This window comes from Melitaea cinxia, chromosome 21 (genome assembly GCF_905220565.1).
Source record: "Melitaea cinxia chromosome 21, ilMelCinx1.1, whole genome shotgun sequence".
NCBI lineage: Eukaryota > Metazoa > Arthropoda > Insecta > Lepidoptera > Nymphalidae > Melitaea > Melitaea cinxia.
The window spans coordinates 12,275,956-12,342,111 of NC_059414.1; the positions used below are offsets into that span (position 1 = coordinate 12,275,956).

A 66,156-nucleotide genomic window follows, 5' to 3' on the forward strand; every position below is an offset into this window, starting at 1 on the left:
TAGGGGTAAAATGTTACTGGGCTACACTGACGCGGAGCTTGCTAACCTGGGCGGCTATGACCTAGTGCACTACGATGACCTAGCTTACGTGGCTAGTGCTCATCAAGAATGTAAGTATTGAAAGGTAATATTGACCTATCATCATATTCATAATTAAACGTTACAACAATTGCTTTTATTAATTTCCTTTTTTTATCAAATCATAAAATATATTTTTTAACCGACCGAGTTATATCCAATAATGCGTTTTTACTTGACGCTTTTTTCGTCGACCTACATTGATAATTCTTTTTTTGTTGGAAAGGAGATATTCCTAGTTTAGTACCATGATAAGGAAACCAGGATCTGATGATGGGATCCCAGAGAAATCGAGGGAAATTCTTGAAAATCCGCAATAATTGAAGTCGTCGATGTAATTGAAGTCGTTTTTTTTTTCGTTTGCGAGCAAACACAATTATTTTATTTTAATTATTGTTTTTAATCAAATATGGTGTATATGCTTTAGCTTTGCTTATTGTGAGCTTTAGTAAAATTTCAAAAACAAAACTGAAATAATGCAACTGGCTTAGTTTCAAATGAAAAAGATTATAATACAATACATATGCATATTTATATTACTTCTTTTTTTCTTATTTAAAAGTTTTGTACGTGTTTAATAGCAAGCTTAGGTCTTTCTATATAGATTGTTGAGCGTGTTTTGTTTTAACATTTAAATTTATTACAGTATTAAAAACTGGGGCGTCTGGTATGATCGCATATCGGTTCCAGACTAAGGACGGTCAATGGCAGTGGCTACAGACTTCGTCACGACTCGTGTATAAGAACTCTAAACCAGACTTTGTCATCAGCACGCATAGACCTCTTATGTAAGTCCTTATAAAAATGATTTTTACACTTATATTGTAATAACATCACAATACTTTGTCAGAAGAAAACATCAGAACTATATAATAATAATGCATTATTATTAATAAAACATTTACGAATACATTTTCTTAAAAAATATATAATTATTTATTTTCTAATGTTTACGCGAACTTCACTCATTATAATGAAACAACTTTTTATCGCGGTTTTTTGAGGACTTCTTCCATGACCGTGGTTACTGTAACGTAAAAGTATCCAAAACGTCAGTTATCTAAAAAACTTAATAAACCGCGATAAAATCCGAAAAAGATATTGTATTACATAATTATTTATTTTAAATTACAGGGAGGAAGAGGGACGAGATCTCCTCGGAAAACGGACGATGGATTTCAAAGTCAGTTACTTAGATACCGGCCTGACAAGTCTCTACTTCTCCGAAACGGAACAGCTGTCCGGCTGTGAATCAAACGTCACCACACCGCCTCGAGCGGCGAGGAGATACAAGACACAATTACGAGACTTTTTGTCCACATGCCGTAATAAGCGACGAGTGCCTCCCACCCCAGCGCCCCCTCCCGTCGAATATCTCGCCGCAGATGCAGTCGCCGCAGCCTACACCAACCTAAACGGAGCATACGCAGCACCGTACGGCGAATACCCTCCCGCTCCCACGTTACATTACCCCCCACCACCTTTAGACGATCGATTCCTAGCCGCCGACAACCTCTTCCATCAATACAAACCTCTCTCCTACTACCCGTACGCGCCAAACGGTTTCCTGGAACCGGCTCCGCCTGGTTACGAAGTGCCAGCGTACCACCGACCACCTTCGAGAGAGTATACGTATGTGGATAGTAGTGGGAGGTATATGAGTCCAGTGACCGGGGAGAGGCGGTCTCCCGGTGCGGTGCCGGGGCCGAGCCCGGGGGGCTCCAGCGGTTCCGCCGAGCAGGAGCGAGTGCAGGAGGCCCCGCGCCAGACCGTGCTGATGTGGGGCGCGGGCGGCGCGGGCGGCGCGGCGGGCGCGGGCGTGCCGGCGCAGGACGCGCCCGCGGAGTTCCCGCCGCAGGTGTGGCGCTACCCCTCGCACTACCACACCGCAGAGGCCACGCAGTGACCGTAGATTATCGTGCAATATGGGCGCTGAAGTGTCTTGCTGGTTGAGCTTATGATCGGCTACCATCTTCTAAAACAGACATCTGAATTGCCCGTGGACGTTTCTCCAATAGGCATAGGCCTATCTTCTTATGAATCAGAGGAGTCTAATCTTAGCTCTGTGCTAATCTGTTATAGGTTGGCATAATTACAGATATCTTATACCTATATATTCAATTTCCCTCACGATATTTTCTTATCCTCCGCTAGCGTGAATAAAATTATACAATATACTTATCTACTTGTTTTAAAGGGCTCCTTTCAATGTTAAGACCACAGTTGAGCAAAAATTTTCGTTTAAAAGAAAATAGAGATGAATGTTGACGATAAACACAACCAGCAGAATACTTCTATGTCACCAAAGATACGCCCTTCCAATCCGAATTTTTTTAGTATTTTACTGTTATTAAAGTTGATTATAAGATTAGTGTGAACCGTTCCTATGTCGCACGTGTCTAAAATTTTCTGCACATTTTACGATGCAGCTTCTTTGTGTTACCCATTTATTGTCGACGGTACCTCGCTCGATAGTTTCAGAAACACGAGAAATGATTTTATAGAGAGCAGTCTATTTTGCTTTATGAAAAATCACAAATTACATCCAATATATCGTTAAAAGGGATTTGAAAAAAAAATCTTAATTTATTTTATAGAAATTGGTGATAATCAGAAATCCCCAAAAAATTTAATCAAATAGAGAAGGAATAACTAACAGAATAGATTCGTTTCTCTATAAAAACTATATTTAAATCATTCATACCATACAATGTACTTCCATTACGAACTGTATATAATTTCGTGTGTATCATAAGTCGATTTGTCCAAATATAAAGGTTCGGACACACTTGTGACTAAGTTTAAAATACTGCGCCTTCAAAGCCAGTGTATTTGTGTACAGGGTGGGATTAGGGCATGAAGAGCATGATATATCTTGACAACCTTCTATTTCATTAAATAGACTTTAAATTAATATGTAAATCTTATGTTTATCAATCAAAATTTTGTCGACTTAACTAAAATAATTAGACATAATATTAATCCCCATTAAAAAAAAAGTCTCTTAGAGCGCCAGCCCTATAAGCGCTCCGGCTCTGTTTACATAATTAAGACCCCGTGTGATCACAGTTTATTTACACACAGTGTGTTCGAGTCCTTAGTATTTATTATATAAAAATAGTATAATTCTAGCTTAATGTGTTTTAAACGCGACTTAGAGACGATCGTGTGTAAATATTTATTTTATATAATTTCGTGAGCTTCAGCTTGTTACACGTGTCCGGATCTTGATTGTTCGCTTTTTATATTTTGTATGGCTAAGCAAAACGAAGTCAAAAAAAAAAATCAGTACATACTGCTATAAATCAAGGTGAAATCATTTTTTGACTATTCTTTTAAAATCATTTCATTTTATTCGAAAATTATTTTATAAGACATTTATAATAGTTGTTGAAAAAGAAAATCGAATCACAATTTGATAATTCAAATTTAATAAATGAGATAAAACTACAAATATAAAAAAAAAACTTTATTATTTGATACCTCTGTACTTAGAATGACATAACCCATTGAATAAGACTTTCATTTAAAAAAAATTACGGTCACGTAATAAGTGTTGCCAGCTTACATTATATTTTCAATATTATCTTCGTTTTGCTTTAAAAAAGTGAATTTAATTTAAATTTAGTGTGAAGAGTATACATATCATATTGTAAGAGCATGCAATATATATCACTATCAATCGATAAGTCCATAAGATATATAAAAATATTTAATTAATAAATATTACAAAAAAAGGATTCGACTTAAAAAAATCTTATAAAGCAACTAACTAAAAATTAAACTTCAACTAAAATTTAGTGACTAAATCTTAAATAATATACTTTTATTATTTTTTATATGTTTTATGGACACGAACACTGCCATGCCAACGTGAAGCACATGTACATTACACACAGCGTGCCTTCGTATTGGTGAACATAAGTTTAAACAAACTAACTTACTAACTTCGTTGTGCAGTGTCTGGCGTTGGCAGGGCAAGACGACGCTCGATCTTCCGACGTCTAGATGTAAGGATAGATTAAGATTTTCGAAGAGCACATTCGGTTATTGGCCGTGAAATAAAAACAAAAACCGTATATCTAACGGAAAAATCCAGAAAAGAAAAACCTCATACACAAAAAATACACCACGATCTTATTATCGCAAAAAATAAATAAATAAAGAATGCCTTTAAAAATTGTGCTTTGATTTTTTATAGATAATATCAAAGCACTTTTGTTTATTTCATATCTTAACAAATGTAACACATAAGCTTCTAACTTCTCAAATTCCTATATTCCAAAAGTCAAAAAATATTATCAGAATTTTCAAGAAACACAATTTTAGTATTGTAAACTCTGATGCCAATGAAATCGTGCTCTTCGTATTTAAAAAAATAAAAAAAAACAATTGTCTTCGTATATTCTTCGGAAAATTGTATTGTCCATACGGGTCAACCGATGTTAGTTTTGTAAAAAAATCGAGTCACTCTAAACGAAATTATCTTCCAATGACATCAATTTGTTATTTATAAACAAATTGAAAATTAAATTATTATTATTCCTTATAGCAATAAGATGCAAAAACACTTTTCACACATACATTATTAAAAAAGAATTTTAGTTTTTTTTTTATCTGGGCCCAAAAAATAAAAATAAAATTGTTGTTACCTATGTGTGGGCCTAGCTTAGTAAAATTAAAAACACAGAGTATAAATTGAAAAATATATAATGACTATATTCTTGCCACGTTTTGTATTAAATATAATACACTTTTTTATATTTATATAATATTGACTCTCACTTATAAATCAATTTAAATTGTAAATAAATAATTAGGTTAGATGCTTTAATGATTATGTATTATTGATTGATTATTCTTAATTATTTAATTGAAAATATAGTTAAGATGAAGATAAGGAGACAGTCTCTGTATTTATTTTAGTATAGCATAATTATGTAATTAAAAGAAAATCAAATAAATTTTTTCATGCCACTGATATTTTTGTATTTTTTAGTTCACACAGTTGTGCTTTTAAATCTTTTCCATAGTTAATAAAAGACAAAAAATATATATATATTCAGCCGACAATTTTTATTTCAAGTATTATAGTTATGTATCCTATTATACTGGTATTGTTTTATTAAAAAAGTTTAATTGTTTTAATAAATAAATTGTCATACTATTTTCCAAACAACGCCACCTATCGTAAATGTTAGGCAACTCTTAGCAACTTAAGCGAAGTAAAATTGTATAGAAACTTGACTATACTTTAATACCCTAAGTAAGAAATTGTAACTAGATGGCGTTAAACGTGTTACAAAACAACTTTTACTTAGTTCTACAGTTTAAATAAATAAAAACCGCCACGTGTGTTCCGCCGATGCGCCTATGTGGCGGGGTCGCGGGGAAACTGTAGCATGCTTCCGCAAATTCCTACAGTTAAACGGTTTATCTCAAACCAGTTTTTTAGGTATGAACTAAACTGCTACGTACTGAAAATAAAAGTAAGTGTATTCACGGTGGCTGTCTAGTGATCTACAAGAAGATAAACGACTAGAACAGTTTCAGTTGCCTTAATCTACACTAATATTATAAAGACAAAGTCTTCAGAGTGATCGCAAAAGTCAAAAAATATACATCTTCTAATGGATGAAGCGTTGTTATTATTATTCTGTTTTTTTGCAGAATAATTAAGGTAGGTAGGTAAGGTAAGGTAGGCTAGAGATTGTCTGGGAGAGCTTTTTGCGATAAGACCGCCTTTTGTACATGTCTATATTTTCTTTCTTTCGATGCAATTTTTTTTCTCTGATAGTGTACACGAATTTCGAATCCTTTGATAAAAAAATGTCTTTTAAAACGAACTTGTTTTTGTCCAAGTAAAAAGAGGAACGGGGAAAGGGCTTAAATTTCCACGATATAAACAAATCGGAAGCTTCGATTCTTTTAATAAATCACCCCGGTCCGTAAAAGGCTTCAAGGCAGTAATTTGATGGCCTCTTCAAATTAGCCCTTCAGGCGTTTGAACAACAAGGGATTGAATAAAAGCGAAAGCGCCTTTCAATGGTAGCAAAAAAACAAAACATTAAGGATGGCACAGAACAAAACATTAGACAATATAATTATGTAGCCGTCTATATTCATTTTATTAAAATATACAAACAATAGGTACTTGTAGTAGTTGTCTTCATTCAATATCTAAATTTAATATCATAACAATTTATTTTCCAAAGTATGATCGAGCATTTCCTTATTTTCTTAGGAATAAAATCAAACTTTTATTTCTTTTTATTTTTATTTCTTTTTTGTATTTGTAGTTAAAAGTACGTAAAAGTTTCAAATGCAAGACGGTAATCTGTTTACTTTAAACAAGCGTACGGCTCATCTGATGATAAGCGTTTACCCTTGCTTATAGACGCCTGAAACACAAGAAGCAGCAAGCGCGTTAGTTATCCTAACCCCAATCCCCCCAGAAGCTCGTCACCCTACTAACCACGGAAACACACCGCTGCAAAGAATTAGTGTATTGTTAGTGCTCTTCTGTAAGATCGAGGTACTTCCCCAGTCAGGCTAAAATTGAGCAGAATATTTCCTGCTAAGCTAAGACTATCTATTAAGGATAACTCTTTAATTAAAATATATTATTATCTTAATTGTTTTGAGTATCAAAAGAAGGTTTTAAGTCATTTAATATAAAATATATCCATTTATATTTTTATCATCTAGGAGGTTATATAATAATTAATATGTAATAAATATATAATAAAATATATAATAAGGCGGACAACTTCGTCGCTTATGAACCGATTTTGATCATTCTTTTTTTTTGTTGAAAAGGAGATATCCCAAGTGTGGTACCATGATAAGGAAACCAGTATCTAATGGTGGAATCCAGAGAAATTGAGGGGAACCCTCGAAAATCATAGTGAAGACTAGTGCGTATATTAATTTTTTTTTTTCGTCTATTTACGTTGTATTACTTGTCGATGTAATTGAAGTCGGTTTTTTTTTTTCGTTTGCGAGCAAACACAATTATGTTATAATACTTTTATTGAAAACTGTTTTTAACCTCCGACTCAAAAAGAGGGGTATTATAAGTTTGACGTGTCTGTCTGTCTGTGGCTCTGTAGCTCGCGAATGGATGAAGCGATTTCAATTTAGTTTTTTGTTTGGATGAAAGGTGAGTTACAGGCGAGTGTTTTTAGATATGTTTGATGAAAATCGGTTGAATCGTTTAAAAGTTGTGGGGGGTGAAAGTGGGTAAGAATAACCGGATGTCTGCAAATATAATCTAGTGGGGTCTTAAATGAAAACGCATCACGTGCACATTACGAAATAATGTGTTCAATGAAAATCGGTTGAGCCCTGAAAAAAACTCTGGGGGTAAAAGTGGGGAAAATACCCAATATCTGCAAATATATGTAGTGGGGAGTAACAAAATCTACATTAAAATAAATGTTCCTATAAAAAACTACTACTACTACTACTGTATTGTGTGGTTACGGTACTAAAGAATATAGCCACCCCCTCTCTTCCCGTGGGTGTCGTAAGAGGCGACTAAGGGATAACACAGTTCCGCTACCACCTTGAAACTTAAAAAGCCGCCCGGTGGCGGGATAACCATCCAACTGCTGGTTTTTAAATACACAGGCCGAAGACGGGCAGCAGCGTCTTCGGTGCGACAAAGCCAGTACTGCGGTCACCAACCCGCTTGCCCAGCGTGGTGACTATGGGCAAAACACATGAGTTCACGTTATTTTTGGCGTAAACTTGTGGAGGCCTATGTCCAGCAATGGACTGTATAGGCTGTAATGATGATAAAAAGTATAAAATAAAAATCAAAATAAAAATTAAAAAAACCCGAAACAATAACCTGAGTTGCCTTTAAAAAGTAAAAAATAATTAAAGAAACTCAATCTTAAAGTACCTAAGTATGTACGAGTATTAATAATTCTAAAAAAATACATCGTGTTGGGGGACCGCTCCAAACCTAACAATTCAATGACAAATAGTCTGAGCTAACCTAACTAAGCAACATAGATGAATTAAAAAAATAAAATTAATAAAGAAAACTTATATAATTACTTCAAAATATTGCGTTTCGGATACGACCGTTAACGACGTCTGCCCAAATAATAAGGCTGGGGTAAAAGACTTAGGTAGCCATGTGATACTAATGAAAAAATAAACAGTAGGTAATAAAAAAGTAGGAACGGTCCCCAACGCAATGTATTTTTTTTAGAATTATTAATACTCGTACATACTTAGGTACTTTAAGACTGAGTTTCTTTAATTATTTTTTACTCTTTAAAGGCAACTCAGGTTATTGTGTCAGGGATTTTTTTAATTTTAAATTTAATTTTTAGTACTAGAAAAATAAAGTAAACGTTATACGAAAATAACTTTAAGATTGAAAAAGTTACAGAAACTTATATGAAAAAAAAAACAATTAAAAATAATTTGCATATCGAATTTGCAACAAAGCGTAATACTAAAATATAAGTACGTAATCGATGTGAAATTAATAATCGAAACAAAAGAATGTTTTAACTTTTACTATCGAAAAAAGTAAGAGTCGATATTTCTAAAACTGTTTCGAAGAATACAGTTTAAATTCCAAAGAAATTTTATTAAAAAATTTGTTGTCTAAGCGAATTTCTTACCACCATATTTTTTTGCTACTATATTATTTTTTTACAACGGACGTACAACAAAAAAGGAATTATCCAAATTGGTGCGACTTGCGTATTGCGTAATTCCGACTCCTGACCCCGGGTTCACATCCTAATGGGGCCATTTAATGTAAGGTATTTGCTAAGCATTTTTTTTAATGAATGAATACTTAAATAAATATCGTCTTATTCATATCTCTAACTAAATTTTAACAATGTAATGCTTCATCCACATTAAGGTCCGATTGATGTAGATATAGTCACCCCCTATCTTCCCGTGGGTGTCGTAAGAGGCGACTAAGGGATAACACAGTTCCACTACCACCTTGGAACTTAAAAAGTTGACCGATGGCGGGATAACCATCCAACAGCTGGCTTTGAAATACACAGGCCGAAGACGGGCAGCAGCGTCTTCGGTGCGACAAAACCAGCCCTGCGGTCACCAACCCACCTGCCCAGCGTGGTGACTAGGGGCAACACACATGAGTTCACGCCATTTTTGGCGCGAAATTGTTGAAGCCTATGTCCAGCAATGAACTGCGATAGACTGAAGTGATGATGATGAGTGATGATGTACATACTTTATACTTTTTGCTTTCACCCAGACTTGAGATGGAGTCGAACTTGAAATGTAGCAGAAAGCAGGGAGTCTGAGTCATTGGACTAGTCAAAAATAAAATATCGTATTCAACTATTAACTTAATGGTTGAATAGTATTAAGTTCAACATTTACTGACACATATAACATAACATAATCTAAGTGGATTATTTCCTTATAAAGAGATTATCTAACAGTTGTAATAATCACATACAAATGTCGCTTGCATTGAGACGTACGCACAAATTAATTGTTTCTATTGTGTATGTGCATAATACTGAGGTTTGGTGTTAGTTTTGTTGTTCAAATGTAGATTATGTGAGAGCGCACGCAAAACCCGTGAAATGTAAGTGTCGGAGCTGTTAATACTACCATATTTAAATAAAATCATTTTTAGCTCAAACTATTGAAAGTTTTATATTTATTTCATCATAACAAGCAAATTAAATTTTATACGTTAATTGTAATTAGTGTGGCAGAAATAAAATAAAGCTTTATTATAAACCTTTATTGAGCCAGGAGGCTTCTGAGATCTTGGAAGGAGCTGGGCTGGCTGAACTAGTCAGCCGTCTTTTCACCCATAACGAACCAACTTTGAGTCTAAATGCGGAACACCGAGCCCACTAAATAAACTTTTAACAATTTTTTATCTCTAAATATTATTAACTACAATATTTTGGTTCCTTTATAAGAACAAGTCTATAATTTATGTCTGTATAATTCGTTCTTAGTATATTAATTTGTTTTAGTTTATCGTCAAATTTAGTAATTTTTTTATGTTATAAGATAATAATTAATATGTTTTTTTTATTTTATTATAGAAAGTAGATGCCAATATTGAAATATTATTCTAAACTTTCTTTGCCATCAAGTCAAAATCAAAATAACTTTATTCAAATAGGCAACACAAACAAAATTAAAATACTAATAAAAAAAAATAAAAAGAGATTATCATTTTTAATTTTTTTTTTTTTCATTTTTTAGTAATTTTATGTGAAGCTCCGCAGTTACTCTTATAAAAATAATATATAAGCTGTATTTTAGTAAAAAATTTGTAATATCTTGTGTGAAATACGGCGTAACTAAGCGCACACATCTTTATCATCTATGTAATCCTGCACATAATAATAAGGTTTATCTATTAATTTATTTTTAATAAAAACTTTATATTTTAAAAACCTGCTAAATTGCAGGTTTCGTAATAAAAACAGAAAATTTATGCACGTACACAAACTTTTGTAAGTTTATGACAGAATAATTCATTATAAAGACATGAGACACAATATCTTATGTTTTATTTTGTAATACTTATTTAAAAAAAAAAACTGAATAAATATTAGTTAATAGGTTAATGCAGCTCTATGTTTGTCTTTCACACTCGGCAGCACGACTGCTATCTCAAACACGCACCGCACTATCTAGCGAACTTTCGAGTGGTACCAACGTCTTATCGATATTAATTGTATTAAATATTTAATATACTTTTAATGTTATTCTTTTAAAAGAAGTGATTTTTTTTTAAATCTTTTGTGAAAATTCCAAAATGTTAATTTCGGAAACGTTATGTTATCTCCTGTTTGCGGTAAGTTGTACTTTTTACTTAAATTATTTTTATTGTTCAATTCAATAAATAAATTTACTTAACAATCGTGTTGATTAAATTAACTTGGTATATTGATTTTATTAAATTAATATAAATATATCAATATAATAACAATTATACGCGATTCATTTGGAAAAGTGGTAATAAAGTTCCGTTAAGTAAAGTTTATAACTAAAGTTTTTTTTTTATTTTTAAATATAATCCTTTCATTAGAAAAAGCAGATCGCATAATTATAATTGACTTTTTAATCGGAATGGTTTTTAATATTGTTTTTAATTAAAAAAAGATACAGTATTCAAAGGCTTACTAGAACTTTGTATAGTAGCCGTATATGTCTGTTACGTATTTAAGAATGGTTTTTATAATATCCAATATTATTTTTAAAATACTAAGCTAAGCTCCTAACCAGCTTGATATTAGGAAGCAACACCTAATCATTAGTGCATTTGATTGTAACCGCGAAACCGTCTTGAACCTGACTTTCTCGATAAGTAAACATTTTAACAGATATCGTGAAATATTAACCTTAAATCTATATTATGTTTATAATAAAGACATGGCTCGGTTAATTTCGGACTGCCATCTTTTTTTTTACATGAATAATTCTGTCCGTTAAGCACACACGTGTGCTTAACGCACGGTGTAGTTCAGTGGACACAACCACAAGCATGGAACCATGCCCAGAACACGACAAACATTTGTATGACCTATAGTCTTATACAAATACTAGCTGACTCCGCAAACGTTGTTTTGCCATATATGTTATTAACTCCCTTAATCCCCCTCCTTATAACTTAGGGGTATGAAAAATAGATATTGTTCGATTCTCAGATCTACCTGATATGCACACAAAATTTCATAAAAATCGCTCCAACCGTTTCGGAAGAGTAGGGTAAACAACATTGTGACACGGGAATTTTATATATAGGATTTGTTATCTGCCGTGATCGTACTCGCGTACCCCACATCAGCCAGTTACCAACGCGTTGTTCCAGCAAACGAAGATTACTTTTTTAAGCATTCTGTCACATAACTAACATCGTTACATGACTTCAAAGCAATTTTACAAATATACATACATATAACTAGACTACAGTACTGTAGTAACGCGTTACATGTATACAGTTAAAAAACTGTATATTAAACAATGCCTGCATGGATTCTCATGTTACAGAAAAGATATTGCATTAGACGCTTAAGTCTTGAGATTAGCACGCTAATACAAACTAATAGGTATTTCCAATGTAGTATAGCTTTGAAATACACAGGCCGAAGACGGGCAGCAGCGCCTTCGCTGCGACAAAGCCAACCCTGCGGTCACCAACCCGCCTGCCCAGCGTGGTGACTATGAGCAAAACACCTCATGACGAAATAAATGTTTTCATTTCATTTCATTTCAATAAATTTTTGAGTAATCTTTGACAATGCGTTTTTAATTGACTATTTTTTGTCTACCTACGCTATACTTGTCGATGTAAGTAATTGAAGTCGGTTTTTTTTTCGAGCAAACACAATTATTAGATGTTCATCTTTCGTACACAGACAAACAAAAAATCTAGTTTGCCCAGTAGTTCTTAGAGGTGTTGAAACGAAATAAAATCGTCAGCTTTCATTAATTTAGATTATAATCATATTGATCTATATTTTTTATATTTTTTTTATAACATGCTGCATTATTTAAGAAAGTGAATTCTACTGTGAACGTCTCAATCAACGATGCGAGTTGCGTGTAGCAATATCTAATTTTAATATGTTATTTTCCGTTTGTATTCCGAGACTTTTTTTAATTTTCTAGATTATTCCGATTTGTTCGAAACCTGGCGGAAATTGTACCGCCATATTGCCATATTTTATTTCGTGACCCATTTCTTTCCCTTAAAAATTCCATTAATTACAAACCTTTTCTAACATTACTTAACACAAAAAAAGATGTATCCTATTTGGTGCAGTCGTCGTGAATGCGTGTTCGTAAATTTCGCCGATTCACTTTTAATTATGAAAAAAATATGATCATCTAGTACAAAATAAGCGTTATAAAATAACAAAAAAAAAATATTTGGCGTGTGCGACTACGATCTAGGAGATAGGTCGTATGTGGTAAGGTAGTCAGTAGAACATCTTATATGTGAGATGTCTGGGGTAGTACCTCGACCTTACAGAAGATCACAGCTAAATAATACTGTTTTCAAGCGGTATTGTGTTCCTGTTGGTGAGTAAGGTGACCAGAGCTCCTAGGGGATTGGGTCGGCAACGCGCTTGTGATGCTTCTGGTGTTGCAGGTGTCTATAAGCTACAGTAATCGCTTACCATCAGGTGAGCCGTACGCTTATTTGCCGACCTAGTGATATAAAAAAAATGTATTACATATATGTCCTCCCATGACAATGGTTGCTGTAAAGAAGATGTTGTTATGCGGCTTATATATTTGGGACAGTTATATCAATCATTTATTCTACCATGAATAATATTATAATAATTGTGTTTGCTCGCAAACGAAAAAAACCGACTTCAATTACATCGACAAGTAATACAACGTAAGTAGACAGAAAAAAAATTAACAATTGCAACAGTCGTCACTACGATTTTAGAGAGTTTCCCTCGATTTATCTGGGATTCCATCATCAGTTCCTGGTTTCCTTATCATGATACCACCCTTTAGATATCTCATTTCCAAAAAAAAAAGAAATATCAAAATCGGTTTATAAACGACGAAGTTATAGTCGAACATATATAAAAAAATATACATATATACGGTCTAATTGAGTAACCTCCTTCTTTTTTGAAGTCGGTTAAAAAGTACTTAACTCATTTGATGTATAAAAAAGTATAATTCAAATTTCTAAACACACTTTAACAATCGATTATTGTATTTGAACGACCTTGAATATATCTGTTATATTACCATTTTTATTTTTATAAAGGATTAAAGGCTATCATCATATAGCGACTCATAGAAACAATGACAAAACGTGTAAATTAATAACTATAACGCTTAATTAAATAGAAACTTCTGATCACGCATAATTACCAAAAAAAGTAGGCACAAATTTAAAATTTGGGCCACATGTCACACTCCGTCACGTACAGACAACAATACGCGGCTATGAAAATAGAAAAATAACTAGGTATCATAACAATTACTTCAACCATGAAATGTGAAAATAAAAATAATTCAGATTTCTAAAATTGTATACGTTTTGTGTTAAATTTAAAATTAGTAATAACCACTGTACGTTTGAAAAAAGTAAAACGATCTTTTATTATTAATGAAGAAAGTTTGACATCCTATGTTAATGTTTTTAACTATTGTAGTATATCCGCTTCGTTGAGCTCAATTTAAAATGAACGACCAGATTACGTTTACATGAATGTTTACGAGAGTCTTACTATTTTCAATTCTATTCTTTTGATATTATTCTTATAAAGTATAAAAAATATATAATGCGATACTACCACTGTTTCGATAGTAGTATTGCACGAATGTTTTTGGACCTTACTCCTAAGAATCGATTTTCATATATGGGTCCCGGTATGAAAAAAATATGAGGCGTAAAATCTACCGAACGAATGACCTCGTTACGTTTTTGTTAACGCCATCTATCGGATCCCTATTCAATTACGATAGAAGGCGTTACGACGTTTTCTAATAATGCCACTCTATTGAGTTTCGATAGATGGCGTTATTTGATTCGTTTATTTACTATTTGATATGGTATTAATCTTTTTCTTTGACTAGTAAGCCTTTTTTGCGCCTATTTAGACAGTCGGTCTGAAGGAGTAAACTCCAGTCGTGTTCGTTACATAGTACTTACGGAATATACAGACAAATAAAAAAATCCTTCTCCAGGTGCAATATCCATGATACAGTTAATAGGAGAAAGAAACGCGCCCTGTATCCGGTCAAGTGAAAACTTCAATCTAGGACAGATCTTAGCCATCTGAGATGAATGATAATACTCTGAGAAACTGATAGTCACAGATCAAGTACCCGCGGTCAGAGATTAATAGATCAAATGAATATACATATATATGCATACTTTTTATAAGAAGTAAAAGTATTCCTTTATTTATGTGGATTGTATTGTATTGGGTTAAGTTGTTTTTTTTTATTTATATCAGTTACTATACTATGGTATATTTTTGATGATTTTAATTTTTTTTTCGTTGTCTTGTTCATACTTATAAGCGTCTGGATGATTGGGATACGTACCTGTCCCAATTTTTCAAAAACTATATAATCAAGTGACATATTTGAAATAAAAGTATAAAGGTTCGAACTTCTCCGGGTCAGCGATTTGAAAATTATTTAAAACTCATAAAATTCCAAATTTGATAGTATCAATATCAGCCGTATTCTATTAGGGCCTTTGACGACGTCGTGTAGTGATCAAGCAATTAACTCTCACAGGTTCGGTTGCCATACCTAAAAAATATTTGCATATTTATTATTTTTGCGTTTGTTTTCGTTTTACTGGAAGAAATGCTCGATCAGTCAACGTCATCAGAACCATTTTAAAACTACTCAAATGTTTTCGCGATATTTATACAAGTTGTTAACACGTTTATTGTCTGAATTTAGCTTCATACAAAAAAAAAATATATCCGCGATGCCAGTTACTGTTTTTTTTTTTATTTTTTTAAAATGTGCACCTATATAAATAAAAAAAGTAAAAAAATGTTGCAAGGCATATAGTATACATATAACTTATATATATACAAGTACATATAAGTTATATACAAGTACCCACACGGAGTCGTCGGCAGAGTGGAAGATTTTTTCCACTGAGGTTTAGAAACGTAACGGATAGACTCTATCTATTTTAACTTTGATTTAATTATGCTGCGATTCCTAGTAACTATCTTTACAAGAAGGATATATATCTACTAGAGACTAGATATTAGTGCAGTAGCGTAGTGGATTAAGCTCTGGCCCTTCTGCTACATGAGAAAATAAGTCTATGTCCAGTAGTGGGATGTTACAGGCTGAATAATCATTCAAGTTAGTTATGGAAAACAATTACGTCTTATTTCGTTCTTTTTTTATGTCACTAGGTCGGCAAACAAACGTACGGCTCACCTGATGGTAAGCGATTACCGTAACTTATAGACGCCTGCAACACCAGAAGAATCGCAAGCGCGTTGCCGACCCAATCCCCAATCCCCCCAGAAGCTCTGGTCACCTTAATCACCAACAGGAACACAATACTGCTTGAAAACAGTATTATTTAGCTGTGGTCTGTAAGTTTGAGGTACTACCCCAGTCGGGCTGCTCCATATTTTTCATTCTTATTATAAATTTTTTTCTTGAAATAATAGAACGTGTATTCTTATAAAACCAGTTATAATTTGTCATATGTCAAATTCGTTTGAAGACAGCAGTCGTAATAGGAATAATGGTGTAATGTCATGTAATCAATTCGCACTTTCCTTCACTTTCGTTAGTGAAAACAACCCAATCATTTTGTAAGACAACAGGTTTGGCGAAACGGATCGTTGGTAATGTGATCATTCTTTAATTCTAGTGTTCTGCTAAATACAACGGGAAAATAATTTCGTAATAGGTATTTTATGGTAGTACACTATAACATTGTTTGAATCGGTACAAGAAAGTAAATTCTATAAAAATAATCGTTATATTAATTCATTTTTAATACAAACGAAGCGTTCGTGTATGCACATCCTACTGGGACCGATGAGTGTGTTGCAATATTAAATTTTATTTATCTATCACTAGGTTTCAGCAATTTAAAGAGTTTATAAAGAATTTGCTGTGCTGTGTGGCTACGGCACCAACGAAAAGCTTCCCGTGGGTGTCGAAAGAAGCGACTAGGGGATAACAAGGTTCCACTACCACCTTGGAACTTAAGAAGCCGACCGATGGCGGGATAACCATCTAACCACACTTGAAACACACAGGCCGAAGACGGGCAGCAGCGTCTTAAGTGCGACAAAGCCAGCCCTGCGGTCACTAACCCGCCTGCCCAGCGTGGTGACTATGAGCAACACAGCAAGTGTTCACGCATTTTTGGCGCGAACTTGTAGAGGCATATGTCCAGCAGTGAATTGCAATAGGCTGGAATGATGATGATGATGATAAAGAATTTGTGTTCCCTTCTTTGTTTTTATATTATATTATCTTTCTATCACGTTTCACCCACAATAAATTATGCATTAAATATATAAACGAAAAAGTTCGCCTTTACGAAGTTCGCCGTTTTAGTTATATACTTGCAATTATAATATGAATATTGCCGAATTAATCTTACGACTACGATTAGCAATTATATGGAAAGTTACATCAGCAACTTAGCATGGGAACGTCACGTAAATAGTCATGACTGGACGCTAACGAATTTCTCTTAATTGTCGTACATTATGGCGATATCAATTTTTGACCAAGAAAGAATATTTTAACAATCATTTATTGTAATAATGGATTTTAATTCTCATAATTAAAGTATTATAATTTTATTATTATGACCAGGTTGTAAAATAATTTTTTAAGTTTAATAAACCCGTTCTAGTGGGTGTTACGTAAAACTATATTTTGTATAGTGGAATATTTATTACATTTTATTGCGATGTTTGGTGTTTATTTATGGTGTTTTTTATTCCAAATACCAGCATAGAATTAATAAGTTACAGTATGTGATTTTTTAGAAACTTGTGGTTACGTAATATGGTGATTAATGCCTGAGAGTGATCCACTTTCTAGTCACCGAAATATGTACCATAGGCACTCCAGTACAGTGTGTGTAAATGGAAATAGACTAATTTAGTAACTTTTGTCATCCTTTAATTGCCAGTGTTGGTTCTCAAACAAAAAAAAACCGTATTCTTTCGAATAAAATGAGAACATCGTCAAAGTGATCGAAGTCGCTTAAAGCTATATATTAAATACGTGAACCAAGAACTTTGTACCATTTTTTACAAAAAGTGCGCGGACGGAGGTGTATGAAATTTCGCACACTTATAGACACAGAAACATACAGAAAAGGTGCGCAGAATACCAATATTTTTTTAAATCAATAAAAAAACATTACACACTCTACCAAGTATTTGGCACACACACACGAATATATTCTCTTTTGTTTATTGGTAAAGTCTGTCGTTAAATTATGGTCGAATTTCGACCACTGGGCGACCACATGTTTATTATGGATAACTAAAAAAAATATTTAACAGATCTTTCTCAAAATTAAATTTCTCAAAAATTTATCAGGTAATACACATTAATAACTCCTCCGTTTTTTGAAGCCTCTAAGAACTTTTACAAATTCCGAGATACTGTGATAATGTGATAGTTTTTAGGCGCATTTGTATAACTATAAAATAAAACCGGTAGAACTTGATGTCAGAATTTTAGAAACTAACAACACAGAGTAAATACTGTGTTATTTTTTATTAGTTTTTTAAATTAGGTAAAAACTCACTTTTTAAATAATATATACATTCTATATTTATATATTTATAATCTTTGACCATAGTAAATAAATCATTTGAAATAATTTAGTACCGATGTAGTGTATTGTTGACTAAAAATATTTTTAAAGGTGTGTGTAAGTTAATTTACATGTCGAGCGCTAAAGAATATTATAAATAACAGTCTTTAAAAGAATAGAAAACAAATTTCTTTTTACTCCATATTCCACCGAGACCTAAGACCCTGGAGGATAGTTAATTACAATAAACGGAGAAAGTTAAAATCAGTTAAATGCAAATATACGTCAAAGAGTGAGAGGAAATTATTGAAATCTTTTTGTATGTAAATAGCAATGACACACATAAGAAATATTTATGTAAATTCGTGAGAGCTCAAACGACACTTATTCAAAATTTTCATAATGTTGTTTTGTTTTATGATGTCACAATAACGGTGTCTTTTTTGTTATTTCAGATCACAATAACCACACCGTACGTGACCGCTGAAGGACACACAAATGAAATATCAGAAAAAAAATCTGATCATCGTTTAACTAAAAGGGATGCTGCAATAATCATCGACAGTTACCCAATAGAACCGATCTACAAACACAGACCCAGAGTTATTTACAGACGAGTATCTAAACAGAGATATAAGAGTCCCAAACCGATATACGGCCCACCCAGACATAAGTACAGAACCAAGCCAAGAAAACCAATTAAGAAGTATAGAGGACCATTGAAACCTGTATTTGGACCGCCAAGTTACAAATGGCGTCCAACCAAACCAAAGTACGGTCCGCCTAAGCCAACTAAGTATAAAAAACTCAAACCAACTTATGGGCCACCTAAAAAAGTACCGCAGGCGTATTATTCACCAGGAACCGCTGGATTCGGAGAGCCTCCAACAGAATTAATGTTCGACTATCATTCAGCCAAACAAAATTTTGCTGAACCACCCACAGATTCATACGGTTCACCTGTAAACGCAGCTGCTCTTAATCCTTATGTCCCGGAGCAATTATCACCACCGACCAGCTTTTCTGACACATCGAGCATAGACAACTTGGAAACGGACTTTGGCCAAGATTTTAGCTCATGGCATAATTTCCAATCTGATAATTTCGACACCAGTGCTGCTTATTCGAAAAAACAACAAACATTTACAAGACCTCAATCTTTCGATTTATCTGATGAAAATTTAGACTGGGATTCCTACCTAAAAAAATATAAAAATGAAGATTTTGTTGAAGAAGATGCATTTGAGAGAAAGAAAAAACCTCATTATACTAGAGAAACACTTAAAAGTAAATTACGAAGATTAAAACCAGTTGAAACGGAATTTGAAGATGAAGTAGTAGTAGGAGGACGTTACGCAGAACCTCCTGCGAGACTTGTGCCAAAACACCGCCAAAGCTATTCAATGCTATCTGACGAAGATGACTTTATACCGTATCAAGGTTTCATCGATCCAGATGTGACTGTTTCAGCGACAAGTTCGCCGTATGTTAATTATAAACACAGCAACATGGCGTTTAGTCCGCAAAACCTAAATGATGCATTTAGTATAGTTGATTAATTTAATATTTAATTAATTTTTAAAATAATTTTTAAGCCAACTTCTATTATTTCAAATTTATTCTGACAGATATTGGTACAAAAGGAATGTAGATCTCAATAGGATCATCTAATATTTTCTTGTTCAGAAGAATTTTCATCTTTAGTCTAAAGACTAATGGTTTAGTGAAAAATGTATTAAAAATTAATTTATAAATACGTCTTGTAAATTAGTTTTATTATTTAATCTAGTTATGTACATTAAATAAAATAAAACTAATTCTTTTTGCATTTATTTTGAAGTGAATACCCAAACTCATACAATTTTCGTCGTTTTGAACGTCTTTGAATTGCTTGCTATAACCAAGCCATTAGGAAAACATATGAACTTTTTATTTTTTAACGTGACAAAGATAAAATATGCAAAGAGTATTTACAAACAAAAGTTTCCTATTAACTAAAAGTATCAGAATCTTAAATAAATGCGGAATTAACAAACACCTTACAAAATACAAATACTTAACAAAACAACTGTACACATATTTAATCTAAAAGCACTTAATATGTCTTAATAAATCCTTTAAAATGTATTGCAATATTTGTTTGAATCATTTCTCTAATTGAGGGCTAACACTTTTTTTTGTAATATTCGTTTGGTTCTTTAAATGTTATACATTTTCAGTTGTTGCTACTAAAGTTGCCATTAAAAACAAATGTTTTTTTTTCATTTTGATAATTTTAACTATGAAGCTACAAATCTTTCAGTATTTAAATCATCTTGTTTTATTCGAAACATTTTCACGTGTAGCATTTTTTTGATGAATTGTTTTTTTATTCGCTACTACGCTTCTTCGACTTAATCGTTTTTTTCGTCTTGCATTTCCACAAGCTGCCCTTGCAGCTTCACATGCTGAGTGGGCAGCTTGTTTAGTTGCAGCACATTCAGCACAGGCGCATTGTAGCTTGTGTTGTAAATGAGCTAATCTCGATCGTGATTCGGCCAAGTTGTGACATTTTTCTTGTAAGCCATGTTTTACCTTTTCTAAAACGCAATGTGATGCTTTTTCAAGCTGAGCAGATAGTTGAACAGTTTGCACCAATATTTTGTGCTGCCGAAAAATAAAAAGAAAGCATCAATGATATTTAAAAATAAAATAAGTATGTAACATTCAACATTATTTATTATTCGTTTAAGAAAACAATTTAAACACATTCGTATAAATTTATTTTTTTCCTTTACACGCACAAGATAAATTAGTCTGTTCACAAAATGTTTTAACAAATGTGGGTGTACACGATAAGATGGCAGCTGCAGCTATAAAGGTACAGATTGACATGCAAATCATTGTCGTCTCCGTGTTTTATAATCTTGCTATATTTTAACTCTTCTAACCAATCAGACCCTTTAAGAAAAAAACAAAGTTTTACGAAGTTTTAAGTTTTTTCGGTCTTCAACAATTATCTACCTTTATTTCTAATTACGAAATTGTACACACAATTTTTATTTGCTTAAAGCTACTTCGTAAAACTTGCAATTTGAGAGTGTGATTGGAGAGGAATTGTTGAAGATATATCTATCAACAATGCTATTGCACAATAAATAATATTTTAATTGGTTATATTTAAAGTTACTTGCGCTGTAGCTTGCTGGGCTACTTGGACTGCCGCATTAACAGCCGCCTGTTGCTGATGGATAGCAGCAGTATTTTCCGCAACTACAGCCTCAGCCTCCTTCACTTCTTGTTGAAGTTGCTCCACAACAGCCTGTTTTCCAGCTAACGCAGCTTCTGCAGCTTTTGCTGCTTGTAATGCTTTTTCTGCTAGTTGAGTTTTAACCTGAGTTAAAAAATAATTTCAGTTTTTTTTAGAATTAACCTTAATTTTAAATGTCAAAAAATTTTATGATGGTGAAATGATAATATAAAAATAGGATAGTATGTGACACTAATTCTATGATCACTTGATAGTATTGTTATTTACCATATGAGCTGCCTGAGCCCCAGCTGCATTTTGGGCGGCTTGGGCAGCTTTAGCTTCAGCAGCAGCTTTTTGAGCAATACTTGATGCACACTTTTCTTTACAATCACGAGCTGTTTCTCGTACTTTATTTCCTTTCTTCAATTCATTTAATTGTTGTGACTGTTTTTCCGATGTCCTTTGCTCCGGAAATCCTTGCACTGACACTAATAGAGTCAGACACAATAAGATCCAATATTTCATTGCATTTGCAAAGTTTTGACTCCTTGCGTTATTTTAGCGGCAACAACAAATTACGTCGTGAAAATAAACGACTACATGTGTCAGCTTTTAAAGGATCAAATCAAAATGTAAATTTTGTATTTGCAGACATTTTTATAACATTCAAAAATATTATAATTCATTGACGTTATGAAATGGCATATTATTCCAAATTGAAAAGAGAACTAAGTAGTTTTTTGTCGAAAATTCTTTCAAAATATTTCTATGGCTATAATTTTAGAATAAAATTATTATCACCCAAACAATCAAATTTATCAATTTTACAGACATTTAATGACTAATTAACTTTAGGTAATAATTTCTTTCAACGTTGCATCAACAAGTTTTTTCTAATTGTTAGTTCTGGCACATAAACTTCTGTAACAGTAAAGAAATATTTTTATTTAAATATTGACATTGAATCATTTGTCATTAATTCAACTCTATCAAACATTATAATTTTTGGGCAAAATATGAAAATTACTGATTAGAGAATCCCAGGAATAAAAGTATGTCGATTTGTTCTCATTTATTCCGAAGTTTGTCATTAAAAATACAAACTTAGGTAAGTTTATCTTTCCATAAAGTTTACTAAAACTGTTGCTCGTGTGTTTACCTAGGAGTAAAATTTCAGCTGTACTGCATAACAAATTTTAATATCGTCACTGAATTTAAATTGTCGTTTTCTCTGTCACGGTACTAGTACTGAACTCGAAATATTCATAAAAAGATTAATTATCTTTCATATACTCCAGTATAGATTAATTTAAGCTCTTGACTTCTGATACTAACTTTTTTATATCGATTTCCAGGGTAACGCATTTTTCGACTTAATAAAAAGAGGGTAATTTTGCGAAAGTGAAAAAAGATGATTTGCCTTTCACTGTACGCCCTCATTGCCTCTGCAACATTCCTCGCCTGCGTCCCAGTCTGCTACCGCCAGTTTGAAATGCATAAATTTATCAAGTGCCTCAAGAAATAGGGATTCTCTAACATGATCATTTGTATGACGTGTCTCACAGCTTTCATTGCGGCTGGTTGTATTTCTTGCGGACCTATAATATTAGAATCTTACTTTAAACGATCAAAATGTAAAAAAAATTCGTTCTCGTTATTAAAATGCAAAAGTAAAAGTTCATGCTGCACTAGTCAATGTAATTCTAAAAATTCTTGAGTTTACTATGTATGTCTAATAGGTTTAAGTATTTTGAATAAATGCGTTTAAAGTTTATTTTTTTATTTTTAATTATTACATAAGTTATCTAAAAAAATTACATGTAAGTTGATTTAAAAATCATTGCTTCAATAACTCAGAATTTAATTTATAAATAATCCTAGAAAGAATCCTAAAATAATCCTAGAAAAAGACCTGCAAATATTTACATCATTGAATTCACATAACTATGATGAAAACATTTTATTTAGACATTTTATAATATGAGTAAAACAGACCAATTTTAATTATTGTCAGTTGTTGTCAAGAAGAAAGAGATTCTACTATAAATGACATATTTGTTACAGTAAAATCGAATTCATTTCAAAATTAGAAGAAAAAATTAATTTGACATTAAGAAATTTTGAGTGCAGTCATTTTTTGGAAAGGTGATAAATTTCTAATTGCGTAAACAACATGAGCGTTAAATTATTGTGGAACTGTGCCAGGATAATTCTACTGTCAGGATTATCTTTTGGAATTTAATAAACATACAAAAGAGACGAAAAGTGGAGCTGTAAACGTAAGTTGACTTTCAATCAGCTCTACATTCAGAACTTTTATAAAATTTTAACAAAATATTGCATACAATTTTAGAAAAAAATAACATAATTTAGAATTAGTACTTCAAAGTAATTGCTTTTTATCATTGGTTATGATGAAACATCTATTTCTATTTCAGAACCACTCTGTGCTTTGGGCAGGGTACGTAGACGCATATGATTTGTGTGTCCCTACTGAGTCTCATTAGTGCTACGGCGTTTATGATCTGTGTACCCTTTTGTGCCCAGAGGCTCTTCCACCGCAAGTGTACCTGCCCTACTGTACCCATCTGCCCCGACTGCGGGATGCCCTACTGATACACTCAATACAAATTAACAATATCTTTTATCATTTTAGATTTTATCTGTAAGTTGATCGTTATTTTATAAAAGTCTAATTTTAACATTACCAAATTCTGCCATAAAGTGTATTTAGGTCTTTTGCTAATGGATTAATATTAGGAAAGATGATTTGTATGACTGCAGCGACGGCTATGGCCGCGATGGGACTCATAGCGTGCGGGCCCTTGCTGTGCGAGAAATTTTTACGTTGCTTCTTAAAATCGAGTAAACGATAGTTATACCAGTGTTTCTCTTTTAAGTAATATTTTGTAATGTTTTAATTTAATAAAATTTTATTTTACCTTATTGTTCTTATTTTTCTCTTGTTTCATTTAGTTTTTAAGAAACAGCAATGTTTTTGTCGGTACAGGTAAATTGACTTCATTTTTTTCATTGTTTCAGATACTCTGCTTAAAAAATACTTTAAATAAAAGGGAAATTATCTTTTAGCTTTTTTTTTGGAAAAAATGATTTGTTTGTCAGCAGCTACGGCATTAGCAGCTGCCGGTTTAATAGTTATCGGTCCAATGCTCTGTGATAAATTATGTAACTGTGTTAGAAAATCAAGGAAAAAATAAAGTAAACGGAATAAGGAAACAGTTTTTATTCTAAACAACTAAAACATACACCGTAATATCACTTGACTGATTTATCTAGACTATCGTGAAAATTGAGCAAATACGTAACATTCACAGTACATTCGTCGACGCTTACGTATCTGACGAGGAAATAAATAAATTAACAATGTCTATATGACACTAAAAATTAAGTTATTGACTAAAATTCGTTTAGAGCTATGTCCGATCTCTACTTCGATAGATTTCATAGTTTGTCGGTATGACTATTGTCATCGCTTCCTTTTTAAATCTTTTTCCTAATATAGCCTCATCTAGCTTAGCTATAGTCTCTGTTTGTGTAGGATTAGCTCCTACAAAGTTAGCAGATGAAGTAGGTCGTACTATCTGTACTTTTTCATTATTAATTATTTGTATCTCTTCAACGTCGTCGTATCTTTCTTGACTTGATCTATAAAATCTTCGGACTGGTGGAGAGTCTTCTGCTTCTTTCAATATTGAATGATTCATTTCTTCTAGATTGTCAAGTTGGTCAGTCAACTTTTCTTGCTTTACGTTTATCGATGTTATGTTTTCTATTGGCTGTATTTCTTGTTTTATTATTTCAACAGATGGCGTTGTCACTTCTGGAGCTTGAGTATTTGTGGTAGTTGTAGTGGTAGTTAGAGTAGTAGTTGCTTTAGTTGAAGTAGAGTAGTTGTTCCTTGACATTATTCTTCGTCTTCTCCTGTCTGATGAATTTTCTGAAGAATTATTTTCTGCGCTTGTGTTATTGAAATTGATATTAGCATTAACAGTAACAAGTTTGTACGAGTCTCCGTTTTCTTGAGGTTGTGGATTACGTCTAATATTCCTCTTTTCAGTAGAATTTGTATAATCTCTAGTACCTCTATAAACAGGCGACGTATCGTTATTATTGGAATGCCTTTCATCAATTATTGGTAATGTTGCGGGAGACGGTGTTACTATTTCAACATTGTCGTTTGCAGCTGGTTTAGAGTCTTGATTTTCAAGTATCGTTATAGCTCCTTTTATACCTTCTACGTCCTCTGGGTTCATTTGTTGCCCTGAAAATTAAAATATATATATATATATATATATATATATATATAAGTAAACATATATAACTATACGTATCATACAATTGTTCACCATGGCATCATCTTACGAGTAGAAATCATTTTAACATTTAAAAAGACATATATGTACATACGCGCCAAGATATTTTAAATATTACACATAGTAACTGGGTGGAATCTATATTACTCTTTCGATTATAATCGATTCAATAGTTTCTTATTGATTGCAATAAAACAACCAAAGATATTGTATTCTAAAAAATGCAGCATACGCTGAGTGTATGAGCATAAGTTGACCTTTTTATAAACAAGTACTTAATTTTTAATTGCTAAATGTTAAGTTAATTTTATTTTTCCAATAACCCTTATAAACGACTTTTCTTTCTTAAGATTTAGATGTAATCTTACCATCTCCCATTTCCTTTTTGTAGGAAGAGAAGAAAGTCAAAGCCTTCATCAGTTGATAGCTCTTCGAAACCGGAATATTGGTGTCGTATAGTTTGACAGTGTTCTTGCAGTCCACGTAGAACCACCAATTACACTTGAGAATGGTTTGATCGAAGAGGGTAGATTCAGGACAGAGGAAGGATTTCATGACAAGACCATCATCTGTTAGGGCGCAGACGTGGAATACCTGGAATTTAGTGTTTTGAATTAGTCTAAATCTTGATTTTTTTGAGTAAATACATATTTTACACAGTAGTATCGAGCTCCACTTTTAAAAATTATTTGTAGATGCCACAAGAAGCTTTTAATATGTCTCTTTGGTATATTTAATTTTAATCAAATTATTTTTCTTTAAAGGCAACAAAAAAATTTAGTAGGCTGCCATTCTTGAAGCAAAAGCTTTTGATAAATCATAAGTTTTTATAATTCCTTCTCACCATACATCCAAGTTGTTCGTCCCCATAAAGACCAGGGAAATATTTCTGGTCCCCACAGTGGAAGTTTGTATCGGGGAGATCGACCTTAGACTGGAAGTGATCGTCGAAGTTTTTCTCGTAACCAACGGGATAGTACTCACGAGGAGCGTTCATTACTTTACCGGATGTTGGGTTTCTGCAAATAGTGGTCATTTTGAAGAAAATATTTTCTTTTAAATAATTCTTTATGTACATTTTTTTGAAGTATATCTTCTTTACGCACACTTGACTTGGGGAGTGGGCTGGTGAATGCGTGACGAGAACAAGACGAAAAATGTGATCGGATGAGGCGAACAGAAATTGAAAGGGAAATATGTTAGATGGAGCTAAAAAAGTTTTACTCCAATCGTGTGGTAGTGGTTTTAATAATTTTATTCATATTTATCTCTAAACTGAATTAAATCTGTCTATAAATGCCTTACTGGCAGCCCTTTTCTCTATACAAAAAAAGGGTTTAAACTGAATCCAACTAGACTTCAGACTAGCCTGTTGGCGCAGTTTGTTTTCCGCGGGTAGCCATACTTTCTGTTCCGCGGATTGTGGATTCGATTTCCACCTGAGTCTAATATGAGTGTAATATATCTATTTATATATTTATATATGTATTATTTTTATGTATATTTATATAAAAAAAATCGTTAGAGTCGGCTGTTATCCAAAACGACTGTGAGTATATTAAAAAAAAACTACAATACATAAAAATGGTTGCCTTTATCTCTAAAAAGAAATATTTTCTTTATGTCATCTGTCGGCTAATTATCTGTAATCGGAGACTGAACTGCGCGTATTCGTAATACAGTTAATAAACAATCTTTGTTTTTAAAGATGCAATAATATTTGAAATAGCAAAAAATTTACTTAGAAACATCGTCTTATATAGATTTGCGCATCTATATTATCACCAAATAAGAATTGCTCAATTATGTTGTAAGCTAACATTAAAATGATTGCAGTATGTCGGAATATTATCAATAGTGCAATAGGTTTAGGTCGTTTGAGTAATGTAACAAGTATACGCTAATGATAACACTAAGTTTATTTTGTTGCTTAAAATGTTTATATACCCTCATTAATAGATTTAAAATTGCTACCAAATAAGGAATTAGTCAAATTTTACGATGATGTTAACCACCTTAATGACCCTATAAACCTTTATAACAAAATAAATGTTTACAACATAGATTCGATCTTGGTTGTGTCGCCCTTATGGTTGCAGTATAAAATACCCCATACCCATTTCAATACATAAAGTATTCCTGTTTTTCTTGGCATCTGAATAAATTTGATTATGAAAATCGTTCTTAATTTTTGTGTTTTCAATCCATGTATTCCAAAGTGTTATGTACACTTGTAAGTGATATGCATTTTACATACATTATTATTATATATTGTTTAATTTTAAATTTTGTATATACATGATGTTGATGACGCCGCGTTGGCGCAACGGTCACAACCATGGATTGTATGTACCTGTTGCGCTGGCGGTTACGGGTTCGATCCCCGCACATTCAAACATTTGTATTGGCCATACAGGTGTTGGTCGTGGTCTGGGTGTTTGTGCAGTTGTGCAGAAAATATCCGCCAACCCGCATTGGAGCAGCACGGTGGATTAAGCTCTGATCCTTCTCCTACATGGGGAAAGACGCCTATGCCCAGTAGTGGGATATTACAGGCTGAAGCGTTCATGATGTTGGCATGCTTTTCAAATAAATAAATAAATTTATCCGAATCATGAATTAATCTAATATTATTAGAATCAGGGCACAGCGGTAAATTTATAATATGAATAAAGAAATGAAAAAAGCTTCTTTAAATATAAAGCACTAAGTAATATTTACCTTGGTTTGGGCTTGTGGGGTACTGGAGCCACAACAATCTCTGGTTCTGGTTCCAGTTGGAAGGCGACAGCTTCTGTTGTTGTTGTTGTCGTAGTTGTTGATGTTGTTGTAGGTACCGGGATGTTCGCGTACTTGCTCAACAACTGTTGCTGTCTCAATGCTATCGCCGCCTCCACAGCCTCCATTGAAATATTACCGGCTTTAGCTATTTCAGCTATCTTTGCATTGATATCATCTTTAGTAAATTTCAGAGTTATGTCATCGCTGTAACCACTTATACTATTGTAGTCGTCGACTTTCTTCGTGTTGTACGAATACATGTTCGCGATATCGTGGACCTGATGAGGAACTGGGTCTAGAAAGTTAGAAAGAGGATTGGTTTTTGGAATAGAAACAGCGTTAAAGAAATTTTTATGAGATGACTCGTGAAGATTAGGTGAAGGTATGATAGATATGGGTTGCGGTGGCATGGGGACGAATGGGTTTAATGTGGCGTGTGATTTAATCGATGTTTTTCTAATCGGTTGATATTGTATCGCGGTCATGTGTGAAACCATTTTTGACATGTTATCTGGTGATATATAACGTGTCTCACTTTGATAAGCTTGTCCGGGTCCCTTCGATTGCGGCACTGGTAGTGGTGTGTAGGTTTTCCTCGTTGGTGTTGACGCTAATGGCACCACTTTCAAAGTTTCTTCTTTAGGTGGTAAAGGCTTGAATGGTGGAATACCCATTGGCATGGGTTTAGCCATTGTTACAGTAGGCTGCACTTTGAATAATGGTGTTTCTGCAGGGGGTCCAGTTATCACGATCGGTTGCATGGTGGATGATACTCTTCTGTGCAAAGTGGAAAGTTTGTCCATGGCTGCTTGATTCGGTCTGCCTCCTGAAGCCATCGGTCGCATCATTATTCGATTTTGCTTTGCGCGTTTCTGTAAATTTTAAAATGATTTATTAGTTATTACACTGAACTGAGGCATAATAAGCATAGAAATTATATACCGATTGATTGTGACAATTGTAGTAATAATGAAACTACTTATACTGGAATATTAAATGACGTAATATAATTAATCAAACAACAAGAGTTCCAGTCAGTCAGCTCAGCCTATTGCAGTTCATTGCTGGACATAGGTCTCCCCAAGTTCGCGTCAGACATACCGGTTTTCCGCAATCCTCATCCAGCCTACACCGGCAATCCTACATAGATTGTCGGTCACACTGCGTTTGTCACGACGCGGTCTCCACTCCAGGACCCGCCTTCAACAAGAGTTCCAAACCTATTTAAATTCATCTGAAAACGTCACGCTTAGACCTTGAAAACAATAAAAAAATTTAAAGATTACCCAATACTTACTTCTTGCTTAGGGGTTGCCTTACTGGAAGTATCAACCAGGATGTTAGGTGCCCCATTCTTAAAGCTGACTGATCTTCGTCTGCTCGGATCTTGATTGGTTAATGATTGCTCAAACCCAAGTTCGTCTCCAAGACTGAAACCTGGAATATGTAAATAATGATTCGCTAATATTATTTAGAAATTGTGTACAAAATTTTTTGAGGATACATCATTCTGATTACCAAATCAGAAGTGCTCGACTTTCAGCTCTAATTAATTTATTAATTACAAACTTAAAATAAAATGCCTACTTTTTAACAAATATTTTACACCGCCGACAATTGTTTAGCATATTGTAATTTTATTAAAGTACTAGCTATGCCCACATCTTCGTCCGCGTGAAATCTAATAAAAAGTTTTTGTTCAGTTCGCATAATTAAAAAATCTGAAATAATAGTAGTAAAGTAAGTAAGTAGTACAGACAGACAAAAATTGTAAAAAATGTTAATTTGGTTTATGTACCGTGTATACATCCATATGCATTTATTAAAAAGCGGTTATTTTAATATTAGGTACAAACAGACACTCCACTTTTATTTATTTTTACAGATTACATGGAGTATGTTACACATTTATAGATGATACTATATTGTTGATACAATATTGTTGCTTACATGTATATTTGTAAAGAAACAAAGGTTTGTTCAGTTCATACTCATAAATCTTGATCATTAGCGCTCCTTCAATAGAGAAAGTATCAAGCGCGGTACGTGATAATTGGTAGTGTCAGAGGTCAAACACAGATTGTATCTTTATATTTGTGACATTAAGAGATTGCATTAGGTGTGAATTAGGATTAGATACATCGTAGCATACGATTATGGAGACATTATTTGAAGATGATTTCGCAAAAACTGTTACAATATATCATTAATTCGTGTCATCATCTTTTCATGTACGCTAAAGATATTGGCTGAGTGATAATATATTAAGGTAATAAATATGACAGTATGTTAATGTCTAAGTACTAATTTGCTGACGACCGTTCTGGTGTAACGGTGCATATGTCGTGCCGATTCCCGCTCGGAGTGAATATTTCTATTTATACAAATATTTATTTACGGTCTAGTTGTTAGTCTATGTGGGTCTCCCCACTGTACCTCGGAGAGCACGTTAAGCTGTCGGTCCCGGTTGTTATCATGTACACCTGATAGCGATCGTTACTCATAGTAGGGAATATATCCGCCAACCTGCGTTGGAGCAGCGTAGTGGATTAAGCTCTGACCCTTCTCCTATATGGGGATAGAGGCAATGTTCGATACAACAAATTAGTTGTACTGCAAAGGGTTAATATTTCGGTAAAAGCCATACAGCCGTATTAAAGTATCGGTTACAGAAGTCGTAATAAACTCTAGGAATTCAACATTTAATTGTTCTCGTGATGTATTTATATTTCTTAAAATTACAAAATGACTTTTAAACGAAATAGAACTGTTTAAGAGTCAGTCCAAAAATTGTGCCCACTATCATTGGTCCATATATTAGAATGTATACTTCCTATAAACACCAATAATAGCACCATTACTATAAATGACGGCTGCACTTCTGATTGATAGTGATAAATATGCCTCAAAAAGTATTCACTGTTTAGGTTAGTCATTTGAAAGAAACACTTTGGTAATGACGTGGGCTACGAAATATACCGATACTTAATACCTCATTAACCTTAATTTAGATATTTAAATGTGGTAAGAGAGATGCGGATTTGTGTAACTTTAGATGATACAAGAAAAATAAAGCTACACTGGACCACAAAGAAATAGGGTCGAAAAGCAAATCTAGAAAATTTGATAGGTTTAAATGACTTGCAGGTGTGTCAGTTGCACTATTGATATTCTGTAGAATCAAATAATACAAATAAATAAAATTGAAGTGTCTATTTTTGATATTAAAATAACCGCTTTTTACTAAATGCATATGGATGTAATACACGATACATATACCAAAATATTTTTTTACAATCTTTGTCTCTCTGTTTGTTCCGGTTAATCCCTGAAAGGGCTGGACCGATTTTGACGAAACTTTCAATGGAAGATACCTGATGTAATAAGGAGTAACTTAGGCTACTTTTATTTTAGAAATTTGTTTATTTTGTAACTCTTCGAATTGACCAATTTTTTTTAATCCCACGCGGACGAAGTCGCTGGCACAGCTAGCCTTACAATATTTTAAACAGTGACTTACTCTTTTTGATATTTTCAAATTAAAAATTTTATTATAAAAATACTTATGCAAAACGTCAGTTAAATTATTCATCATTATCATCATTACAGCCTATACAGTACATTACTGGACATAGGCCTCCACAAGTTTACGCCAAAAATAACGTGAACTCATGTGTTTTGCCCATAGTCACCACGCTGGGTAGGCGGGTTGGTGACCGCAGTACTGGCTTTGTCGCACCGAAGACGCTGCAGCCCGTCTTCGGCCTGTGTATTTCAAAGCCAGCAGTTGGATGGTTATCCTGCCACCGGTCGGCTTTTTAAGTTCCAAGGTGGTAGCGGAACTGTGTTATCCCTTAGTCGCCTCTTACGACACCCACGGGAAGAGAGGTGGTGGCTATATTCTTTAGTACCGTAGCCACACAGTACGTTAGTTAAATCATTAGAGTATTGTTTATTTCTGTACAAACATTCGAACAGTTTTTTCGAAAAACAATTTCGAATAATTCATTATTAATTAATAAATTTAAGATATCTATCTATGTCACAAAAACTTACTCAAGAGAACGTTTATTTGTATGATTGCGCTTATTAAGACTTAACGGAATGATTTTAAAAATACTTAACTTCATTTAAAAATTATTTCATTTCCTAGTAGACGAGTTACTCCTGGTGGTATACCAACTATGAGAAACACCGCGGATCCTCTAATATGCTAAAAAAATATGAAAATATATATAATAACTTACCTAAACTGGCGTGTGCTTTGATTCCTCCAAGATTCCGTACTCTGAAGAGTCCGGATTTCTTGAAGGCGCAGTTAATTTTAAAGCCGAAATCTGATTCAAGAACACAAAGTGGTAGCGCGATTTCTGTAACAATAGATTTTAAACATTAATTATCTGTAATATATTAATCATAAACTCTTATTGCTATCACTTGTTACCTTTAAAATGTTTAAAAACTTCAATTAAAAGACGAATCAAGTACCTACACCACCTATCATTTTCTACTAGGTCCTATTTCTTCTTTTGTTAAAATTGAACGAAGATTATAATCTCAACCGCATTGATTAATCCCCTTCTAGTTTTCTATTCGATGTATGCAACATTGGCGAAATCATCTTTTCAAATTGGGCTTTATTGAAAGTCATTTAACCAAAATAAATGAAATGAAATATACCTAACTTGATGACTCCATTCCATGTTGTGAAATAATTTCATCGTATCTTTATTTACTTATAATGAAGCTAAAAGCTTAGAAAGTTATGTGTTCATTTTATGTATGTAAATGTGGCCAACCCTATCTATTATATAAAATTCTCGTGTCGCGGTGTTTGTAGTTAAACTCCTTCGAAACGGCTTGACCGATTCTCATGAAATTTTGTGTGCCTATTAGGTAGGTCTGAGAATCGAACAACATTTATTTTTCATCCCCCTAAATGTTAAGGGTTTTAGATAAATTATTTTTTTTAAATTATGATTTGGCGTTGAAAAATACAACCCTAAATTTTCACCCTTCTACCACCAACCCCTATTTTTAAATAGCGTTTAGCGGCAAGACAACGTTTGCCGAGTCAGCTAGTAATTAATAAATACTATTATTAAACCACTTTTTAAGTAATTTTCAGGTTTTACCAAACTAAATAATAAGTAAAAGTATTACGATTACTGTATTGAGTATTTAGCTTATAAAAAAAATAAAAAAAAAATAAACACTCATCACACATTTAATGACGTCAGTTCATTTTGTTTTCAGGAATATTATTCAAATATACAAATATATAACCATTTCATATACTAATTCATATGTAAAGAAGTGTGAAATCTAATTTACAAGTTAATTTAGACAATTAGCAATTGTCTTCCGTTAGACATTACAAAACGTGACTCCAGGATCTGACCGAGGTGACCTAGATTTCACCGCGTCCTGTGCTTCGCTTCATTGCCGCACCTACTCGTATTTTATATTATGTATGCTGCATTGACTTGATCTATTGTAAGTTACAAATGTGAAGGGAATGCCGGACCTTATATCAAAATGATTTTATAAGCAGAACGCACTCAAACGTAACACTTCCGTGATAAATCATACATCTTGTAACCTACAGGTGTTCATACAACAATAAAAGCATTGCAAAATATTTTTGCACGGAATTTTTGTGCTTCGTCTAAATAGAGCTCGGAAAATCAACGAAAGTAGAAATGGCAGCAACATAAATACTAACTAAACACTATTTTTCAAACACAATACTTTGAACATTTATAAATGTCTGGTATCCTTATTATACTTAGTTAAATGTTGTCATTATAAAAGATCTCTCTGATCATCATAGAATATTTTTTGACGGATGATGTATACTGTTGAACGACATATTTCTATGTAAGCCTAATTGTTTTTTATTTTATTTTTTTTTGTAAATTTGTAATAGGTACTTCTGTTACATATTTGTATGGTAACCAGAAATTTAAAAAAAAAGTATCAAAAACAAAGATCCAGGCAAAACAATGTTTGTAGAAACTAAACAAATCTCACTCTAAAATTACTGTTGACTGTATTTTGACTAACTCACCGAAAAACAAGTTTACGTAGAAATTCAAAAACGTATATTTATGTTGATAGAAAAGTGAAAGGATTACGTCAAAACTTTCCAAGCTGTTAATCATAAAAACATATAAAACTTTACTATGTATTAACCAGTTTTGGACGTTATTAATTTCTAAGGAAACTACTAATAAAAGCCAGCAGTTATGGAAATAGCTAATTAATATGCTAATTTACAAGTGCTTATATACATATTTTAATATTAATATTAAAATTCAAATGAATATCGATCTAATTTAAGGAACTCATTTGGTGATATATAGACTACTAGCTTTTAACCGCAGCTTCACTCGCGTTGATTTTTTTAAATACAAAGTATCCTATGTTACTTCTAATACCTCCAAAAATATGTGTTCAAAGTTTCATGATGATCGGTTAAATAGTTTTCGCGTGAAAGCGTAACAAACAAACTTACACATTTATAATATTAGTAGGGATTTTTGGAGGTAGGATAATAAATAGTAGGGTAATCGTATAAATTTATAATTGCAAATAAAACACTAAATCTAATCTCTGATTTACTTTCATCATTTAATTAATATCTAAGTAGACTATAGTTAGGGTATAGTAATTAACACCAGTTAATCGATAATCTTAGTTTTCACAAACGCGTTGGAAATACCCCGCCGTTACCCTGATCTAAAACGAATGTTTGAATGTTTAGTGCTTGGTAAAAACCCAATTATAGACCAAATCAGTTTTCGCTAGGCTTAATGAAGATTTCATAATCCAAGGATTACAACTAGAATAAAAAACATTTTTTTTTTATGATTTAATGGAAGATAGCTCTACAATCGACATGGAGTATTTTCTAAAATTTTTAACGTAAGTAGAAATGGCTTTGTGGAACTTTTCACATACATGTAATGTAATGTGGTTGGATTTTTGTCGTTGTTGAAAGAAAGAAAGGACAGATGTTGAACCTGATTTGATGGTTTCCATTAGCTAATATGTTTATCTGAATAATACATTTACACAAAACTCTTTTCATCACTTTCGCCGGTCAACGCCCCGTCAGCTCCGGTCAAGTGGCGAGTATTGTGAATCAGAGACCGGTTGCAACCGGATGCGTGGAGAAAGGCTGGCTCACATACCGTGTTAGGATCGTCAACAGAACTACAGATATAGTAGAGGGCAAATTGGTTCACTGTGAAAGTGATAAGTACACAAAATTTTAAATATTATACCAGTATTAATGAATCACTTTATACGTATACTTCGTCTTATTGCCACCACTGAAGCAGTGGTGATTTCTTTTTGTCCAGAAAACCGGCATAGCGATCCGAACGGGAAAATGCTACCGGCATACTTGGCACCATTCCGAGCGGACATGATATACTAGATCGTTCAATAAGTCCCGAGACTAACCTGGAAATGGCGCATATATTAAAAACTCTTTTGATTTTTAAAAAGTACTGGCTATCAATACAAGAATATTTGTCAAATTTTTAAAAATGGAACAATAAAATTATTGATTTTGAAACATTTAAGTGACGCTACGGTTGTAATTTCGATACAATGGATAAAAACGAGTTTCGCGTGTTGATAAAACATTGTTTTTTAATGGGAAAAAATACCGTTGAAGCACAGCAATGGCTTATAAAATGTTATGCAGGATCAGCTCCCTCTAAAGCAACCATTTGTCGGTGGTATGCCGACTTCAAACGCGGTCGCATGGACACCAATGATGGGGAACGCTCAGGTCGTCCAAATGAAGCAGTGACTCAACAAAATATTAAACAAGTCCTCAAAATCGTATTGGAAGATCGGAAGGTAAAAGTGCGAGAGATAGCCGAGATAGTGAAAATTTCAGCTGGTAGTGTTTTCACTATTTTACATAAAAATTTGGCCATGAAAAAGCTTTTTTCTAAGTGGGTGCCGCGTTTGCTTACAACTAATCAAAAGGAACAACGTATCAATGATTCAGAGCGATGTTTGGCGCTGATGAATCATAATAAAAAGGATTTTTTACGTCGGTATGTAACAATGGATGAAACCTGGATATACCATTTCACTCCGGAATCCAATCGGCAGGCAGCGGAGTGGAGAGCGGCTGGTGAAAACCGCCCGAAGCGTCCAAAGACTCAGAAATCGGCCGGTAAGGTTATGGAGTCTATATTTTGGGATGCGCATGGAATACTTTTCATCGACTACCTTGAAAAGGGGCAAAATATAAATAGTGACTATTACATGTGCTTATTGGAGCGATTGAAGTACGAAATTGTGGATAAACGGCCTCACATGAACAAAAAGAAAGTGGTGTTTCACCAGGACAACGCGCCTTGTCACAAGTCCGTGAGAACGATGGCCAAAATTAACGAATTGGGCTTCGAATTGCTTCCTCATCCCCCTTATTCGCCAGACTTGGCCCCCAGCGATTACTAGCTGTTTGCAGACCTCAAAAAAATGCTTCAGGGTAAGAAATTTGACTCAAATAGTGAAGTTATCTCAGCAACGGAGGCTTATTTTGAAGCCAAAGACAAATCGTTCTACACACGTGGGATAGAAAATTAGAAAAGCGTTGGAGGGACTGTATCGCTCTTGGAGGAGACTATGTTGATGAATAAAAATTAATTTTTGAATATCATATCAAAAATTGACCGCTCCAGCGGGATTCGAACCCGCGTCTTCTACATACCGTGTCGACGCTCTAGCCAATTAAGCTATGGAACGATATACTCGCCAGAGCGAAACTTTTGATATGATGATTTTTACTTTCGGTTTAAGCGAACCGTGGTTTCGCTCTGGCGAGTATATCGTTCCATAGCTTAATTGGCTAGAGCGTCGACACGGTATGTCGAAGACGCGGGTTCGAATCCCGCTGGAGCGGTCAATTTTTGATATGATATTCAAAAATGTTTAGAATTCCTAATTGTGGGTAACACAAAAATAAAAATCGTACATATTAAAAATTAATTTTATAAAAAAGACCTTTTTTTAGTACTTAGTCTCGGGACTTATTGAACCACGTGTTATGCTGTAATTATTTAGTTTTTAAGCTGTGAATTGTAATTATATATAATTTTATAAAATTTTGAAAAAGACTTGTAGTGTTTTGTTTACATACATTTTACTTTTATCATAATTGGGTCAAAATAAAATACTCAATGATTAATAGTTTTATTTTAAAAAAAATTAATTTCGAATGAATTATTAGTTTTTTCCGTTTTCACGTTTCCGGTTTTTGGATTTCCTGTTTCGAATTTGAAATTCGTTATACTCGAAAACTTATCGCTAAAATTTTCTGCTTTTTCCATTTGATTGTATGTTGAAGGATGCACGACTGATAAATAATGATAACAATACATATTAAATTTCAATGTCATACAAATGTATGTAAAAACAACCATTTAGTTAAAATTGTTATTTTTAATAGTGTACGACGGCTTGGGTAATATTTATTAACCAGTTATGTAGGTCAATGTTCCGATTATAATTATTTTTATGCAGTTAAAAAACAATGTAACTATTTTATTCATATCTAAACAATTAAATTATCATATACAATTTTTGAACACAAATTTGTTTTAGAGATCCGTGTTTAGAAATTATTTCTCAATATAATTATGTTAACTAAACTTTTTTTACATTTTTTTGCTGACCTTACTACGAGTGCATAATACATTGCGTATATTACGCAGTTGTATGTGGAGACACGTTGATCTAAAAAGTAGTTCGCCTGTGAATTCTGAATGTATTTATAATTTTCATTACTTATTTGCTAGCTATGCCCCGCGGTTTTACATGCGTTAATTAAGGAAAAATAGCCTATAGCCTTCCTCGGTAAAAAGGCTATCTGACGCAAAAAGTTTTTTGATTCGTACCAGTAGTTCCTGAGATTAGCGAAGACTTTCGTTTACAAATGTATTAATTTTTTATCGTTGACTATTGTCATACCTCGGACAGTCTTATAAAAATTTCACAATAAAGTATTAGAAGGCAGAATAAGAAAGTCCTTAAAAATATGACTTGCGTACTTATAACCTGAACAGTTTAAACAGTTGCCAGAACCGAATTCAGCTAGAACGATATTAGTATTAGTTTAGTATTTTCATCATTATTTTAAATTTAGATATGAATTATATATAGCAGTGTAATTTTTTACAATGAAACAACTTTTTCGGATTTTATCGTCCTCCCGTTACCATGGTTGCTGTAAAGTATCCGAAACGCCGGGCATCTAAAAAACTTAATACAGCGCGATAAAATCCGAAAAAAATGTTTCATTGTAATGAGTGAAATTCGCATAAACATTAAAAACAGTATAACTTTAACAGTATAACTTTTTTTAACTCGTGCCTTCTCCAAATTAAAGATGTCGATTACGCCACTACAATTCCATTGATACGGGCTATCAGACTTTTATGAAGTTGAATAGGAAAAGGAGGTTAAAGTGGTTATTCTTATAACATTTATTCGGATGTCGAGGTCATAATTTTAATTACCGTTATATCAGTTTAACGGGAACACTCTTTAGCGCTTTTAAATTTCAGTGTTGTAAGTGTAATAAAATTTAATGTCCAATTCTGATAACATAAACCGTTATATGTGAAAGACTTTCTCATATACGAGACTTGTTTCGTTTATAATCAATAAGGTCTAAAATTTCTGAATCAATGACATGATTTAGACATTTGAGATAACTATTTCACTAAGTAATGTTACCTATATTAAATTGTTCTTTTTTTTATGTCACTAGGTCGGCAAACAAGCGAATGGCTCACCTGATGGTAAGCGATTACCGTAGCTTATAGACGCCTGCAACACCAGAAGCATCGCAAGCGCGTTGCCGACCCAATCCCCAATCCCCCCAGGAGCTCTGGTCACCTTACTCACCAACAGGAACACAATACTGCTTAAAAACAGTATTATTTCTTTTGCCATTAAAAGACGACCTTACTTACTCTAATTCTGTGTTTTTAATACGATAATAAGATTGGATACCTACGTGGCTAAGACTAAATGCTATTACAATACATCGCGTCATGACTTACATCAGAGGAGCAGCGGTTGTAAATATCATTATTAAAATATTTCCAGTAATTGCAAGTATGTTCTAATACACTTTCATGAACAAATCTAAATTATATATTTCAATTCCAAATATAAACTATTATTGATGTTGAAATATTTGATTTAAAAAATTCAATTGAATTACCATTTTGAAAGATCATCTCTATAAATATGAGTTAGACTGTAGTTGCAGTTTAGATTCATCCGGTTAAAAAGTTTCTTTATTTTGGACGATACGATATCGTAGCATTACATGTGTGATAGTGTGATTTATTATAGTCTGTTAATATAAAATGACCTAAAATAACTTTTATTTATTTATTAAATGTGACCACATGATAAACATCGTCTTTCGATTAAATTATAAATCATGAAAATTGGTAAATATCAAAATCGATACATCCAGTAAAAAGTTATGCGGTATAATACAACGTAGGTCGACGAAAAAAGCGTCAAGTATAAACACATTATTAGATATAACTCGAAAAGTAGTTGTTAGATCTCAAATAAATTTAATTGGGACCAAACGACACACACCACCTTTCGATTAAAAAAAAATTTGTCGATATCGGTCCACCCGGTCAAAAGTTCTGTCACATACATAAAAAAATACAGTCAAATTGAGAACCTCCTCCTTTTCTGAAAGTCGGTTAAAAAGATGTGCATATTATCTAAATACTAATATGTAGGTCACATTAGTTTTCTCTCTGATATCCCTCTCATCATACAGCTATAACTACATTAATCGTTAATTCATCGAATCGATATCGTATCGTCACCGTTGGATATAAAATCCTGCCTAACAATTACGACACTGACTCTAACCTGCCGTAAAATCACATTCACGCCCAATTGCTTCTCCACTCATTGTTCTGCCGTCTGCTGTTTATATGGTAAAAGTGATTTATTACTAAAAGAAAATTAGATAGCAATTTATTCGTTTCGAACAATAGCGATAGCTATTTCTGTCGCACGGCTAAGGAATTGTTTTACGTAATTGATGTTTCCTGTAACTATGAAAGAATTTGCTGTTTCATTAGAAATTTCGATTTGATGAGATATTGTTTTTATTGCTTGTTTGTTTGCTAAGGAAAGTTGATTAGCTATATGAGAAGCTTCTTATTATACACAGCTTAGCAATATCTCACAGTGCTAGTAAAATATTTTTTCGTTGGTCAAAAGTATGTCGTTCCTATATGTGTAAATAGTAATTTATGTGTAATCCTCTGAAGATAAAAATCAGACTATTACACAGAAGTATTTATTCTAACTAGCAGTCGTCCAGTGGTCGAAACTTAACCATAATTTAACCGCAGAATTTGACAATAAACAAAACAATACATAATATGTGTGTCAAATACATGGCAGTGTGTGTATTGTTATATTTGTTGGTGTAATGTATTTTTATGTATAATTTAAAAAATATATATATTAGCAATCAGCAATCCTTCTCTATACAAACTATACGTGTGTGAAATGTCATACTCCTACGTCCGCGGTCCGCGCAATATTCGTAAAAAGGGGTACAAAGTTTTTCCTTCACGTATTAATATATAAGTATATCATCATTACAGTCTTTACAGTCCACTACTGGACATAGGCCTCCACAAGTTTACGCCAAAAATAACGTGAACTCATGTGTTTTGCCCATAGTCACCACGCTGGGCAGGCGGGTTGGTGACCGCAGGGCTGGCTTTGTCGCACCGAAGACATTGCTGCCCGTCTTCGGCCTGTATATTTCAAAGCCAGCAGTTGGATGGTTATCCCGCCATCGGTCGGCTTTTCAAGTTCCAAGGTGGTAGCGGAACTAAGTTATCCCTTAGTCGCCTCTTACGACACCCACTGGAAGAGAGGGGGTGGCTATATTCTTTAGTACCGTAGCCACACAGTACACCTACCTACCTACCTAATATATAGGTATATCACTGTCAGTAATTTTGCACAAACACTTAACATGTTCGAATTTCGATGTAACAGTCAGAAAAATAAGACAATACACCTGCGTTCTGTTCGTATTAGATCATGAAAGGTAGAAGTAACTAGGAACTCATATTTATTTTCTTGCCCTTAGCCCATTCCTCCTCCCTTCATCTTAACACAAAACATGCATTATATTTCTTCTCTATTACATCAAGATTTTATCAATTACAACAATCACCAAGACCAGGTGACTCATTTGTTTACCATGTCCATTATAAAACATCTTTATAATCTCTACACGGAAAGCGCAGCGTGGGCATATGTCCAAATTAGTAGATGCACCTAAAAAGGACCTCTGGATGTAAATACACAAAATGAGAGATTAAAGTAGATAGTAATTACAGAAGTGGACTACTTAAATAAAGGAAAACCTCATGAAACATATTCATAAACAAATTCACAAACGATATTTCATTTTTAATTATATTTTCATCAATACCACAAAGGTGGAAAGCTAAGCCTGCAACACCAGGTACATTGCAAGCGCATTGCCAACCCTACTCCCGATTCTTCCCCGGACTCATTACAGGAATATAGCAGTACTTAGCAGTAGTATTATGTAGTATTATTTTGCTACGTTTTTTTTTCCTATGGTAGAGGTAATTCACCAGTCCGCTCCAAATTCCAAGCAAGATATTTTGCTGTGCCCTAAATCAACGAAATACCAGAATTAATATATCAATCAAATAACTAGAATATGATCTCGATACACATCTCATTCTATCTCGTTTAATAGAACGAAACGACTTTCCATTTCGCACGAGAAAGTAACGTCACGCGTGAACAACTGTCCGTGACGGACACACGACTGATTGGCGTTAAAATTACTATATGCTCATGTTTCATGGGTATTACGATGGCATATCGTCTAGCGGTTAATACGCACTAATGATGTATATTGTCATCGAGCATGATGATATTATTTATTTAATGCATAAAAAACTTAAATCTTAAATTACAGTAAACCCAATGCGTTAGTTAAGATGATCAAAAACTCACAAGACAGATTTTTATTATAATCACTACTATCTACATCAACAGATTTTTGTAAATAAAAACATTAAATTTAACAATTGAGAAAATACAAATCAATTTAAATGATTCGATAAAATTAATTAATTAACGATAATAATAATAGTTCTAATTTTCATTAATTATTTATTATTTTATTAATATATTATTAAAAGGTGATTTTAAGCTGTACTTTGATAATGCTCTGTTTCGTTTGTGTTTTGTGAAGAATTTGCTATATTTACGATATTTCAAAAATAGTAGAACAAGTTAGTTAAAAGTTTCTAACTTTTAACTATATATCCGTATTTAATCTTTTTTAGCTTTATGTTCTATGACCAAAAATTATTTGAAAGTATTTGGTTACTTAGCGACAAGATTACCTTTATATATTTTGGTGTACAATAAAAAGTATTCTGTAATTCTTTTTTTAGTACATTTAAAAAAAAAGTTTAGATTAGTATATAAAAATTAAAATCAAAACAAAAAAATATATAAAAACGTTTTCTCTGCAGGCGGCAAACAAGGATTTTGGGCCTGTTTAACTACAACGGATAAATCACAACATTTGGATTCATAGGTTGAAAACAGAAATATTTGGTAGATAAATAGAATTCGACTGTGAACATAATTCAAAATCTAAAAAATATACTATGGATACCTTTTATACGTTGGATAAATTTATAAGCAACTTGGGAAACAGGCTCTTAGTTTTGTTTTGTCTTCGATTGCATAAAAGCCCTCCAAACTAAGCTTGTCTGCATTGATTCTCTGATGAAATGACGTTGTTATATAAATGAGGTGTCATTGTCGCTTGCCCTTTACGTCAAAATACGGCATTTCAAAGTGATCCTATTAAGTAAGCGCTTAAATTACATTTGCTAACGTTACGTGTCAACATAACAAAAATATATGATACATTTGAAATTGTTAAATTTCTATTTGTTCGATTTTTATTCGCCTTTAAATCTGCATACACTTCTTTGCTTCACTGTGTCGTAGCGTGATATTTTTTTTCTCAAAACGTAAACGAAACACACACGTTTACTCGCAAACGAAAAACAAAAAACTAACTCCAATTACATTTATATTTTTTTATTTTTTTATTCTTTTGTTAAGGAACACAAACAGTTAAAAATAAACACATACAATTAAAGTTACAAACATAATACACTAACCAAAACTGTGTCCACAAATAAGTTTAACACGATCAGCTTTCGCCAAAACTAAAAGCAAGAATACATTTTTTAAATAAATTAAAAATCAACATTAGCATTTAAAAACTAAATTCAGGCTACAACTACAGGCAAAGGAAGAAACATTATGAGCAACACATCGACAAGTAATACAACGTTATAAACGTTAAATAAATAAGTCAATCACATACGCCTTATTAGGTACAACATAAAAATTACCCGCAAATCTTTATCAAAATTAAATGAGGCCACATGAAAGCACCGGCTTTTGATTAAAAAAAAGAATCATTAAAATAAGTACACACACTAAAAACTCATAAGATACGAGTACCACACAAAAAAGTACCGTAGTATCGAGAAAACCCTCCTTTTTTTTAAGTCAGTTTTAGAAGCGCTTATTCTGTTTTTTTTAAAGCCAAAAAATTGTACGTGTGACCTTCGAACACCATGTATTAGCTAATACGGGAAACAAAGAAACGAACTCTTCCGCAATAACTATTTTATTATATTAGAATCATAACGTGAAGATAATGTATATGCTATATTTTCCTATAACTAAGTAATGGTACATTATGCTACAGGTAAAAATATTTCAACATAATTGCACGCTAATGTAACATTTTGTATAAAATAATGACCCATGTTTTATTTGCATTAAATGTCTTAATAATATCCAATATATTTTATTATCATATTTTTTTAATATTATTATAGGCATCGGCACATTTCAATACGTGTATTGTTAATTTGGTAATTGGAAAAAAGTCTTATAAAACACAACCTACGTTACTCAGTCAGTATTTAATTTCATTTTTATTTTTTATTGACAATTATTATGTAATTTACTTCTTAATACTTAAGTACAGTAAATATTAATATTATATACTAATAAAGCTATAATTATTTTAATAGCTGTTAACATACTTCCCTGTGCGTTAAATTACGTAGAACTTTTACGCGTAAGGTCGCGGACCCTCACATTTAAACTTTAAGTATAGACAGGTTAAGCTAATTAGTTAAGCCGAGGTTTCATTCGGGACTTTGTTTTGTTTTTATCAACTCAAGTTCTCGTAGCTTACAAACAATTTACCTACATATTTTTAGTTTTATATTTATTACAAAATCTTTTTACGTAATTTACTAAGAGGATATTTTTAATAGTTTATAACTTACAAGCGTTGCAAAAACTATCAGTGTTTCTCTACTATATTATGCATGTATTATACATATAAACCTTCCTCTAAAATCACTCTATTTACTAAAGAAAACCGCATCAAAATCCGTTGCGTAGTTTACAGACAGCGGGAAGCGACTTTGTTTAAAGCGGTAGGAAAGTCAAAACTGTACATTGTAAAGCAATAAGTAAATTAAGTGCATACATACATAATAACGTAGGTTAATACATTGTGTTAGTGTTACAGGCATAAGATCAGTAGGCCATTAAGAGATGCAATTTTAATGACTGTATAATGGATGTTCTATTACACAATTCATATTCAACATTATATTTAAACCGCTATGAATGGAATTGTATAGTGCAATGTTGATGTATTAGCAATTTTTGTTTTAAATAATTGCAGTACAGTTAGTTAAAATCGAAGTAAAAATGGTAGTTTTTTTATTACACAACTATCTCTGTTCGTCCATATTTATTTACACAATAAGTAATCACCAACATATCTCTGAATCTGAATCTCGGAAACGGCTCCGACGGTTTTCATGAAATTTAGTATGCCGGGTATTTCGGGGGCGATAAATAAATCTAGCTAGGATTCATTTTTTGGTGATGTCGTTTTATCCCAGTTTTTAGACAATGAAAAAATATCGTTAGAATACGAATAATACGTTGTAATAGCTCGGGTGGGAAATCTACACAATAAGTAATCACCAACATATCATATATTTTGGTATATGACATGTTTAACAAAACAGGTTGCATCTTATGTTATAAGTATTATTCCGATCGATTCAGTAGTTTTCGCAGTGTAACGGAATAAAAAAACCGGCTCTCCATTTATTAGTACAGATGGTGGTATAACAAAGATTTTTTTAAAGAGTAACTGAGGATTTTCTTAACAATTGATTTTAGATTTCATTTACAAAATGCCGAAAAGTGCTTTTTGAGCCTAATTGCTGAGCCAAAACCAAAGCTTATAATGTAGCCGTTGCCAAACCGAATCGAAATAGGGTAACAGCACCAGTGGCCAGCCAGGAACCAGTGGTCAGCCTTTTGCGTCGTTTATTGGTCATAAATATTGCTACAATTAGAATAAACGAATCACGTGTACCTAAATAGAAACTTCGATTCCTCATTGAATAATATGTCACACGATAGGAGGGTTAGGGGATCAGGGGGGAGAATTAAACTCATTCTTACAGGTGACGGCGGTTGAAAAGAGCAGTATTGTCATGTCCGCCATATTTTTTACTTCGCGTGGTGTTCTCTTAAAAGGTAAGAAAAAACATGTTTTATTATTAAATGTAATAGTCTTTTATGCAATTTGACATTTTGTATTACTTCATGTATTGAATTATATTAAATTTGAATAAAAATATCGCTGATTTACGTAAATATTGTAGGGGCTGACCATTGGGTACTACTTTTTTATAAAAGGTCCAATGGTCGGCCCCCCGGGGCTGTTCACTGGGTTCTTGAATTATTTTTAAAATTGCGAGAAAAGGCGTCATTAGAACCGTTAAATTAAAATTTTCAAATTTAGTAAGGCATGTTCTTTCATATTCCACAAAAACCCAGTGCTCAGCCGCATTAAACATTTTATTTTTACGCGGCTGGCCACTAGGTGTTGCTGATCCAGTATTCAGCCCCGATAGACTACATTTTAGTTTTACCTCAAATAGTTATAAAATGTATTTAGGTAGTTTGTATTTCAGTAATTGAGAAGATATTTTTAGCCCAAAATGCCGCCAAGACAAACTTATCCTCCAGAGAAGCTCTCTTCCACCATCGAAGCCATACATCTACGTGTCCCAGAAGGTCCAAGAAACCTGTGGGTCCGGATTCCATTTTAAATAAAGCAGAAGAAGCTGCACTGGTAGATTTGTGTCCAAATTAACAAAAGTTTCCTTTAAAGATTGACAATTTATTAAATACGGTCCAAGCAATATTAAAGGCCGATGGAAGACCTAATCCTTTCGTAAATGTTCGTCGTTCGATCAGGAAAAAAATGGCTTAAATCCTTTTTTCGAAGAAACCCTTCATTATCTATACGAACAGCTGAAGAAATTTCTAAGGGACGAGCAGTAATAACAAAAGAATATATGAGAAAGGTTTCAAGACATGACAGAGTTCTTAAAAAAATACGATGCTCTAGCTCTCATAGGATCATCCAGTATATACTGGATGATCCTATGAGAATATTTAATGGTGATAAAACAAGTTTTATGATTTGCCCCAAAACTGGAAAAGTCATTGCTCTATCTTAGAAAGAAAATTAAAACGGGAAATGATAAAAAAGAACAAGCAGAAAAAATAGCAGCCATACGAAGTCAAAAAGTAAGTGTGAGCACTAGTAAAGTAAATAAAAAGTGAACAAGGAAAAGGAAAATAGATCTTTCGTCTGTTTCGCCTCATTTCATCAGATAGTGATTCAGCTCCTATTCACGAAACCCTATCCAAAGAAAATAAAAAAAGTGTGGTAAAAAAATCTAAGTGTATAGGGTACCGGGAAATAATGAATATCTTAACTACAAGTAACAGTTCGGATGATTAGATAGATATGAGTACAAGATAGATATCTTCCTTGATATATAAGAGAATTGAGACATATAAAAATAGGAAGATTATGGCTGTGATTATTTGATTGTAAATAGATTTTACTAGGTAGGTTAGAAGATTTGCTAGTGACTTTTTTTTCTTTCGTGCTATGCCTATTAAACCTAAAAGAAATATTTACATAGTATATAAGTATGCATAGATACTAATGTCGTTGATTATCTTATAAATAAATATTGATGTTTTTATGATTAAGTTCTACAAAATAAGAACACGAATAAGTACTGTGATTGTTTACTTTTTTTTTTTTTTTTTTTTAGTTATGTGATATATCCACAGGCTTATTATGCCCGTGCTTTTGTTATTCCATATATTGTTATTATTTTTTTTTTTTAACATGCATCGGTACTTCACCGCAACTTAGAATCTAGAAGCCTTAATAACTAGTCTTAAAATTTCAAATTTCTAAAAGTCGACGCGAGTCCACTGACCAAGACTATTCTACATATTGCTTATTTTATATTCTTATATACTAATTATTTTTATTATATTTACACTTATTTGCTAACTACAATATATGTACACTTATTTGCTACTTACAATGTACACTTAACCTATGTTATTGTTAGTAGTTAGGTACTTTTTTTTTGTGGTTAGGAATCGTTTTATCCATTTAAATTTCATTTTTTTTTTAATTTTTATTAATATATTATATGACTAATCCTATCTTATTAAGTAAATATATAAAGCCTTATCATTACAATTACATTATCCTATTCCTATACTATTACATTCAATTTTATTATTTATATTACTTACTTTACACTTTTATCTACGCATAATTTATACTTACAATACAATGATGTCTTCACACCTCTACATTTTTCAACATTTTGAGCACATTCTCAATGACGGCAGCATCTCTATGGTGAATGGCCATCTTGAGACTATGCTCAAGGATTTTCTTGTCCGTCATCTCCGCTGCCCTCGCCACAAAGCGACCAATTGCGTCGTCACGGTCGTCGGTGTAATAGACACAGGTGTTGGTGTGTCTAGTCACCGCGACTACAGCGTGCGAAACGCTGTCGTGGATCTTGAGCCTCCTTGTATTTGTCTGGAGGACGATGACGTCCTCATAGGTCTGGCCCTGCGCCTCATGAATGGTTAAGACGCGCGATCCCTCACCGGACCCGTATCCCTGGTCAGTCAGCAATCTCTTCTCCTCTTGCGTAAATACCAGGTACAGGGTTCGGTCCCTTCCTACAGGAATGCGCGCGCCTGTGAGACTCTCCACTCACAAAGATCGGATCTTTGTGCTTGAGCTGTACACGGACTTGTAAACCTCACTGATGGCAAAGGCGACATCTTTGGGGTTACGATGCGTGCACGACAACTCGCACGAAATAGTCGTTATAAGGGTTGGTCTACAATACCGCATTTCGAACAGGTTATCCCTGTCGATGTACGGCAGTTGGTTTATGACTCCGATGAGGACTACCTTCTCAGCTCCCGATAGTCGGGCGGCCATTACTATGGCTCCGAAATGGTTCATGAGGGCTTCGTCCACCGTTAGGCGGTTGATTTTTGAACCCTCACGGAAGCCATTTACCAGAACGGAGGCCATAGTACGCACCCTTTGCTTGACCTTGTTGCCATAGCGGTGCACCAGTTTTTCTTTTAGATCTTTAGCCGCCTCGACTGTGGTCGTAATCACGACTTCTGTGTCCCCATCGAAGTCCCTGACTATTCGGGTTGTCTTGTCGCATCCTGGTACCCCGTTTATCCACTCCAGTGATGGTAGTTCCCAGGTCACGTACGGTAAGCCGGCTTCGGCCCGGTCGCCCTCAGACTCGACCGCGCTCACGAAGCCTGCTGTGATGTTATATGCGGCCATATACCTACCCGACATCTTGCCCTTGAGTATTTGTCGGGTATCACTGTTGTATATGGCTGCTTCGGCTTCTTCGAGTTCCACCTCCAGTAATCTTTGGTGATCGTACTGGTAGGCCTGCATGATCTTTTTGCAGGTGGCCAAGCTTACCTCGCGGTTTGCCTTAATAATGGCCAGGAACTCGATTAGGGCGTTTTCCGCATGTTGAAGTGGTGTGGACGCCGGTCGATGTCTCGGTGGTGATACTTGTCCCATATCAGCCCTAGTTCGAGCGGCCGGTGACGCCGCTGGGTGCCTCGGACTATTGTCTTTGGTGATTGTTTACTTGCAATAATATTTCGGTCAGGTGAGATTTTTTTTTTGTTCTGATAATTTAGCTATAAGAAATAAAAGAGACATAAATAATATTGTTGATTTTGAAATAAATAATACTCATTTTGATCTTATGCTTATTCATAGTTATAAGGGCTGAATACTGGGTTCATCAAGGCTGATTACTGGATTTTAGAGGCTGACCACTGGCAAAAAGTGCCATATTTTGTTTGAATTTATATATATATTTTAGAAAGAGAAAGGTTGTTTTTGACATATGTTGTTTAAAAACTATAATAAACAATTAATCCAATCATGTACTACGTTTCATTATCCGACGAATCCTGTAAAAATACCAGCTTTCCAAACTTCAAAAAGTTGTTATGAGGCTGACCACTGGTGCCATTACCCTATATGATTAGAATATGGCCGTTTGCACTTCTGTTGAATTCACAAGTGATACTGACTTTTTATGATCATAGCGAGCTATATTTTTTAAAACAGATGCGTCTATTTCTCAATATTTAACAGAAATTTTCGATAACATTAAAACGTTACAATCTCCGAGATTTTTGTTCAATGTTATTACATCAATATAATAAATAACAATCGATGGTTATTTTAAAATTTTACGACTTATTCAAACAAAAATCTTTTAATTTTATTTCTATCATTAAAAACATCGATTTATTCAACATTAATCATTGATAGGGTTTTCGCAATATTAGAGTTCGTATCACGAAGAAGCTATAAAACATTGCGATAATAACAGTTATCGTTTAACCTCTTGCATTTATATATTTAGTTAGTAAGCTTATGGCAAAACCATTGTTTTCTTCTGTGACCTCTTTTGCTTACACACCTTACCCAATGCCCAAACAAATACCAAGTAAAGACGATATTAAAAGGTACTTAATTCAAATACATTTTTATGCAATTGCTCCAAGGGCGCTTAGTGTGCAATGTTTTCGTTTTCCATCACTGGTACACGAAGTATTTTGAAATTAATTTAGCACGTCAAATATTAGTGATGCTGACCTGCTTTTCGATTCAAAGACCTTTAGAGACCTTTAAAAGTGAAGTTCAAAAGGGATTATATGCATAATAAGAATTATATTCTTTATTGCACACAATTAACAATAATAGTAACAAATAAGGAAGGAGAAGTGTGGTGTTATCGCTAGAAGAGCGATCTTCTCCAGATAATCTTCGGGTATAGGACATGACGTAGTAGAAACGTAAATATATGTCATACCTACAGTTCAGAAAACAATTTGCAAAAAACTACAAAGTTGTATTTCTAGAGATATTTATATATTTAATAAAAATATACAAATAAGGACTGATATAAAAAAGAAATTATATAAACTTTTACTCTTATAAATAATATAATTATTTAAAAAGTTTCAAGGTAAATACTAATGATACAAGATATCAATGATATAAATATGAAAAATAAAGCTAAAGCAAACCTTGAAGTTTGGATGACTCCATTTTCCTTCGTCGCGAGGTAGGACAGAGGGAATGTAACATCACCGAAACTGTTTACCAGTACACTGGAGGATGTCTTCATGACCTTGGGTTAGGTGGACGAGGCATTAACGTCAACAGCGTATACAACCCTCACCTTCGTTTCGCCGACGATATCGTCATCTTTGCGGAGACGTTGGAGGAGCTGAGCCAAATGCTAGGCGGACTCAATAAGTCCTTCCAACGAGACTGGCTCGGTATGAACTTGGATAAAACGAAAATGATGTTTAATAAACAAGTCATACTGAGACGATATCGGTCGATGGCACCCTTCACGAAGTTGTTCGGGATTATGTCTACCTGAGTCATACGATTCAACTAAGCCGAAACAAAATCGAGAAACAAGTCCATAGAAGGATTCAATTGGGCTGGGCGGCGTTTGGTAGGCTTGGTCGAGTCTTCACTTCGAAGATTCGACAATACTTAAAAAGTCTTTGAGCAATGCGACTTGTTTTGAGTTATTGTGGCTAGACGTGGACACTAACGAATGGACTAGTCTACAGGTTCAAAATCACTCTACGTCCAATATAACGGGATATGCTTATAGTCTCTCTCAAAGATCATAAATGAGACTATCCGCGAGAGAACAAAGGTAACTAACATAGCATCTAGAATAAGCAAGATGAATTGGCAGTGGGCTGGTCACTTGTGTCGCAGGAGCAATTGCAGTTGGAGCAGACGGAGCAGACGCACTGCGGCCCGCTGGACCGATGATCGGCGTAAGATCGCCGGTGGAGGCTGGATGGGGATGGAGAACCGAGAAGCTTAGCGCAAACTTGGGGATACCTACATCGAGCAGTGGACTGCGATAAGCAGAAGCGAGCGAGTGAACATTTTGATTACAGTTGTTAATTAAAACCAAAATATTTATTTAATAATATTTTTAAATCATTAAATGAAAAAAGGGCATTTATTATTTTTAGAAAGCAAAATAATGATAAAAAAATCCAAATAAAATAATTAAAAATTAAAAAACGAAACGTTCACTATCTTTGAGAATTTAAATTTTTAATTTAAAAATCACTTTAATCAAATATTTTACTAGGATGAGATATTAAGCATTTCATATTCATACACAGACGAAGTAAATATGCATATACATTATTTGTTTACTATATACATATATACGTACTAGTAATATTATAAAGCTAAAAAGCGATTCTGCTTCGAATTGAACTATTATTTTTGTGTTGGATAGTCCATTTATCGAGGAAGACTATATAAGATTTTTTTTAACGTGGGTAAAATCCTTCATGGACACCCCCCGGCAAAGAGGGGCACCGGAGGGGAGTCAGACTCTTACTGAATAAAAACCATCCACGGGTGCCACTCCCTCGCCATTGCCGGAGTCGCAGGAATCCAAAATTCTTCTGCAAACTCCGGCGGGAGACTATATAAGATGACCAACGCGAGTGAAGCCGCAGAGCTCAAGTATAATAATTAAAATATTATTTTGTATGTAGTAGTATTCTAAAGTTTTTTTTTTTTTGTTATAATTTGATCAAACATGAAATAAAATAATAAAACAAGCGAAAACTTTCACACAGTAAAAAGCAAGAAAGAAATTTATAATTCAAAATATAATCTGATTGTTGTCTATCACTAAATCAACAATAAATAATATATTTTAACATCGTTATACTTTCTAAACAGGATTGATCCATGTATTATTCTTTAACAATATAATGTTTTTTTATTTATTAATGTTGATAGCTGACATAAATTACGATTCTCTGTTTCTAATGGACTTAGTCGCTGCACGACACTGCAATTGTAAAAAAAAATAAGATTCCACAAAGGTAGTTAGTGGTCACGATTTGATATGACAGCGGTCAGTACATCACTTGACATCAATCATGTAATAAATCTTAATGTTACAAAATTTCCAAGAATAACGTAACGTAAGCTTTCTACTTGTACATTACGACTATTTTAATAACAGACCAATTACGAAAATATACAACATGAAGGTATTCATACAATCACCATTATCATCATCATCATCATCGCTTAAGACTGTCGCAGTTCACTGCTGGACCAATGTCCTATGCGTCACCAAGCTCGCGTCAGACATCCCAGTTTTCAGACACATCGCAAGCGCGTTGCCGACCCTATCCCCAATTCCCCCCCGGAGCTCTGGTCATCTTACTCAGCAACAGGAACACAACACTGCCTGAAAGCAGTTTTATTTAGCTGTGATCTTCTGTAAAGTCGAGATACTACCCCAGTCGGGCTGCTCCATATTTTGAGCAGGAAATTTCCTGCTGTGCCCTATCTCAATTAGGCCTCTGTATATTTTAGTCAAGTAACACCGAAATCGAAAGAGAATAGTTTGATATTTTATAAATTGTGATCATGCATTTACAAACTGCAGAATCCTTCTTTTTTTTTACTAGTAACTCGCGGAATTTAAGCATCATGGTTAGTTTGGACAATACTAAATCAATCATATGAATATTTATTAGCTATGTTACATACACATCAAATTAATTCCATAATTAATTGACTGTTAATTAAAGTTTACTTTTAATTGCTTATACGTATTGCATAATATATATATATATATATTTATATATATATATATATATATATATATATATATATATATATATATATATATATATATATATAATCATTTATACGTCTTGGCAAACGCAGTGTGGGACGTCCTCCGGCCCGTTGGACCGACGATCTACGTAAGATTGCCGGTGTAGGCTGGAAGAGGATTGCGGAAGATCGGGATGTGTGGCGCGAACTTGGGGAGGCCTATGTCCAGCAGTGGACTGCGATAGGCTGAAGTGATGACGTATTGCATATATTTAAAGATTTTAAAAGTTAAATCTAAATAGTTTTGAAGAACATTGAATATCCGCTACGATCAGTATCGTTCATTGGTGCAACCCTCAGAATTAAATATATAACAAAAATGGCATAACATATACGTGGATTATTAATATTCGTTACAGGTTTTTCAGGTGTGCTAATATCAACAAGGTACCTACGGCACTCCTTAAACTCCAGGCTATGGGACACATAGAGTCACTAACGCCGAGTTGCACGAAAAGAAATTAAAATTTAAGTAGTGATTAAACTAATTTAATCGCAAGAATTGTATGAAATTCTTGAGATTAAATTAGTTTAATCTCTACTTAAATTTTAATTTTGTTTCGTGCAACTCGGCGTAAGCTACTCAAACTAACCATAAGATTATTTGTCTCCTTGACATATATAAACATATTTTTTAAGGATTTAGATAGATATATAGAGAAGAAAAATATGTAATATATAATGTTCTTAAGCGCGTTTTTTTTCTAAATTTTACTTTACATCAAGTAACAAACATTGATAGAACTTCTATTTCGTTTTTGTTCTTAGACATAACCTTTTTACTTTAAGGCTACACGTACTTAATCTCATTCCAACTGGAACTTAATATATATTTCTAAATTATGAACCGAAATTAAAATTAAATTTTATTAATGTATAATACTTATAAATGTACGTATAAATTAATGTGAACATGCCGTAGTAATAAAAAATATAGACCAATCTCTTACCATCGTATCATAATCGCTTACCATCAGGTCAGCCGTACGCTTGTTTGCCGGTCTAGTTGTATAAAAAATTTAGTAAACATAAGCATACGGTTATACGCTGATAAAACTACCAACTTAATACCAGACTTTCAAGTAATCAGTGGCAGTTGAAAATTACACCCAGACTCGTGACGGCAATCCTTGAGTAGAACTAACCAAATGTATATATCACTTCAGCGTGAACTCATGTCTTTCCCATAGTCACCACGCTGGGCAGGCGGGTTGATGACCGCGGGGCTGGCTTTGTCGCACCGAAGACGCTGCTGCCCGTCTACGGCCTGTGTATTTCAAGGCCAGCAGTTCGATGGTTATCCCGCATTCGGCTTTATAAGTTCCAAGGTGGTGGTGGAACTGTGTGTTATCCCTTACTCGCCTCTTATAACACCCACGGGAAGAGAGGCGGTGGCTATATTCTTTACTGCCGGAACCACACAGCAAAAATGTATATAAATCTAAAATATACCAAAGAAGTTGACTCATTCATTAGAACTAAAGGCTTCCAATAGTAACCCAAAATCTTTCTTTCCTTCTTTCAAAAGAAGACATCACATACAGAACACTAATACTAACTGAGGTAGGGCACAGCAGGGATTTCCTGCTCAAAATATGGAGCAGCCCGACTGGGGTAGTACCTCGACCTTACAGAAGATCACAGCAAAATAATACTGTTTTCAAGCAGTGTTGTGTTCCTGTTGGTGTGTAAGGTGGCCAGAGCTCCTGGGGGGATTGGGGATTGTAACGCTTAGTAACGCGCTTGCGATGCTTCTGGTGTTGCAGGCGTCTATAAGCTACGGTAATCGCTTACCATCAGGTGAGCCGTACGCTTGTTTGCCGACCTAGTGACATAAAAAAAAGAACAATTTAATATAGGTAACATTACTTAGTGAAATAGTTATCTCAAATGTCTAAATCAAGCTCAGACGTTGATCAAGTTTGACCATGACTACGTAATGGTTTGATGTAATTCCATAGTCCGCGCGTTCGCCGTAAAGTACTGTATATGTCGGTAATCGGACAAGGCCGGCGCTTTCGAAACTATGACGTTTGAATCCTGTACGAAAATGTTTTAGCGTCCGTCTTTGTAATTTGTATGAAATTTTATTTTACTTTCAGTGCTTGTATATATAATACATTACTAGAAATTAAAAAAAAGACAAGCGTAGGTAACAAAATAAACATACAACTTAAAATTTTTGCAACACTGTACTGTTTCCAATTAATATTATCCATTTAATATCGATAATGTCTCGATAAACATCACCTTTCTGTGAGGTCATTGACCTAATTAAGTATTTTACAAATAACTCAAGCTATTCTCCTTTATACTGGCTAAAGGAACCCGAAGAAAAGGGTACTCTTGGTACTATTTATAAATTGAAGTTCAGTAAAAGGTAAGGTAAGGTAAAAATATCCAGGAACAGGGATGACGCTACCTGCACTGACAGTTACAAATAAACGAGTTATTAAATAAAGGGAAGGATACATTTTAGAAAAAAATCGCCTTACTCCAATCAAGTTGTGTTAACATGTCATGCAAAAAATATTTAAATCTTGTGCCCAGCTTTGGACGTACGAATAGATAAGTGTTAAAGCCCTTCAAATTACAGGTTACAAAATATAAATTATATAACTTGGGTATCGATATTATGATTTTTTTTTTTTTTATAATTTTTGCCGCGAGATCTTGACCAGTTTTATGCTTCTAGGTCAACGGGAAATACTCGCAAATATTAAAACGCGTGGAGCGCGAAAATAGTTTTCAATGATAATTCGGTGATCGATTATTATAATACTTATTTAATGAAATCACGCACAACATTGATCGATCAAGTTTAAATAAAATAAAATAAAGTGCCAATGTAAAAAAAATGAAAAAAAAAAACTAAAATAAAAATAAAAACTGAAACTAAAACCAGATTACTGTTAAGCCAATAATTATATTATGTAAACTATTTTTTATATGTAACAATTTTCAAGTTAAATATATATTTATATAATTATTACTAAAACTATGTCGATGTAGATGACTATAGATTAACATATTATGTTCAATAGAGGGAATATGCTATTTCAATTATATTCGTATTCCATAAAATAAGTGTAGCTTCTTTATACGATCTTCAAAATTATATGAAATAATTTCAACCATACCGATTAATCTCATTTGTTTTCCCTCCATTTTACGATATGCTGGCGAAATAATTCGAAGATTAGTTCTGATAACTGAAAGACAATTATCGCACCAGATTCTACGAGTTCTCAGGTTTAAAGTAGTTTTACACATGATTGATCTTTAAAACACTCAAAATAAACTATTGTGTAAGTTGAGATTCTAAGTATAATGGAACAATCAAGAGGGGAAGAAGAACCGGCAATCTGGCGTCGAAAAAAGATTTCTGTTGCGGGGTTTAGTTATTGGCATGCGGATAGGAGATCGATCGAATGATAAGCAGTGATCTCAGATAGCATTGGATCTTGGATAAGAGATACATTATTAATTTGAGTGTATAATCTACATTTTAAACCGGTGGTAACTTTTAATCGGTGCTAACAAAAGACTGTTATTAATATTGTAATTGTATTTTGTGCTTTATTGTATTTTGTAGGCCACTTTGAATGTTACAATTTCGATAACGCAAAAAGTAATCTATAAAAATGTAATATAAATATAAATTGCTGTTTATTTTCTTTACGACAATTACCATACAGGTTTAAATTATAATAAAAAGTATACCGAAATTTAAATATATAAATTCAATTAACCTAAAATTTAAACGGGTTTTCAGACTATGTCAGGACGTCCGGTCAGGTTTCTTAAAAGTTTATCCTCTTAAGAGAATATAAGTTTTGAGTGAGTAATAAATACGATTGCGGTACAATACTTAAATTAGCGCATTAATATCGATTTAATCATACATTTTCTCATCATACCTATTGAAATAAAATAAAAAAAGTTGTCGAAATGTATACGCGATTGGATTTTCTATGTCCGCTATTATCAGAATAAGCTTTTTATAAAAGAAATTCCAAAAATAAATAAATAAACGATACATACTCAACGGTCTCCAGTAGGATTATCTATTTATTTTATTTATTTATTTATAGACACACCAACAGCATTACAAACATTACAATACAATAATCTATAATTCACAATATTGAGATAGTATGCATGCCAATTACAGGTATGTACATCACACTTAATTAATTAAATTTGATCTTTATATAATCACAGATGGGAAATTAATACAAAAAAAAAACAAAACTAATGTGAGTTCACGTTACATACTCTCGTACAGTAGGTAATATATGGAAAAATTCGGAAATATAATCTAAAATAGAGACTATAACAACAAACATAACAGGTATGCAGGTTATACAGAGGGTAACGAATAGAAATGTGCAGTAAGTTTTTTTCGAATGCTGGAGACTGAATCATTAAAAATATCTATATCTGGTAATGACGCGGTGAGTCGGTTGTACTCAGAACATAATCGCGGTATTGGAGCACCTTTGAGAACGTTAGTCCTACATGCAGGAACGTATAGTAACCTAGTAATGCGATGCTGTGGATATTTTCGGGGGACGCTCAGCTTTGTGTGTCTAAGTAAGTCCGCACAATCTACATAACCTGACAAGATCTTTTTAAGGAAGATAATGTCGAGCAGAATTCGGCGGTTATAAAGCGATACCATGCCAAATTGTTTTAGCCGCAGATCATATGTGTCTTTATGGGATATACCTGAACTGTGGAATGCCAGGTGCCTCGTAACAGATCTTTGAATGCTTTCAATACGCTGTGAGTGAGTTGTATATTGTGGGTTCCAGACCACTGATGCAAATTCAAGCCTGCTTCGCACCAGTGAGTTAAACAAAATTGTTTTTGTTTCTGGGTGTAGAAATCCTTTAGTATTCCTTTTAAGGAAGCCTAGCATTTTGGAAGCCTGGTTAACCACAGTATCAACGTGTTCCCTGAATGTTAGCTTACTGTCCATTATCACACCGAGATCTCGTATTTTATTAACTTCTTGCAACACTTCTGAACTTAATCTATACATTGTTGCAAGAGTTTTCTTTTTCCTTGTGTATTTAATATGAAATGATTTCTTTGCATTCACTATCATACCATTTACGCTGCACCATGCATTGATTCGATCAAGGTCACCCTGAATTAGCAAAGAATCAACAATCGAACCAACTGTTCTATATACTTTTAGGTCATCAGCAAAAATCGAATATCTACAGTTTTTAATCGAAGATGTTATATCGTTAATAAACACCGAAAAGAGAACAGGACCCAAGACGGACCCCTGAGGCACTCCTGATTTAGCAACGTAATCCCGTGATCTGTGGCCATTAAGGACCACAAACTGAGGTCTCTTTGCCAAATACGAGTTAAACCACTCCAGAAGGGACCCATCAATACCGTAACATCTCAATTTACGTACAAGACGTGAATGGCACACCTTGTCAAAAGCACTGGAGAAGTCCATATAAATACAGTCCACTTGTTGATTCCTATCAACTTCCTTACTTAAATATGACGTGAGTGACAGCAAATTTGTTTGGACAGAGCGTCCTTTTATAAACCCATGCTGCATATCTGAAATAGCTGTACCTATATGGCGAGTTATAATTGGGCAAACAAGAGTCTCGAAAAGTTTAGAGAAACACGATAATATGGAAATCGGTCGATAGTTTGCAACATCGTTACAGTCACCCTTTTTGTAGACTGGTACAATTTTAGCTTTCTTCCATTCATCGGGGAAAAATTCCATCCCTGAGAGATACGTTAAAAATAAGCGATAAAGGTAGTGCCAGAGCAGGCGCACAACGTTTTACAAAGACAGGAGGGATTTCATCAGGACCAGCACCCTTGAAGATGTCAAGTTTTTTAATTGCGCGTATAACTTCTCTCTCGGAAAATTTCAATTTACTCAGATAATGCGATTCGTTCGCTTTAACAGATGTTTCTTCAGGTAGTATTAAGGAGCTGTATACTGACGCGAACCTATCCGCAAACAATTCGGCTATCTGGGACCCAGTCTTTGCGATTTGATTGCCATGTGTCATTTCAGCAGGTATAGTAGTTTCGCCACCACGTCTCTCCTTTATATATCGCCAGAATAGTTTTGGGTTTTTGTGAATGTTTTCCTCTGTTCGTTTTTTATACATTTGAAGACATATCTCAGTATATTTCTGACTACGCCTTCGCAGCAGCTCATATTCTAATCTGTCACGTGGATTTTTGTATTTCATGTACTTTTTTCTCTTATTTTCTTTTTCCGAGATTATTTTTATTATCTAATATATAACAAATATAAATGTTTGTCATATGCGGGGATCGAAACCGACAGCTAGCGCATCATACAGGGCTGTGACCGCTATGCCAACGCGTCATCAAAAAGGCAGGTAATATTAAATAAAGAAAAATAAGGTGATATGAACCTCGCTAAATCACCCAGAATAAAATTGACAAATAATATCTAGCATAGACACAGTCATCTGTTCCTAAGGTAAGCAAGTCAATGCCTGAATTACAGATAACAGTCGGCTGTTACAGATCATCATCATCATCATTTCAGCTTATCACAGTCCATTGCTTGACATATGCCTCCACAAGATACTTATTCTTAATTATAAAATTCTCGTACCACAATGTTAGTTGCAATACTCCTCCTAAACGGCTGGAACGATTTTTATGAAATTTTGTGTGCATATTGGGTAGGTCTGAAAATCTGCCAACGTTTGTTTTTCATACCCCTATACATATAACGCAAAACAACGTTTGCGGAGTCAGACAGATTTTCTGTAAAATATTACATACACATACAAACATTAACATTAAATATATATTTATTAAGATACGTAAACATCACATATTATAAAACTAGCTGGTCGCCTATAGCCTTCTTTAGTATATGGGCTAATGAACGCAAAAAGAATTTCTCAAACAAACAGACAAAATTTTCAGCATTATAATATTTGTATAGATTTGAAAGAAAAGATGTAGATACACACAGATACATCCAATTATCTTAAATACCAAGTCATCATCATTACAGCCTATACAGTCCACTGCTGGACATAGGCCTCCACAAGTTGACGCCAAAAATAACGTGAACTCATGTGTTTTGCCCATAGTCACCACGCTGGGCAGGCGGGTTGGTGACCGCAGTACTGGCTTTATCGCACCGAAGACGCTGCTGCCCGTCTTCGGCCTGTGTATTTCAAAGCCAGCAGTTGGGTGGTTATCCCGCCATCGGTCGGCTTCTTAAGTTCCAAGGTGGTTGTGGAACCTTGTTATCCCTTAGTCGCCTCTTACGACACCCACGGGAAGAGAGGGGGTGGCTAAATTCTTTAGTGCCGTAGCCACACAGCACATCCAATACCAAGTAGTCGATTTAAAACAATATAAATAAATTGAAAAACGACCACTCATAATACCGAAATGCTATTAAAAACAATTAAAACCATAAAAAATGTATGTTATTTTGAAAAAAATGTATATTATTTAAAAAATGTATATCAATTAAATAAAATATAATTTTAAAAAAAGTAGCGTTTTGTAACTTAATAACATTTTAATAATTGGAAATGACCTTTTAGATTTTTAATCTATTGCATATTTTACATCAAAGTACTAATCCGTAATCTTAGACATTCTTCAATTAGTTTTAAATGTCAGTATTTATATTACTTTTTATTACTAAAAATCATATCCATGTCAATCGCCAAGACACGTAAACCATAATAATACGGACAGCATGAAATTTAGCGCCTTAAATTACGTAGTTCAAATCTATAAGTATACAGTAACTTTTTTTTGGTCGCCGTAAAGGTTGCAGAGATCAAACCTCAATCATTTGTGTTTAAACCAGTAATCGTCATGAACTGGATTTCTGTTAAACAGACCATAATATTTAAATAAGAATTAAATGGTTTAATATTTCATAGTTTCTTAGAACTCTACGATTGATTATGAAGGATAAAATTATATGTTCAATGAACTCTATATAGTTGTAAAATAGGCATGGTTATTAAAATGTGATTAAAAGGACCTCATAAACGTATGAATAAAATAAAGTAATATTTTTGCAATATTACCTTTATTATTATTACTATTATTTTTTTTTATTAAACTCTTTTAAAACTTCTCTACCTCACGTAACCCTCGAATTAATTTCAAATGACTCATATTTTGTATTTATATGTAACTAACTGAACCCGCAACCGCAAACCGAGAATTTTCCAAGTCCAAAATGGTTCCCAAAGAAACTGTACACCACCATTATGCCTTAATAAAAGGATATAGGTATTTCAATTATATTTTAAGGAGAATTGAATTGAGACACTGATATTTTAACATATATCACCTTGTAAAAGTTGTAGAAATAATCTCTCTACTTTAATGCAAACATGTTTAGAAACGAAAAAAAAAGCAATATTTTATGATTTTTTCTCAATCAAATAAATAACATCTAATTAAGCTACTAAAAAAGCAAGATAAGCTAACATTAATTATCTGGTAATCAATATAATTTTTGCGAAACGTATATGAAAGTAGATGCGAATTCTTCGCGTGATGAACAAACACGCAACACCAACACAAAACAATGTATACTAAACTTTCATGTGTATAAAATAGATTTGGAAATAGAAAAAACAACTTGAAACCTTGTAAAACGTACAAGGCTTCGAGTTGTTAATTTTAATAATTGTGTTCGCTTGCAAACTAAAAAAAACCGACATCATTACATCGACCAGTAATACGTCGATAACATACGCATTAATAGCGATTACTCAAAAAGGACTACTCAGATCACGATTAAATTTAAATGGGACTAGATGACAAGCTCCGGTTTTCGATTAAAAAAAGAATCATCGAAATCAGTCCACCCAATAAAAGTTCTGAGACATAAAAAAAATATAGTCAAATTGAGAACCTCCTCCTTTTTTTGAAGTTGGTTAAAAATAAGTAATGTTCTAGGCACCAGCAAAACGGTAGTGGGCATCTAGCCCAATGCCAAAGTAAACTAAATAAGCGCCAATATCAAACTAAACAGGACTGGAATAGCCTTGATGTAATTGTAATAAGGTAATTTTAAGTTGTTGTGAAGCTCTTTTGCAAGTATTTTTAGAGTACTCTACCGATTTATAATAGTATTTAAACACTATCATTAGACCTATTATGCGTATTACAGGCTGACTGCCGCTAGATTTAAATCTTAGCGTCGATAAGAGGATCGCTTCGTATGTTGCCATACTCGTAGATGGATTACGATTCTGACCCAAGTTTTTTTTTTTATATTTAGGAAACAGTGCCACACTAATTTACAAAAAAAAAAACTACATGTTTACAAAACAAGTTCACACACATTGTTTCAACATCAGGATCGAGTAATTTATAAATGGATACCATTAAAACAAATAAAAATTAAAAAATTTAAAATTGTCAAATTAAAACAATTTAAATAAAATAAAAAACAGTAAGTCTGTTGTCATCCGATACCGTTCGCACATTCCAAAAAGCCAATCGTGTCCATAATTTTATGACACAGGTCGGTATGTAATCCGTCCAGTTTTGTTCAGTTTCTTTGATAGTTTAAGTTTTAGACATGTAGATGATTAGCCCTCTGTGTCCTAGCCTGCTGGCGGGGCTGCCGCTTCAGTGTTCGCAGGCTAAATTGGGTTCTGTTTTGAGACGCAAAACATTTGCCCTATGCCCAGCATCTTTTGAAGTCAACAACCCAAGTTAGTAGTCGCACGGCGACGTGGCTGATTAAGGGCGAAGGTGGGCGATGTGGACGTGGATGACACGGACTGGCTGATATTCTGCTTGGGTTCGTATCATGCATGGCACTAAGACCGCAAAAATCTACTCGGCATTTAATACAAACTCCGACTCACTTATTAGAGCTCTCTAGGACGCTTTACCTCAACTTACCGCCCTTAACATAATGAGAACAGTTAGTAAATGTAAAATAAAAATAGCAATAATCCTTTAAAATCTTTATATATACATTTCTTGTGTGCGTGTGTATGTCACTGAACTCCTCCTAGACGGCTGGACGGATTTTGATGAATTTTTTTGTGTGAGTTCAAGGGGATTTGAGGATGGTTTAGATTCACAATTTGGTCCACTGGAAAATGTTTATTTAACTAATTTTTAATTTATAAGTAGTTGTTAATTTTGGAATGTTTTACATTGGATCCGGTAGACTGCGCTACCATCGCAGCATCAAATATTAAATATTACACCGATATTTATGACAGTTGGTACTGCGATCAAATTGAGAAAAATATTTGAAATTTTGTATTATGGCAAAACAACGTTTGTGGGGTCAGCTAGTAACGGTATATATTTTTTGTTTCATTTTGTTTTGCTTATTCTGAAGAGTAAATCGTTCAGTGAAAGTAAAACGCGAATGTACTAAATATGGTGAACAGGCAGATTATGAATAATTATTATTACGATAATTTATTAAATCTTGCGGTTTTCTCTGTGTTATTACGTTATTACAAAAATAAATCATAAAATAAATTAAGCTTGTTTTTGATAATAAAATCATAAAACTTTTAAGCCTTAAACAGTATGTTGTTGATCTTTTGTCTTATTTTGAAAAAATATTTAAAAATCTAAAGAACGGTACCTATCATACCTATTTATACTATTTGTTAACTTTTTTTAACGTATCTATATAAAATATTGAAAATTCCCATAAAACACGATGTATGTCGCCTCCATCGTGTTACTATTTCGAACATCATTGGTGTGATGCGATACGGTCAAGGCTACAGTAGGGTTGTCGACCGTGACTATTACAATTACATATTGTTGAAGAAGAAGAAATAAACCTTTATAGTACGCAAAACATTTTGCACATTTTTTTCATTTTTTTTTTTTCATATATCTATTTAAAAATATTATATTTTGATTCTTTATGACTTATATTTACAATTTATTATTTAATACTTATTCAAATTAATTTTACTTTATTACTAGAAAATTTATTATTCTTAATTAATTAACTTAATAATTACAACAAAACTGAAGTAGATTAAAATTTTCTTATAAACAAGAAATTTATTTTGTAAATTATTTCATAATTAAAATGTGTTATGTTAAGCGTTATATCTGAGTTTTTCATACCGAGCAGGTTTTACTATCTTATCTAGATAGTAAAACCTGCTTAGTATGAAAGTTAACAAGTCGCAAATCAAATCCAAATGCAAAATAAGATATTTTAAATATCGCCTATAAAAAAAGTAGTAAGTAACTGGGTGACCGAGCTTAGCTCTATATCTTTAAATACGAATTACATATTGATGGAAATATAAATAATATTATCCGATGATACCGACATAATAATAAAAATATGAACTGGTTATTTAAATAAAAAATCATGAGTACAATTAGAAAAAAAAAGAAAAAATTATCGATCTAGAGACATGGAGATTTGAACCGGGGTCTTTTCGGTCGATCCCGACCGGCCAATTTCCCACCTACATTTTTTCATTGCCTAAAACAGGGATAAAACGACATTTTCTAAGAATGAATCCTAACTATATCGATTTGTCGCCCCCGAAATCCGCAGTATACAAATTTCATGAAAATCGTTGGGACCGTTTCCGAGATTCAGATTATATATACAAGAATTGCTCGTTTAATAGTATTAGAATATACTGGTATAATTTAAACATAATACGATTTTTGTGACGATGCGCACACACACACACACACACACACACGCACATACGAATACACACTTTTTTAAAATTATTTACGTATAAAAACATATATACTTCTTATATATTGAGAAATATTGTTTGCCAAGAACTCTGACATCCCTAATCTATAACGATACTGAGTTCGTTTTGAAACAGGTAATCTGTAGTATATATATCAATACATTTTACTCACGACTTCTGATCGACACCTTTCTAATTTCATCGTTGCTGTTTTTGTTTTGACTTTCTTTGGCACGTTTTACGTGTCAGACTTAAAGCTGTTAAAATTTTAAGTTTTATATTTCATGTGTTAGATCTCTTAAATGGTCTGGTTGTCT

General features: G+C 33.5%; 4 protein-coding genes across 4 annotated transcripts in view; 2 read left to right on the plus strand and 2 right to left on the minus strand.

Annotated features, from left to right (window-relative positions):
- Positions 1–1,984, plus strand: part of LOC123664003 (aryl hydrocarbon receptor) — a 12,271-nt gene extending 10,287 nt beyond the window's left edge. The window contains exons 5-7 of the mRNA XM_045598635.1: positions 4–110; positions 725–866; positions 1,213–1,984. Of these exons, the coding sequence (XP_045454591.1) occupies positions 4–110; positions 725–866; positions 1,213–1,984 (1,021 nt within the window). The remainder of the gene's footprint in view (positions 1–3; positions 111–724; positions 867–1,212) is intronic.
- A 16,725-nt stretch (positions 1,985–18,709) lies between these two features.
- LOC123663950 lies at positions 18,710–19,935 on the plus strand. Its single transcript, XM_045598588.1, has 2 exons — positions 18,710–18,733; positions 18,832–19,935. The coding sequence occupies exons 1-2, from the start codon at positions 18,710–18,712 to the stop codon at positions 19,933–19,935; spliced, it is 1,128 nt and encodes a 375-aa protein (XP_045454544.1).
- Positions 19,936–20,686: 751 nt separating this feature from the next.
- LOC123663951 lies at positions 20,687–22,133 on the minus strand. Its single transcript, XM_045598589.1, has 3 exons — positions 21,894–22,133; positions 21,546–21,749; positions 20,687–21,022 (listed from the first exon to the last, which is right to left on the minus strand). Exons 1-3 carry the CDS (start codon positions 22,131–22,133, stop codon positions 20,687–20,689), a joined length of 780 nt encoding a protein of 259 aa, XP_045454545.1.
- Positions 22,134–24,837: 2,704 nt separating this feature from the next.
- Positions 24,838–59,688, minus strand: LOC123663952. Its single transcript, XM_045598590.1, has 7 exons — positions 58,830–59,688; positions 32,971–33,093; positions 30,021–30,160; positions 28,664–29,595; positions 26,787–26,961; positions 26,311–26,536; positions 24,838–25,890 (listed from the first exon to the last, which is right to left on the minus strand). Exons 1-7 carry the CDS (start codon positions 59,686–59,688, stop codon positions 25,043–25,045), a joined length of 3,303 nt encoding a protein of 1,100 aa, XP_045454546.1. The 3' UTR covers positions 24,838–25,042.
- Between the last annotated feature and the right edge of the window lie 6,468 nt (positions 59,689–66,156).

What these genes read in the sequence shown, in the direction of transcription:
- LOC123663952 (XM_045598590.1), bottom strand. Translation starts at nt 59,688, where the DNA reads ATGCAGCATGGGTTTATAAAAGGACGCTCTGTCCAAACAAATTTGCTG. An exon ending in CCTGGCATTCCACAGTTCAG is followed by an intron (nt 33,094 to 58,829) that starts GTATATCCCATA and finishes CTATTGTTACAG; the next exon opens with AAATCGCGCTACCACTTTGT. An exon ending in ACGAACAACTTGGATGTATG is followed by an intron (nt 26,537 to 26,786) that starts GTGAGAAGGAAT and finishes ACTAAATTCCAG; the next exon opens with GTATTCCACGTCTGCGCCCT.
- LOC123663950 (XM_045598588.1), top strand. Translation starts at nt 18,710, where the DNA reads ATGACACACATAAGAAATATTTAT. An exon ending in CACACATAAGAAATATTTAT is followed by an intron (nt 18,734 to 18,831) that starts GTAAATTCGTGA and finishes TTGTTATTTCAG; the next exon opens with ATCACAATAACCACACCGTA.
- LOC123663951 (XM_045598589.1), bottom strand. Translation starts at nt 22,133, where the DNA reads ATGAAATATTGGATCTTATTGTGTCTGACTCTATTAGTGTCAGTGCAA. An exon ending in GGGCTCAGGCAGCTCATATG is followed by an intron (nt 21,750 to 21,893) that starts GTAAATAACAAT and finishes TTTTTAACTCAG; the next exon opens with GTTAAAACTCAACTAGCAGA. An exon ending in CCCAGCAAGCTACAGCGCAA is followed by an intron (nt 21,023 to 21,545) that starts GTAACTTTAAAT and finishes ATTTTTCGGCAG; the next exon opens with CACAAAATATTGGTGCAAAC.